This window comes from Nicotiana tomentosiformis, chromosome 4 (assembly GCF_000390325.3).
Source record: "Nicotiana tomentosiformis chromosome 4, ASM39032v3, whole genome shotgun sequence".
NCBI lineage: Eukaryota > Viridiplantae > Streptophyta > Magnoliopsida > Solanales > Solanaceae > Nicotiana > Nicotiana tomentosiformis.
Window position 1 is genome coordinate 93507847 of NC_090815.1, and position 72089 is coordinate 93579935.

The window sequence follows — 72089 nt, forward strand, 5'->3', positions numbered from 1 at the left end:
ATTTGAGGCATTGAGTAAGTCTATGTTATGTTATGGGACTTGTTGGTATGTTTGGACGGGGTCACGAGGGGCTCGGGTGCGTTTCGGGTTGATTTCGGACCATTTTGGAGTTTTCATGCATTGACGGTTTCTGCTGTTATCTGATGCCCCTAGTGTTCTTCATGATTGCGAAGGTCCAGTCGCGATCGCGAAGAGTAATTTGGTCTACTGGTGGATTTTTTCATCACGGACACGATAGATGGTATACGACCGCGAAGGGTTAGATTGGTTACAGTTCACGTTCGTGCATGGGGTATCGCGGACGCGTAGGGTTGAGCGGGAGCAGGAGCTGGAGAATTCTTCATCGCATTCGCGCAAGTCAGTTCGCGTTCGTAGAGATTTAGCGCATGTGGTCATCGCGTCCGCTGCCCAGTATCGCGAACGCGTAGAGTATTTTGATGGTAGTAGCATTTGTTCTTCGCGATCGCAAAGGATGTCCTGCGATCGCGATGTGTATTGCTGCCCAGTTATTATAAAGTACTATATTTTCAAACTCTGAGTTATTTCATCACATTTTGAGTTGGGGAGCTCGGATTTAGGTGATTTCCACCACATAGATTGGGGTAAGTATTCTCTACTTGGTTTTGATTATATTTCATGATTCCATCTTTATTTTTAGCAATTGATTGATGATTTCAAAAGAGAAATTGGGGGTTTTGTCTAAATTTTTCTAAAGTGAATTTTTGAGTTTTGAACATTGATTCGTAGTCGGAATTGAGTGAAATTAGTATGGTTAGACTCGTAATTAAATAGGTTGTCAAAGTTTATGAGTTTTGTCGGGTTCCGAGGTGTGGTCCCCCGTTTGAATTTTTTGTTGACTTTGAGTAAATATGTAAATATTCGATCTTTATTGATTGGGTTTGCTTCCTATGGCATTATTTGATGATTTTGAGTTGCTTTTGGCTAGTTTCGAGTCGTTCAGGGGATGATTTGAGCGGGATGGCGCTTCTAGTGTAACGATTGGGCTTGTTTGATGTAAGTGTCTGGCCTATCTTTGTAAAGGGAATGATGAGCGCAAAATCGGTGTATAAAATTTAGGCTCACTAGTCAAAGATAGTATAGTATTAAATCGTCTCCACATGGATTGTTTTAAATAATATTCTAAAATAATGTTCTAATAAATCTTCAGCTCAACATTATTCGAGATAATAAATCTTTGATTTGTGTTATTATCGACTACTAATAAAACTAAAGTTATTGATTGTAAGAAACTAATGGCAATCTAATGACTAAGTAGCAACGATTGAATATCAAGGTGAGAAGCAAGGGCTGTGACAAGATATGTGATCAACTATTATTCCGGGTAACTTTGTGTTAAGTTCACTCTTAACTTCTATTGACTCCTTCGATTTCAACAGACGATTAGGCTACCTTAGGGATTCAAATTCTTCTTCTGAATGAACGAGAGTTCCCTTAATCAACCTAATAGCAGTTGCTATGAACATATGCACAAATACAGTGAATGAATGATCTTTCGAAGAATGCCTCTCGACTATTCTTCTAACATGGGTTAATTTATAACTCTCTAAGCTCTTTCGATTACCTATGAGAGGCGTAAAATCAACCCAAACAATATGCCACAAAGCGAATTGCAGCAACACTTCTCTTTCGATTAAAGTAAAACCATAATTAGCCTTACAATTCAATTAATAACTCATTCAATGAATTCGGGCAATGAAGAGAGAGTAAAACCCAAAATAATAGTCAAATCACGACATCCGTAAATAACCCTAAGAAAGATTACTCCATAATGGAGAAGTTATTCATCACATGAGTATTAGAAGAACAAGAAGACATTACAATTCCCAAAATCAAATAAACTTCCGTATTGAATGAATTGGATCGAGTATTTTGCATTCCCGTTGTTTCCTTTCTTCTTCTCTTCCAAAAGTTGCTCTAAAATTCCAAGATAACCTGTTTTTAGATGAGCTAGGATTCATATAGGTCGAAAGGAGGCGCCTCAGAAATTACAAAAATAGGCTTGGGAAAAGTTTCCGGAACTGGACGTGCGCGGCCGCGCACCTGTAGGTGTGATCGCATATATTGACACGCACCTCTGGCAGTGTACTGCTTTAGTTGCGCGCTCAAGTGCGCGTTGGAAGGGTCTCATGCGCGGTCGCGCATCTGGGTGAGCCTCCTGCTCAACTCTTCATTTCTCCTTTAAGTGCACTATTGTCCGTTGATCCCCGAACACGATTCCAACTTAATCCTTTAGCTTTTACTCAGACTTCAAAGCTCCACAATAGCTCGAATTAGCTCCACAACCTCATCGTAACTCAAAATCGCTCCTACAAGGTATAAAACACATACTTAATGCCAAATAATATCATTTAAAGCTCAAACACTAGTAAAGTGCAGCGAATTAGAAGTCAATTAATGGCCAAAAATACGCAATTGTAGCCTACCATCAACACCCCACACTTAAACCATTGCTCGTCCTCGAGCAATCAAACTACACTTCACCTAAAATACGACCTTTTTCAACAACTCTCATGACTCATCATACCAAGACTCTTTAAAATAGATTAAGTACAATATCGTACATATTAACCTCAAGATTTGACTCAAAAGCACCACACATTATTTATAACCCGCTCACTTACTCTAACACAGAGGTCAAGCATTACCTTTCCTTCGTGAATCCAGTGCCCTCCCACAAAAATAGAGAGTAGTTCCACACAATAAACATTACAAATAATTAAGAACTCAAGATAGAAAGAATTCACTCACTCTCAGAAACAACATTCATATGCCACAAAAGATGAACTATAGGCTTGCCCTTAGTGTACTACTCTACTAATCGAGTTCATTCAGTCAAGGATCAAGTAGGACTTTAATTGGTTGTAATGTAAGCTATGGGATGGATATGATACATTTAGATATAAGAGTGACTACACCTCTCTAAGCACTTTAATACATACAATTTACCTTCCAAAACCCCACGCTTATTTCAAACCATTACTCCACTTTCACGTCAATATACATTAACTCCCTATTTCTTTAAGCACAATTACATCAAGAGATACCACTATCAAGGAATATTTACACACCCATACAATATATATTTTTATTTCGATTCAAGTGGCTCTTACTTTTTCAAACTAGTGCACCTTTCTCCTTATTTCATTAGTTCCACACAAAAGCCAATCCAACCATCCCACACTTCAACTTTTACAAAGTTCATAACAAATTCAAGTGCTCATGAGAGGTAAAAGGTACAAATAGATGGTCAATTCAAATAACTGGGCAAGACTTGTAATGTGGTTGCCAAATAAACTAGATTACATGCTCAAAGAGGTTAACTAACATACATAACAGTTAGGTGGGTAGAACATATAACTGGCTTAACAAAGAAGTGCCTATTTCCCTTCAAAGACTGAATAAAACTACTATTTCACTTTGCAAACACACGGGGCAAGTTCTAGACATCAAATGCAATACAATGAATAATACAAAACCTCACACACACATGGCACATAACTCACTCCGAATTGGACTATCAAGACACTCTAGTCAAAGCAGTGAAGCAGAGTTAAGATCATACAATTTAAGGTACTTATACAAGAGTCAAAACTGAGCCTAAGCATCACAACTAAAGCACTCACTATTCTCAAGGCATAATAGAGTCAAAAGATATTGCCTTCCATTCAAAACATAGCTCAAGGTTCATACTCCTAACAAAAATAAAAACTAACTACACCCGGTTCAATCAAAACCCTTGAAAAAGAACAGTGGCACAAAGAAAAACCAAGAGATGATTAATACACTACCTAACAAAAGAAAATCTTTTTGTCCTTTTTCTTTCGACTTTAATACCTCAAGAAACCCGTCGAATGATATCCATCATCGGGAAAACTCGAAAATTTTAATTTTTTTATGTAATTTATTTTTCTAACTACTGCAACTAACAAAAACAAAACTACAACTAACAAAAACAAAAGACAACTCATATACATACATGTGAATATCCCCCACCCCACACTTTAAATGGTGGCATGTCCCCGTGACACACAAAGAAAAATGCAAAGGTGAAGAAAACTCCCCTGATCAAGTCAGTCCGTGTCGGAGACGATGCCGGGGTCCAGATGACAAGCACATCCAAGTGCACGCAGCCATGCCATGATATTTTTCTCGGATTTGGCATTCTTTGTAGCAAGGGAGTCCACTCGAGATCCCAAATAAGTGACAGAAGTACACATCCCCGCTATCTTTTGCTCTAAAGCGCTCATTCTCGTTTCCCATCCGCCGCTTGAAGGTTCCCCAACACCCTGCTCATGCGGTGGAGAAGCAGTGACATTCTTACTGTGCACCTTATTGCCCTCGTCAGGTGCATCCGATTCCTCACTATCTGCCTTAGCAGGCGCAATAGGTTCTTTCCCAATTACAACTTTATCAGCTCGAAATTTTTGTTTGCGCTTGACTTTCCCATCCGTGGCCCTGTTTTCGGGCACCCGTGCCTCATGGCATAATCGAATGACTAATGAGGGGAAGAAGAACCCATACCTCTACACATGACAACTAATGGTCATCTCGTCTTGACTGACCTGAGCCACATCAAAATTGTGGCCATTGATGAAGCACCAAATCAGAGTAGCCCGGGACCATTCACCTCGGTAGTGTTGCCTGAAGGCAGTAGATGGTTATTAACGATGTACAACCAGCATTTCCCTTCAAAGGTAAGCGAAGTCAAGTGAAATGTGTGCTCTCCTTTAGCCACACTACCTCCTTGTCAGGTACACAAATGGTTGCAAAGAACATGCGCCACATGTATGGTTTCCTGTTGTACGTGGACTAGTAGTCACCTGTATCAGGGTATTCCACATACTCTGGTAGATGATACGCCCTTCGGATGGCTTCCTTGGAGAAATCCACTCTCTTCCTATGGACTGTGCAGATATGGTCTTCATGTGTCGGGCAGTTTGCATAAAACTCCCGAACAACCATCAAGTTTTCCTTGTCAGGTTCTTCAAAGAATACCCCCAATCCTCGCTTGACCAATTCATTATACACTCTGGGATAGTCATTTTGTAGAGACCCAATATTAATTCCCCTTTCCAGAATTGGCTTTTTGGTTGCCTTGTTTTGAAATCGTTCTTGGGCTTCCTAGGAGACGAACCTGTTCTGATCATACGGGCAAGCGGATGCAGAAGCTCGCGATCGGGATATGCCCACTTTGACAACTTGTGGAGGCACCTGTAGTGTTTCTTTTCTTAGAGGGCGCCATAGTACCTGTGCGCGATCGGGTCATCCCGTGCGTGGCCACGCACGTTTGGCGCTGTCAACTCTTCAGGTGCACAGCCGCGCACATACAACAATGGCTGACATTGTCTTTTGCGTGACCATACGCACGAGGTACCCCACCAGGTGCACGATCGCGCACAAATACATTCAAAAGGGCCTTTTAGACACCTCAGTTCCAACCGTCCGCAAGATGTACCTTCCTACACCTACCACGTCGTAATATACACTAATTTCTATCTATTCTACGCTATAAACAAAAGTGAAAAATCTCACTAGTAGAAGGATTAGAGGTAGTTCTGATTTATACTCATCAGCTTGACTCAACCGGGCATCCTCAACTGATTTTGATGCTCGAGGATTGCTGAGAAAATCCTCCAACAAGATACGGTTTTAGCCTGTGCCCATTCACTTTGAAGCTCTCTGTTCCGTCCATGTTCTGAATCTCAATTGCCCCATATGGTGATACATGTTTCACCACATACGGTCACGTCCATCTAGACTTAAATTTTCTGGGGAACAATCTGAGTCTACTATTGTACAGTAAGACTATGTCCCCTTCATGAAACTCATTTGGCTTAATGAAACGATCATGCCACCTTTTAGTCTTTTCCTTGAAATTTTGCGCATTTTCATACGCGTCCAATCTAAACTCCTCCAATGCATTCATCTGCGCCAACATGTGTTCACCTGCAAGACTAAGATCAAGATTAATCATCTTAATTGCCCAATAAGCTTTATGTTCTATCTCAACATGTAGGTGACATAATTTTTCATACACTAGTTTGAACGGTGAAGTCCCTATGGTTATTTTGAACGCAGTTCTGTACGCCCATAGAGCTTCTTCCAACTTTACAGAAAAATCCTTACGAGAAGCACTAACCATCTTTTCAAGAATTCGTTTAAGTTCACGGTTAGCCACTTCAACTTGCCCACTAGTTTGGGCATGGCACGGGGTTCCTGTTTTGTGTCCCATACTTAGACAACAGTGTAGCAAATTGCTTGTTCACAAAGTGTGACCCACTGTCACTGATAATCACTCGAGGTGTCCCAAAGTGGGTAAAGATGTTTTTTCTTAAGAACTCACACACCATCGGAGCATCATTGGTCCTAGTAGGGATTGCTTCGACCCACTTAGAGATATAGTCAACGGCTACTAGGATATACTCATAAGAATGGGACGATGGGAATGGACCCATGAAGTCAATGCCCCACAAATAAAAAATTTCACATACTAGAATTGAGTTGAGAGGCATTTCGTCCCTCTTGCTAATATTACCTGTCCTTTGATACTTGTCACATGCAGCTACATACGCTCTTGCGTCTTTGTACAAAGTAGGCCAAAAGAAACATGCTTCCATGACCTTTGCTGCAGTGCGATTTCCACCATAGTGTCCTCCAGCTGCTCCATCATGGCAATGAGACAGAACGCTTGCCATCTCTCCTTCAGGCACACATCTTCGAATCACACCATCTATACACAGTTTAAACAAGAAAGGGTCATTCAAAAAATAAATTTTTACCTCATCTTGAAGCTTCCTTCTTTGATCACGAGAGAGGTCATGAGGTAACCATCCACCAACCAAAAAGCTGGCTACATCAGCATACCAAGGTGACCTTTCGGAGACCGCAACAATTGAGAAAATATGCTCATCAGGGAATTCTTCCCTTATTTAATTGTTTCAACTGGAGGTCTCTCAAGTCGAGATAGATGATCGGCGACTTGATTTTCTGTGCCTTTCCTATCTTTAATCTCCAAGTCAAACTCTTGGAGCAATAACACTCACCGCATCAGACACGACTTGGACTCCTTCTTGCTCAAAAGATATTTCAAAGCTGAGTGATCCGTGTGTACAATCACTTTGCTCCCCACCAGGTATGATCTAAACTTGTCAAGAAGAAAGACCACAACAAAGAACTCTTTTTCAGTAGTGGCATAGTTGACTTGAGCATCATTTAATGTCTTGCTTGCATAGTAGATTGGCCTAAAAATTCTATCTTTTCTTTACCCCAGAACTTCCCCTACAACTACATCACTAGCATCACACATTATCTTAAATGGCTGGATCTAATCAAGTGTCACCATAATAAGAGCACTTACAAGCTTTTCCTTTATCAATTCAAAAGCTCTTAAGCACTCCACATTGAAAACAAACTTGACATCTTTTGCTAGCAATACAATTGATGGTTTGGTAATGCTAGAAAAGTTTTTGATTAAACCTCCTATAGAACCCACCATGTCCCAAGAAACTCCTTATGCTCTTCACAAAAGTTGGTGGAGGGAGCCTAGCAATCACATCAACCTTCGCTCTATCAACTTCAATTCCTTGTGCAGTCATTTTGTGGCCTAAGACCATTCCCTCCTTCACCATGAAGTGACACTTCTCCCAGTTAAGGACCAAGTGTATGGCTTCACAACGTTCAAGCACGAGCTCTAAATTCTTCAGGCAGTCCTCAAAGTCATCACCAAAGAGGCTGAAATCATCCATGAATACTTCTAGACACTTTTCGTTTAAATCAGAGAATATAGACATCATGTACCTCTAAAAAGTGGCAGGTGCATTACATAGCCCAAATGACATCCTTCTATAAGCAAAAATACCTGACGGGCAAGTAAATGTGGTCTTCTTAACATCTTCTGGAGCAATGGGTATCTGATTGTAACCTGAGTACCCATCCAAGAAGCAGTAGCATCCATGTCCAGCCACTTTCTCGAGCATTTGATCAAAAAAGGGGAGTGGGAAGTGGTCCTTCATTATTGCATCATTCAACCTTCTATAATCAATACACATTCTCTACCCAGTGACTGTTCTTATGGGGATCAATTCATTATCTTCATTTTTCACTACTGTCATGCCCCCTTCTTAGGTATAACTTTTACTGGACTAATCCACTTGGTATCAGAGATGGGAAAAATTACTCCTGCATCTAGCAATTTGATGATCTCCTTGTGCACTACCTCCTCCAAATTTTTGTTCAGCTTGTGTTGAGGCTGCATCACTGGCTTGCTATTTTCTTCCAACAGAATTTTGTGCATGCAAATGGCCGGACTGATTCCGTGAATATCAGCTATACTCCATCCCATAGCCTTCCTATGCTTTTTCAGTAGCTCCACCAGCTTTCGCTCCTATGTACCTGTCAAGTCAGCAGAAATAATCACAGAAAAATTGTTATTTTCAAGAAAAGCATATTTTAAGTGAGTGGGGAGGACTTGCAATTCCACATTAGGCTTAGCATCCTCCTCTTTTAGTTCATCCTCATCAACCACTTGATCCTTAGTCTCAAGAGCTTCAACCTCTTTCTTTATTTCAAGATCTTCATCCTCCACTGTGCTAGACTGAGTAATACACCTCTCTAGGGTATCCCCCACAAGCTTGTCAAAATTGTATTTTTCGGTTAATTCTCCAACAATGTCTAACTTGAAACACAAGTAGGCGGATGCCTCATCACTAGGGTATTTCATCACCCTCTTCATCTGAAACACCACATTTTCATTGCCCACTCTGAGCATAAGCTGCCTTTCATAGATATTAAGGATAGCTCTGCCTGTACATAAGAACGACCTCCCTAGAATTAGAGGCACCTCCTTGTTCACCTCCATATCCACCACAATAAAATCTATGGGGAACATAAACTTGTCCACCCGTACTAAAATATCCTCGATGATTCCCTCAGGTATAATGATAGTTTGGTCAGCCAGTTGTAGGGACACTGATATTGATTTGATCACTCCAAGCTCACCTTCCAGTTTTATGAATACAGATAGAGACATTAGATTTATAGACGCACCAGAATCGTAGAGGGCCTTGTAGAATTTTTCACTCCCCAATGAGCATGGTATGGTGAAGCTTCCTGGGTCCCCACACTTTTGGGGAATTTTATTTTGCAAGATGGCACTGCAGTGGGTGTTTAGCTTAACCACAATTGTTTCCTCTAATTTTCTCTTGCTCGACAGGATATCCTTTAAGAACTTGACATAAGCAGGCATCTGAGTGAGTACCTCTGTGAAAGGAATGTTCACATAAAGTTGCTTGAGCATCTCCAGGAATCACCCAAAACATTTGTCAAGTTTCTCCCGCTTCATCTTTTAAGGGAATGGTAGAGCTAGCATATGTCTACTTTCTTCAATCTCCTTTTGTACCCTGCTACTCTGGCCATTTTGCTCTTCACTCTCTTTCTCTTCTATCTCTGAATATGCAATTGTTCTGAATGGTCTGGATGACTCCCTGTTTGAGTTTAAAATTATTGGCATCAATGGGTGGGGGCCTCACGCTAGACTGTTGTTGGTTGTACACCGGTCAGGCATAATCTCCTAGTGACCTCCCAGGCCAAGGGGATGCATTTTCAAATTTATCTTCGATCATGGTTCGGTTGAGATTGAACCTTCTATCCCCGTCGATTGTTTCATCCGCAACTCTACGGGCTGCTTCAACTACTAACCGTGCTTCCTGTCACTGAGCTACCTCTCTCGCAGCTAGGTCTACCTCCTCTTCGTTGTTCACCATTTTATTCTCAGTTGAAGGCTGACCCAACAACAATCCGCTCGATTCTCTCTCCCTTCTCAAATGCCGCAAGTGCTTGTCTAATTTTGGATCGTATGGCACCAATTCCTTAGAAGAGGATCGAGTCATACACCGCAAAACTTAACCTGTTGCCTGCACACAGATAAAAGAGTAGCGTAAAAAAACAAAATAAAATAAAATTACTCCTGAATTAGCACCGAAAGTTAATTCAAACACTATTAATCGCCAATCTCCGGCAATGACGCCAAAATTTGACGAGTGCAAAATCGGCGTATAAAACTTAGGCTCGCTAGTCAAAGATGGTATAGTATTAAATCGTCTCCATAGGGATTGGTTTAAATAATATTCTAATAAATCTTCAGCTCAACACTATTTGAGATAATAAATCTTTGATTTATGTTATTATCGACTACTAATAAAATTAAGATTATTGATTGTAAGAAACTAATGGCAATCTAATGACTAAGTAGAAATGATTGAATATCAAGGTGAGAAGTAAGGGTTGTGACAAGATATTGGATCAACTATTATTCCGGGTAACTCTATGTTAAGTTCACTTTTAACTTCTATTGACTCATTCGATTTCAACAGACGATTAGGCTACCTTGGGGATTCAAATTCTTCTTCTAAATGAATGAGAGTTCCCTTAATCAACCTAAAAGCAGGTCCTATGAACATATGCACAAATATAGTGAATGAATGATCTTTCGAAGAATGCCTCTCGACTATTCTTCTAACCTAGGTTAATTGATAACTCTCTAAGCTCTTTCGATTACCTATGAGAGGCGTAAAATCAACCCAAACAATATGGCACAATGCGAATTGCACCAACACTTCTCTTTGGATTAAAGTAAAACCACAATTAGACTTGCAATTCAATTAATAACTCATTCAATGAATTCAGGCAATGAACAGAGAGTAAAATCCAAAACAATAGTCAAATCACGACATTCGTCAATAACCCTAAGAAAGATTACTCTATAGTGGAGAAGTTATTCATCACAAGAGTATTAGAAGAACAAGAAGACATTACAATTCCCAAAATCAAACAAACTTCCGTATTGAATGAATTGGATCAAGTATTTTGCGTTCCCGTTGCTTCCTTTCTTCTTCTCTCCCAAAAGTTGCTCTAAAATTCCAAGATACCCTATTTTTAGACGAGCTAGGCTTCATATAGGTCAAAAGGAGGCGCCTCCAAAATTACAAAAATAGGCTTGGGATAAGTTTCCGGAACTGGACGTGCGTGGCCGCGCACCTAGAGGTGTGATCGCTCATATGGCCGCGCACCTCTGGTGGTGCACTGCTTTACTTGCGCGCTCAAGTGCCTGCTGGAGGGGTCTCATGCGCGGTCGTACATCTTGGTGAGCCTCCCGTTCAACTCTTCATTTCTCTCGTTAAGTGCACTATTGTCTGTTGATCCCCGAACACGATCCCAACTTAATCCTTAGGCTTTTACTTAGACTTCAAAGCTCCACAATAGCTCGAATTAGCTCCACAATAGCTCGAATTAGCTCCACAAACTCATCGTAACTCGGAATCGCTCCTATAAGGCATAAAACACACACTTAGTGCCAAATAATACCATTTAAAACTCAAACACTAGTAAAGTGCAGCGAATTAGAGGGCAATTAATGACCAAAAATACGCAATTGTAGCCTACCATCAGGGAATTTTTCTACTAATTGACATTGTTTGCTACATGCAGGGGTGATGCATATATGAGGTGACGAGCGTATATGCATGTGCCTAGGTTAATCATGCTCGGGGGTATGTTATACGATTAATTGAGCCTTATAGAAGTATGTGACCTTCTTGCTTCATGTCTCACTTGACTTCTAGATTACTAAGAATATGAAATTAAATGTTAGAAACCAAGATTTAGCTTATTATAATTTGATTAAAATTTGACGGATTTTTGTGAAACTATTGATATGTTAAATTTGGTCATCACCCTTTTTAAATCATTAATACGTCGCTACGACCGTTATTCTTGAGCTATTGGATTCTATACTTGAGTTGAAGATCATTTTTAAGACTTACTGAAATACTTGAGCAATAAAGTACTTAAGGTTTATTGAATTGTTATTGGCTTGAAAGTTGTGATTGATGTTCATTTGGAATATTCGCTTAAACACCCTCTTGATGTTATTCATGTTTCCTACCTTGCTTGTTATTGATATACATGTGCTTGGTGAGGAATAGTGTAAAGCACGAAGGGTGATGTCGTGCCATTGCATAAACATTATCATGTGAGGAAGAGGTTAAAGCACGAAGGGTGATGCCGTGCCATTTCATTTACATTGTCATGTGAGGATGCGAGTAAAAGCACGAAGGGTGATGCCGTGCCATTTCATTTATATTATCATGCTATCATTTACATTATCATGTGAGGATGATAGTAAAAGTATGAAGGGTGATATTGTGTAATTTTATTTATATTATCATGCTATCATTTACACTATCATGTGAGGATGAGAGTAAAAGCACGAAAGGTGATGCCGTACCATTTCATTTATATTATCATGTTATCATTTACATTATCATGTGAGGATGAGAGTAAAAGCACGAAAGGTGATACCGTGCCACTTCATTTACATTATCATATTTTTATATTATCATGTATTCATGGCACAAAGGTTGTTTCCGTATAGGCGAGGACGAGGGACATGCATTATGTTGTGATATATTTTCCTTGTGTATATATTCATGCCTTTACCTTGAGTTGTTACTGTTGTACCTATGTTTTCTATGTGGTTGTCATTGTTGTTCTGTCTTTGTCCTCTATCTCAATTGTCGTTATGTTGTCCATGCCTTCTATCTGTTTTAACTTGCAAATATCATGCTTTCCTTCTTGTTATCATATCTACATCCATGCCGTTTCTTATTTGTTGCACTTTCGTATAAGCCTTTTACCATGTTAGTTATTCATGCCTCTTATTTGTTAGCTCATAAAGACCATGATTTACCTCTTGTTTGTTATATCTATATATAGGCCTTTTACCATGTTAGTTAGTGAAATTTATGTTCTTCTTTCCTAATTGTTGTCATTACTCCCATGCCTTCTACCTAGTCTATTACTGTTGTCCATATGTACTGCCTTGATAGTTATTGCTACTTGTGTATTTTTCACTCTGTCATTACTGATTGGTATTTTTTTTTCATCTGGTTGGTACTGTTATATGTATATTTGGTGAGAAAGAGATAAATGCATGAAGGGTGTTGCCGTGCCATTGATTTGATATCTTGAGTATATTTCTCACACTATGAAAGTTATGAATTTACTACTGTGGTTTGTTGGTTATCGCTCTAAGGAAAGGATTGGTCGTGATATTGAGGAATATTAATCGTGATTTCTTCTAGTAATCATTTACTGCTTCGCATATTTGTTTCTTGTATTCTTTTCTGTTATGTTCTAGTATTGTTCTATTGTTAGTCTACTGCACAGATTATATCAGTGAGTATCATTTAACTAAAAAGCTTCGTCACTACTTCACTGAGGTTAGTCAAGATACCTATTGAGTACATAGGATCGGTTGTACTCATACTACACTTCTGCACCTTGCTTAAGCTTAAAAAAGGCCTGCCTACACTCAAATACTAATATTATTATTTACAAAACCGAAAGGTGTTAAGTAGAAGTTCCAAAGAGAACTCAATAAAAACTTATGGTGTATTTATACTTTATAATTCCCATATTTTTACATCAAATGGTAAAAAAATGGTCCTAACATATTGAATTTGGCTTAAAAATACCATCCTTCCATATTATTTTTTTGTCTTAAAAATGATCCTAACCTATTTGTAACGACCCGACCGGTCGTTTTGAGAATTTACATTCCGTTTAGCTATTTTAACTTGAGTAGCTTCATATGATGTATTATGACGTGTGTGAATCATCGGCGTTGATATTCAGGTGTTTCAGAATTAGTTTGGAAGAATGAATTTCATAGTTGAAGCTTTAAGTTGATAGAGTTGACCAAGTTTGACTTTTTAGTATTCGACCTCAGATCCAAGTTTTGATGATTCTGTTAGGTCCGAATGGTGATTTTGGACTCGGGCATATGCCCGGATTTGTATTTGGATAATTCTAGAGGGTTTCGGCACTAATTGGCGAAAGTTAGAAATTTGAAGGTTTAGAAATGTTCATAGGTTTGACTTTACTGATATCGGGGTCGGATTTTGATTTTGGAAGTTATAGTAGGTCCGTTATGTCATTTATGACTTGTGTTCCAAATTTGAGATCAATCTGAGGTGTTTAGGCTTGTTCGCCGTTAGTTTTGAATTTTGAAAGTTCATTAACTTCATTAAGTCGATTTGAGATGCAATTTGTGATTTTGATGTTGTTAAGTGAGATTTGAAACATCGAGTAGGTCTACTTTATGATTTGGAACTTGCTTGCAAAATTTGGGGTCGTTCAGAGTCGGTTTGATAGCATTCAGACGCTTGGTTGCAATTCTAGAAGTTCTTGAGTTCTCCCTTCAAATTTCATGCGTGTTGATGTCCGATTCATGGTTTCGGGTATTATTTTGGTGATTTGATCGCGCGAGCAAGTTCGCATGATATTTCTAGACTTGTGTTGATGTTTGGCGTGGAACCCCGAGGGTTTGGGTGAGTTTCAGGGTAGTTTCAGACCATTTTTAGTTGCTGATTTTTGGCAACAGAGGTGTGCATCGCGATCGCGAACATTTAGTCGCGTTCGCGAAGAGCAAACTGCAGTTTGGGGCCTTGTGAATCACGATTACGTAAACCTTTTCGCGATCGCATAGGAGAAATTTATGTTGCACAGGGCTAACTTTGGAAGTTTATATCTTGCAATCTATAAGAAACTTGGAGATGATCTAAAAATAAAAGTTGTAGCCCTTGATGTCTAGTTTTCATAAAGTCAAACCATTTATCATTTGGAGGTTTGTACAAAAAGTTATGATTATTATACTAGAGATTGTCTAGGAAGAGTTTGGAAATTGCTGTTGAAGAATTTGTTCATCGCGATCGCGAAGGGATATCCGCGATCGCGAAGAAGGAAGCCTGGGCAGTGGATTTAATGTCCAATTTCGGACCGTTGAGCCATTTATCCATATTTTAAGTTGGGGACCTCTGGATTTAGTGATTTTTGAAGCGATTTTCACCATGTGGATTGGGGTAAATGTTCTCTACTCATTTTTTATTTTATATCATGAATCTATCTTCGTTTTTTGTATTTGATTGAGGGTTTCAAGAGAGAATTTGGGGGATTTTGTCTAAAGTTTCATAGAGTGAATTTTTGAGTTTTGAACATCGATTCAGAGTCGAATTTGAGTGAAAATAGTATGGTTGGACTCGTAATCGAATAGGTTGTTGGATTTTGTAAGTTTTGGCGGGTTCCGAGGTGCGGGCCCGGATTTGAATTTTTGGTTGACTTTGGACTTTTGATTAAAGATTCGACCTTTATCATATAGAATTGTTTCCTTAGGCATTATTTGATGTATTTGAGTTGCTTTTAGCTAGTTTCGAGCCGTTCGGAGGTCGGTACGCGCGAGATGGCATTTTAGGAGTATCGTTTGGCTTGCTCGGTATTGGATTTGGCTTGTTCGATGTAAGTAACACTTCTAAACTTGGTGCTGAGGTATGAACCCCTGAATATGCGTGATATGTGTTTGGTGCTGAGGTGACGCACATGCTAGGTGACGGGCGAGTGGGCGTGCGCCGTGTGAATTGTGATTAAGTTATTTCTGTGGTACTGCATAGTTACCTAATCTTATTTGTAACCAAGAAATCTCTACGTGCTAGAGTAATTGAGCTGTGATCCATGTTAGAAATTATGCTTAAGCCACATGTTGGCACTGTTTGGACCCGTAGAGGCCGTGTTACATTTTGAATTAATTGCTTAATTTGAAATTTATACTTAGTCACAGCTATTATTTGCTTATCATATGTCAGTCTCTATTGTCCTTTATTTATAAATCATATCATCACTGTTTGGTCTGATTATCTTGATTCTTGTGAGCCCCAGAGACTGGAGAGATTGATGACTGAGTGAGGTTGATGGCCTGTTTGTGAGGATATTTATGGGATCGGACTGTACGCCGAAGCATATTTATTTGATTCATGCCATGATTGGCTTATTATAACGATTGGGCTGGAATTGCCCTCCGGAGTCTGCACATCCATAGTGGGCGCAAGTACCTCTTGAGTGCGAATGCAAGTGCGAGTGCGAGTGCGAGTGCCGAGCGATTGGGAGGATTGAGTGACTGTGGTGAGTGAGTGATTGGGAGGACCGAGTGACTGGGAGGGCTGAGTGGATTGATACTCTGAGAATATGCATATGGTTATTCGCTATGTTGTATTGCATTCGATATGCACACTTGACATATATGCATAGAGATGCATTTTTCTCATGTTGTACGGTATCACGTCATCCATGACTGCTCATACACATTGACATATAGGCATAGAGATGTACTTTCCTCGTACCATTTGATAATGAAACATTTACTTGTTGAAAAGTTTTGGAAAGAAAATCACGATTTTACAAACTTACTCATATTTTGGTGCTTTCAGTAAAAGATTTGGATTTTACTATTTTATTTGAAAAACATACCTATTTTCCCGTAACTGTGAGCGAGTTGAGCATCATACTTCTGGGTTATCTTCTGGCACTATTTTTATTATGATTATTATGAACTGTTGCTGGTTATTGGAGTTGGACTCTGACCCTTGCCCCAACTCGTCACTACTTTCAACCTAAGGTTAGGTTTGTTACTTATTGAGCACATGGAGTCGGTTGTACTCATACTACACTTCTGCACCTTACGTGGATGTTGGATACTGATGTTGCTTCGTACGACGGGAGTTGGATTTGAAGATGTACCTGCGTTCCAGTTATGGCTATCACTTGTTCTTGGTAGCATTAGATTCGAATTCTGTTCGTTTACATTTCAAACGGATGTTGTAATAATTTCAATTCAGTTTTATAAAAATCTAAATCTTAAAAGCTCATGATTTATACTACCAGTCCTTGGAAAATGTATTAAAGTTCAGTTATTTTATCATTTATTTATCTGAATAAATCTTATTAAATTAGATAGTTATTAATTGACTTACCTAGCGGGTTGAGTTAAATGTCATCACGACTAATTGAATTTTGGGTAGCGATACTATTGAATCGTAAATGCCCTCAATATTATTTTTTGTCTTAGCCCCTGCCACTAACAGTTGACTAGGTGGGGCTTTATGAAGAGCCACTTTGCGTTGTTCTATTGATACACGACCAACCCACTAATACCTGCTCCATATAATTAACCCGCCCCATTTCACGACCAAAACAAATCAGAAACACACACATACAAAAATACAGACACAAAACGCTAAGACAAGATGGGAATATTTGATTCTAAACTGAAAGAATTTCTTCATTGACGCTGTAGGTATATTTCAGCTCTTTGTGTACTGTAGTACTTTCTTCTTGAATAGAGTAGTTGAACCTTTTATTAGTTATGATGTTGTATGCATAAAATCCAATTGTTAGTTAATTTTAAGCTTTTATTTATGCTTTGCATATGGGCTTTTTCCTCTGTGAATTTGAGACATGTATTCCAGCTTGATACTCATGTTATAACAATTGGAGTTTGAGTTTGATTATGATTCAATTGGTTTGTAAAATAATGCTTCGTATCTTTGCTTTTAGAAGATAAAATTCAAGAAACTTGTTTCGTATATTTGATAAAAAGTCACACAGAGATATCGAGTGAAAACAAACGAAAAAAAACTTTTATATGTATAGGAATGTACAAATTAAGGCTTAATGACTTTTTTATCAGTTTTGAATATTCTTACATATTTGTGTATGTTTTAACTAGTCAACTGTTAGTCAACCATTAGTGTTGGGGGTATTTTTAAGATAAAAAGTAACATTTAGGACATTTAAGGTCCCATAAGTGAAAAGAGGATATTTTAAAGCCAAATTCAATGGTTTAGAGGCATTATTTGGTACTTTTAAGTAAATGAATATTTTTACCTTAATTCGTTAGTAGTAAATTAATATAAATTGACGCAAATAACGCTAAACATCTACCGGAAAGATTCCAAGGGCATTGCGGCTGACTCCATCTCTCCAAGGTTAAGTAGAATTCCTCCAAATAAACCGGTTCAACTAAACACTATATATGTCACATCGAGCCGTTCAACAAACCAAATTGCATTTTTCGACAGAGAGAAGGCAATGTCAAAATCTTCTTCTCAATCAACTGAAAATGGAGACCGCTCGGCGAATTTATCTCACACATTCAAGTACTTGCTAGGTCAGTTATTTACCTTCTCACCTTATATTTATTCAATTTCATATTTTTTTAGCATTGTTTGTTCAGTAATGTGTTCATATTTGTAGCAACTCAATTTTTATCAAGGGGAATACCATTCATATTCAACTCTTGGATCGTTCGGCACCTCACTGAAGAAGACTATGCGGTATTATTCTATTTTAACCATTGTTTTATATCATATCCGCCTTCTTTTTTCAACCTTATTTTTGTAGAGTATGTGATCCAATTAGAAGGTGTTTTGCAAATTTAAAAGACAATTTAGCGAGCATTGGAATGAATGCGCCCAAATAAAGTAAATTTTTTTTCTAGAAATATAAAGTAGCATTAATTTAGAAGATTCAGCATCCAAGGTTGTGGCATAGCGGTCAATAAAGTGGGTGCACCTTGGTCCTTGATAGATGACAAATGCTATGTGATTTATTCTCATCCAATGGAATAGTCTAGGTGCACTCAAGCTAGCCCGACACCACCTTTATAAAAAATGAGTATGGAGGATTCTTATAGGCGAGCCCAACTACTTCGTGATTGAAGCTTTGTGGTTTTTGTTGTTTTATGTATATGACTATATTTAGAATCTTGGTCCTTGAAGACCAGTGTTCAAATCCGGTGGACACAAAAACCAAGTGATTTCTTCTCTTCTGTCTAAGACTTGGTAGACAGAGTTACTTGGTACATGTGCTGATAGGTGGTGAGAGATTGCAGGTACCAAATGGAATAGTTGAGGTGCCCTCAAGCTGGCCCCGCCATCACCTTTTAAAAATATGAATATTTGAAGATTCTTATCAGCGACACCAACTAGTTAGAGATTGAAGCTTTGTTGTTTTTTTTGTTTCATGTATATGTCAATGTATTTGTAGGTGCAATTTTGTTAATAAGTTGGTTTCCAGTTGTTTCTTCTTACTTTGTACTCTTCTTGGGGTGAGAATACAACACTTGGAAAGATTACTATATGTAAAAGTTAGAAAAGGGAAATTGTTATTCGTTTCTTGGTATTTCATATTATATTATACTGAATAGAAGTTTGTGAGCCCGAACAGGTGATCAAACTTGAACAAACGAAAGTATGAATTGGTCATTCTATTAGAGTTAGTATTTCGGGTATGTTATGAATAGTAGTTGAAGTATGTAATATTTTTCTGGAGAGGTTCCTTACTAACTTTATTTAGGTATTGGTGCTACTAGGTTGATTTTAATTTGAATTACAAAAGATGGCAGCCTCTCCATGGAATGATGGAAAGGCGAGAACAGGGAGAAGTCAACTAAATTAGGTGGATTAAAGAATGAGAAGAACTCTCTCACTTGTTCTTGCTATAAGCTTTAAGTTGTTTTTCTTTTCTTTTTCTGGTATAAACTTTTGTGGCTGACTGGTTGTGAACTAGACAATACAGCATCTATGTTGACATGTACCATATCGATTCACCATAATTTTGAATGATGTTTGTGGTGATGTGAGTTCAACATGTTATCAATTAACTCGTATGTTTTATTGTACTTTTCAACCTGACTTTTGGTTTTATGTACAGGAAATGTCTAACACTTCTTTGTGCATCATGCAGTTGTATGCTGTACAATTTCACTTGTTCATTACTTGTGTGCTTTTTCTTAGTCGAGAGGGCTTCAGGCGAGCATGCATGAGGGCCGACATTTATTGGTACTATTGGATGTTTTCTTTCATGCTTCTTTTAGTTTTGTTCTTTGTATTTCATTTCAGAATTTCTTTTAGTTTCAATAAATAAAATTATCAAATCAATAGAAGCCTGTTGCAACTCTTTCTCTCTCTTTATATTGAAATTAAAGAGTTCAGTACTCATCTCGTGTAGTAAGCATATATTTTGTGTCAAGCTGTTATGGTCAGTCAATAAAATGTTCTTTTATACTTTTGCTGTGAGATTTTGAAAATCTGTTTTATGTGATCCACATTAAACCTAATTATGCTTGTTATTTACCAATTGGAATAGGAGTGAAACTAATCTCCAGATTATAACTTCTTTAAAAAATCATTACTTTATTTTGTACTATACAAGCACCAGGTAGGTGAATCGCCAAAGATTTCCATTTAATTTGCAAAGAGCTCAAAAAGCCTGAAAAATCATCCACTTGCTTTTACATTTTCCTGTTGCTTTTTCTCAGCATCGACTCAAACAATGTAAAAGTCCTTTCTAGAGAAGGACTTCCATTGTTTGTGACAATGTGGATAAGCATGTGAAACTTTCTAGAGGTCTTTGACAAAGACGAGAACTAATAGGTGGCTAAGGTTTTGAATTCTCAGATTAAATATGTGAGATGAGACAGGGCAAGAGGATACATACATATGGATCTGCTTTTGAAGTTTAAGGAAGTTACTGTCTTTAAATTGCAGTGGCGGATCACTGAGAGAAAATGCAGCAAAACTGTTGAGAGTAGCATGGATGACCCTCCCTTTGGGAATAATTGTCACATTTGCAGGATGCCTTTTTGTTTTATGGTGGCAAGAACTAAGTTATTCTAGTCAATATGCACAGGCTATATGGATAAATGGTGAGCTTAAACTTTGATATACAGTCTTTTAAAGCATTGTGCTGTGTGCCTGGCTATCAATGTGAGCCAGGAAAACTAAGCTTTCCATGGTTACTTATCAAAAAAAAAAAAAAAAGAACTATGCTGCCATGGTTGCTTCTGTTTTCGGCTTTTGAACTGTTACTTGTGAGGGTTTGTATGTATGCCCTTCTGAAATTGTTATTCATGTGCTGTATGTCTTTGGCTTCAATGTGAGTTTAACATAATCCTGACCTGCTTAGAACCGTTTTTTTTCCTACTTACATCTGGTTGGATGTTCGAGACTTGAATATATCATGTATTGGACTGTCCCTGAAGTTGATTTTGTGAAATTTTCTGGAAAAATTCTCGTCTGACTTTTTCATTTTTATTGGAAATTTTATTTCCATCGAGCAGGTTTTGCATGTATATTGGAGCTACTAGCCGAACCCTTTTACATCTTATCTCAGAATTTGCTTCTCCTTAAGTTGCGTTTGATAGTTGAAAGTGCAGCTACCCTTTCACGTTGTATAGCTACCTACATGCTCATTGTAAAGCTACCTGGCATGGTAAACAACTATTGATCATCTTCATTATTTATCTTTTGTAGTTTTCAGATTTAAATTTTATCTTTACTTACAGTTTAAGTGAGTTTACTGTTAGTCAATCGTGTTCATTGCCTTAAATTATTTATGCAAAGATGGAATTGTTGCTCAATGGCATAATATACCTCTTGAGGATTGAATTATATTATGAATAGTAATTATATTGCCTTAATTTATGAAATTTAGTCCTAAAAAGTGGCTTTGATGAAACACCAATTTGACCGTTGAAAGTGTGCAGAAACAATATTTTGAAGGAGTCTCAAACGTCTGCATAGTTTGAAGACTAATGTTTAGTTAATCTAGTTTTTGGTGTAGTCTTAAACATGTAAGTGATGTAAATCTCTGATGGGGAGAAAATATATTATTGATATTAGATACTCAATACAATACAAGAGGTCCTTATTTATAGCTATACTCTGCAAGGACATATTACTCCTATTCCAATGTGGGACAAGACTACATTATGTACTTATCTGTAAACTAACACTCCCCCTCAAGCCGGTGCATACAAATCATATGTACCGAGCTTGTTACATATATAACCAATACGAGGACCAGTGAGGAACTTGGTGAAAATATCTGCAAGCTGATCATTCGACCTCACAAACTTTGTAGCAATCTCTCCTGAAAGTATCTTTTCTCTGACGAAGTGACAATCAATCTCAATGTGTTTAGTTCTCTCATGGAACACTGGATTTGATGCAATATGAAGGGCAGCTTGATTATCGCATACAAGTTCCATCCGACCGATTTCACCAAATTTCAACTCCTTGAGCAATTGTTTGGTCCAGACTAGCTCACATGTTGCCATAGCCATTGCTCGATATTTTGCCTCTGCACTAGACCGAGCAACGACGTTCTGTTTCTTGCCCTTCCAAGACACCAAATTTCCTCCTACTAAAACACAATATCCAGACGTAGAACGTCTATCAGAAGGTGATCCTGCACAATCAGCATCTGAGTATCCAACGATCTGCTCATGACCTTGATCCTCAAACAGTAACCCGTTGCCTGGAGCCGATTTTATACCGAATAATGCGGACAACTGCATCCCAATGACTATAACAGGGAGAATTCATAAACCGACTTATAACACTCGCAAGATAAGAAATGTCGGGTCTAGTCACTGTGAGATAATTTAATTTACCAACCAGCCACCTATAGCTTGCAAGATCGCTAAACGGCTCCCCCTGTCCTGGAAGAGATGCTGCTTCAGATTGGTAATACCATCCTGATCATTGCCAGTAATAACAATATCATCAACATAGACTACCAGATAAATACAGAGACTTGAAGCAGAGTGCCGATAAAACACAGAGTGATCAGCTTCACTACGAGTCATGCCAAACTCCTGGATAACCGTGCTGAACTTACCAAACCAGGCTCGAGGAGACTGCTTTAGACCATAAAGTAACCGACGCAAGCGACATACAAGGTCACGAGACTCCCCCTGAGCAATAAAACCAGGTGGTTGCTCCATATAAACCTCATCCTCAAGATCACCGTGAATAAATGCATTCTTAATGTCCAGCTGATAGAGAGGCCAATGACGAACCGCAGCCATGAATAGAAAAAGGCGGGCTGATGCGACTTTAGCCACGGGAGAGAAGGTATCACTATAATCGTGCCCAAATATCTGAGTATACCCTTTGGCAACAAGACGGGCCTTAAGTCGATCAACCTGGCCATCGGGACCAACTTTGACTGCATAAACCCAACGGCAACCAACAGTAGATTTACCTGAAGGAAGGGGAACAAGCTCCCAAGCACCACTTGTATGTAAAGCAGACAACTCGTCACTCATAGCCTGTCGCCATCCTGGATGAGACAACGCTTCATCTGTAGACTTAGGGATGAAAACCAAGGACAAAGAAGATATAAAAGCATAATGGGGAGATGACAGACGATGATAGCTTAAACCGACATAATGGGGATTAGATTAAGTGTGGTCCGTATATCTTTCCGAAGTGCAATCGGTGTACTAGGAAGAGACAAGTCCGCAGTAGGAGTAGGGTCAGGTGCAGGACGAGAACCAGTTGGGCCTGATGTAGGGCGTGGACGATGATGATAAGTCAAGAGTGGTGTTCCTGTGGCTGGGGATCTAGGAGGAACAACACTAGACTTCTCAACGTTGGTATGGGTGAAACTTCTGTGGTCGAAGGTGGAGGAAGAGCTATAGTAAACTCCTCAAAGGTATGTATAGGTAAGACCTCAGATATATCATGGCGGTCAGCAGAGGTAAATAAAGAAAGGTTTAGACTCAAAAAATGTGACATCAGCTGACATAAGGTACCTATGAAGATCAGGGGAATAATAACGATATCCCTTCTGAACACGAAAATAACCAAGGAAGACACACTTGAGAGCACGTGGAGCTAACTTATCTTTCCCAAGGGCTAAGTTAAGAACAAAACACGTGTTCCCCAAAACACGAGTTGGAAGAGAGTATAAGGGTGACTGGGGAAACAATACTGAATGCGGATCTGATCCTTGATAGGAGATGAAGGCATCCGATTAATCAAATAACAAGCTGTGAGAACTGCATCGCCCAAAAAACGCAATGGAACATGAGATTCAATTAGAAGTGTGCGAGCAGTCTCAATAAGGTGCCTATTCTTTCTCTCTGCAACCCCATTTTGCTGAGGGGTATAAGGACAAGATGTCTGATGAATAATTCCTTGAGAAATCATAAACTACTGAAACTGAGAAGATAAATATTCTAAGGCATTATCACTGCGAAAAATGCGAATAGAAACACCAAATTGGTTTTTGATTTCAGCACAGAAACTTTGGAATATAGAAAATAACTCAGAACGATCTTTCATTAAGAAAAGCCAAGTACGTCTTGAATAATCATCAATAAAACTAACAAAATAACGAAATCCCAAGGTTGAACTGACTCTACTAGGACCCCATATATCATAATGAACTAAGGAGAAAACAGACTCTGCATGACTCTCAACACTATGCGTAAAGGAGGCTCTGGTATATTTCCCAAGCTGACACTACTCACAATCTAATATAGACAAACTAGATAAACTAGGAACCATCTTTTGAAGTTTGGATAAACTCGGATGTCCTAAACGTCTGTGGATTAAGTCTGGAAGATCTGTAACTAGACATGTTGTGGAAGGACTAAGTGAGTTAAGGTAGTAAAGGCCTTTTGATTCACGTCCTGTACCAATTGTCTGTCCCGTACTGCGGTCCTGCATAATAAAAGAATCGTCAATAAAATATATACCACAATGGAGGGCACGAGTCAACCGACTAACAGATGCAAGACTAAAAGGACAGCCAGGGACATAAAGAACGGAATCTAGGGTGATAGAAGACAAGGGATTAGCTTGTCCAACTCCTTTTGCCTTAGTTTGACATCCATTGGCTAAAGTAACAGTGGGAAGAGACTGTGAATATACAATATTTGACAAAAGTGATATATTACCAGAGATGTGATCAGAAGCGCCGGAGTCCATGACCCATGGGCCAAGAGTGCTAGACTGGGAAACACAAGCAAAAGAATTACCAGAAACAGAAGTATCAGTCTGAGCAACCGAGGCTACTTGTGGAGATGTCTGCTTACTTGCTCGATACTGAAGGAGCTCATTATATTCTTCTTTAGATAAAGAAAATCCCTGAGCAATGTAAGCATTTTTGGGTGGACGACCATGTAAGGAATAACACATTTCACGAGTGTGTCCAAGTTTGTGACAATAAGAACACTTGGGTCTAGATCTTCCAAAACGACCTCCTCCTCGTCTATTCTCCATAGTTTGAGACACCCGAACATCCATTATCTGGGATGCGAGAACAGAGGAATCAAGTATCTGTGATGAGATCATTGGGTGACTTGGTGCTGCAGCAAGGCGGAGTAATCGAGAGAATAATTCATCAATTGTGGGGACAGTCGGACTAGCCAAAATCTGGTCGCGTACTGAATCAAGATCATTAGGAAGTCCAGCGAGGGTAAGAACTAGAAACATCTTCTGTCGCTGTTCTTGTTGTTTTTCAACACTAGCAGAAACTGGCATTAACTTCTCAAATTCCTCCATGACTGCCTGTACTTGACCCAGGTAAGTAGACATATCTAATTCCTGCTTCTTTATGTTTGTCATCCGCTATATCACATCATAGAAGCGATATATGTCATTAGTGTATAAGGTACGAGCCTTTGCCCAAACCAAATAACATGTCTGGAGTGAACGAAACAAGGGCATCAATTTGGAATCAATAGATCGCCACAAGATGCTACATAACTGAGCATCGATCTTTGCCCGAAGTGCTATCGCCTTTTCATCTCCTTTGCTAGACTGTTTGATTAGATGATCTTGAACACCTTGACCTTTACACCACAACGCGATAGATGAAGCCCAAGCTAAGTAGTTGGAACTTCCCATTAAAGGTTTCGAGGTAATCATAACACTAGAGCTTCCAGAACTCATGTTTCTAGACCCAAAAACATCAAATCCCAAAGACATCGTTGCAAATTATTACCAAATAAGAGAAAGAATCAATTGTAATCTACTGAAACAGAGTAAGGAAACACTGAAACAGAATAAGGGAATACTATAGTCGGAATCTTACTGTAGCTGCCGGAAAAAACTCAAAGTGGTCGGAATTTGTTGGGGATAGCACTGGTCGACTCGGAATTGCTGTGCGAGTAAGCCTTCCTGAAGGAAGTTCGTCGGAAAATGGCTATAAGGGGTCTCACGCGCCCGGCGCGTGCACAGATCTCGCCGAAAAATTTGGACTCTGCCCGGCGCGTGAGAGCTCGTGGCTATGAGTTTTCCGGTGGAATTTTCTGGGGTTTGGTCGCGGGACTACGTCGAACCTTGTGGTGGTGTTGGTTTGTTCACAACGCTGATAAATAGTGGCTTTGACGCAAACAGTCACTTAGGTCACCGGAAAATTGCACGGTGACTGAGTTCTTTCTTCCCGGATGTCGCTGGAATGATGCACAACGATCTTTTCTTTTCTCAACCGAAGCTCTGATACCATGTGAGAAAGCACGGGAGAAAATATATTATTGATATTAGATACTCAATACAATACAAGAGGTCCTTATTTATAGCTATACTCTACAAGGACATATTACTCATATTCCTAACGTGGGACAAGACTACATTATGTACATATCTGTAAACTAACAGACTTTATTAGAAAAGGACCCTACTTTTGTACTTAATTGCATCTCCGTGATGCTTCTGTTAATTTCAATAACAAGGAGCTTCCAGTACAGTAAATATTTGGTGGCTTTCAGTAATGTACCCCCCTCATGCCTTATTTTACGCATTCTTCCTTTGATAATTGAAATTTGAAAGACATGATTCCTTTGATTGGTACATCTGCGGGCATGTATTTGCTGCCTGACTGAATAGTGTCGACCTTAAACTTTGATATAGAAGTATTCTGGTCCACCATTTCTGGTGGATGAATGAGTTTTATCTTCTGTAGTCCCTCGTCTTATTTAATCTGATGATTTTTCATAAAACTCTGCGCATAACTGTTCCATGTCCTTGCATGAGTTGTGTACTTGCAGGGACGCCAGAACTTAATTCAGTTTAGTTGTGGTGACAAACATTGAAAATTAAAATTTCAAACCTTCGGGAGAAAGCAATATACAAAAATTTAAGATTAGGATTTCTTACTTTCAGGAGAAAGCAATTGTATTTGCCTTGTCGCAAGTCGCATTTGGAGCGTGTGTGTTCTTTGGCTACTGGGGCTACTTTCTTCTTTTTCACATGTATAGCAGTTCTGATCTCTTTCCTTTTGGGTAAGAATTCTAATGTTTACTCATCTTCTGTTGTTTCACATGCATGTTATACGTTCCATATTTTCTTTGATAAGTGATATGTAAAGTAAGGCACAAGCTGATGCTTATAGCAGATTTACAGACAAAACACAAAAACATCTATCTATCTATATATATATATGGGAGGGAGGGAGGGAGTGATCCTAAAGAAAACAAGTCAATCTTTTATGAGAATGGAGCTTTTTCCCTTTTTTTGGAAGTGGGGGTGGCTGGGGACTTGGCTACAAGAAATACAAAGGAATGAATGGAAGCCTACCTTTGGTTTGGTTATATCAATTTTTCAACTTTGTTCACAATATCTCTCTGCCTCTTCTCTTATGCTGACAGTTCTTTTCTTCTTGTGATTGGAATTTAATTTATTTAACAGTCAATACCTTTCTAGTGTAGGAAATGGAGGCATTGATGAGCAGCTTTCAAAAATGTGTATGTTGTTTACCTTTCAATCTTTCCGAAAGTTGCTTCTTCAAGAAGGAGAAAAGATGGTTCTTGTGTGGTTGGACACACCATATAACCAAGCAGTATATGGGCTTGTAGATAAACTAGGTATGATTTCTTAACAAAGCAGCATATTGCTTAAACAGGTCATACTTTTTACCAGAACATATAATTGATTTTTCAGGCAGCTTAGTGGTTAGACTGGTGTTTCTCCCATTTGAAGAAAGTTCATATGCTACATTTGCAAGGTCTGCATCAGGTTTATCTCGCCTTCCTCTTATAGGACTCTTCTTGGTTATAGGACTTCACCTATTTTTATTTTTTTTTCAATTTGTATGTTCTTCTAAATCTTGCCTAGTTGTTATCGTGGTGAGTAATGTCAATTTGGTTTCACAAGGGGGAGGGGAAGGGCGAGAAGAGAGAAATTCATGAAGTTAATTCCTTTAGTTGGATTATTGTTCATATATTGTGACACACAACTATAAGGGACGTAAAAGATATAAGAATTCCTCCTTTTCAGTCTAGATTTGGGAGGTTAGATGACCCATTTTTACTTACTTACCAAACAGGGAAATGACAAATAATCATCCTTCTACCTACCTCTTTTCGCCCTTACAGATCCCATTCTTAACATGATTTATTGACTGGCTCCTATGGAAGTTTTTCATGCCTTATTGAAAGACAAGACACAGAGAGAATGGTGGTTCCTCAAGTGATGCCACGCCTATTAAGAAATACTTTTGAACCAAAGGTTATACTGGGTTTTACTAGTTGTTGGCATGTCTTATATTTCTGGTTTGACTTTTCAGGATTTTGCGCAGAAGCTATGAAATAGATAAATGAGCTTATCTTTTTATTTAACCTTAACAACCAACATGAACTATTGCTTTTGCCTTTTTTTTTTCTGATGCTACTTGATGTATTTATTTCTTTAACAGAATTTTGCTTGGTTCATTACTTCAATGAACCCGGTTATCCTATAGCATGAATGTGTACTGTGCACTTGTCAGACTTAACCTCTTCCAGGATCTCAATTTCTAGGCCATTTTGGTTTCCTTAAAAAGCTTCTTTGACTTGATGACAGAAATTGATGCTGTATTCTCCAAGAATTCTGGTTTAGTGCACCAAAACACAATGAACGGCTATATTTCAGCCATGACTTACAGTCTTCTCCAAACTTGCTAGCGTTTACTTAAACTTAGCTCTGATATTGCATTATTGGTGTTTTTAGCCACCACAAAGCTATAAACCAAAATTTTAACTTAATGCTGACTGTCTTTCTTCTGTTCATTCAATTGGAAGTGGCAATTTGCTGATGCCTCAGCTGTTTCACTAATTTGACAGGTGAACACACACAGAAGCAAAAGAAACTGGGAAAAAGTTTATCTGAGGCTTTGAAACTTGTTTTACTAATAGGTAACTATGACATCTTTCATAATTGCTCTAATTTATTTGTACAATAGACCCTTGTGGTCCGTCCCTTCCCCGGACCCCGCGCATAGCGGGAGCTTAGTGCACCGGGCTGCCCTTTTTTTTTTTACTTATTTGTTTGTTTATTTATTGCATCTGTTTTGGAAATCGTTGTAGCTATATAGCTGGACTCATGGTTACCTACCTTTACTTATCTTACTGGCTCATGAATTTAGAAGCTTGTTACTAAATGAGTAAAAAAGGTGATGGACAATGTTCAACATCTTCAGTAGTTTTAGCCAAGTCTTAATTTTTCCGGGCCTGTTATCTTAGCAAACATTGACAAAAATTCTCAAATCCAGTTTTACAAATTATTGACATCAGCGTACAAATGATGTCATGCTTTTTTGAAAATGATTCTACTGTTAAACATTCTGGGTGCTAGTCATTGACCTTCTCACAACTTATACGGTATGTCAGATTCGCATTAGGTATCGATGTATTTTCTTACAGAAATTCAACCTAGTCTTTCGAATATGAGTGCTGCTTCGAAATAAGTGTAAGGATCCTCTCTGTCATTGTTAATTACTCTTTATACCATCCTGTATAATATGGCAGAAAAATGTGGGACGTTTCTCCTTGCATCATATGGGTTATCTGGAAAGAGAAATACGAGGTGTTTGAAGGACACGCTATACAGAGTAAAACATTGTTATTTAAGCATTTTTTTTATGCAAACAGGAAAATTTAGGTTGCTTAGACACTTATGAATTTTTTTGGGAGCTCTAAAGATGAAATTTTTTGTAAAGTTAAATTAGCACCTTGTTGGTGCCATTATGATAATTTGAAACAAAAAACTCTTTCTGCATTAGCCCCCAAAAAAGCTCTCTCCGCCACTCTTTAGTTTTCGAAACTCAATCATCTGCTTTGCAAATCTTTATTGCAGAAAGGGCCTTTCTCGTGAGTGGAATGGACTGCTGAATCTTGAATCTAAAAAGAACCTGAATTAAAACATCTACTTTCGGGCACACGACTATTGTGGTGACAAATTCACAGTCTACCTAAGAGAAAAAGAACACTTGAAAGCTTCAAAAGATAGAGGCCGATGTACATCACTCAGCATTTGGGATGTTATGACTTAACTAAGACTCTAAAATGTGTAGTAGACTGCTTTCTGGCTGCCACTGAAATAGGAAGCTTCCAGAATATGTTCTCTAGACTTGCTCTTGCTCAGGCATTTTGCTTGGTTTATCAGCATCATTACCATATGCTTCAAACTAATTCCTTTCCTTTTTGATAAATATGCTTCGAACAATAAATTGACACACGATATGTCTCACTTGCTGCTTGTACTTATTACATTGAAAAACTTGGTAAGCTTTTATTTCATTTTGGTTCTTAGGTTTTTTAAAACGAATTAGACTCCAATTAGCTTATCTTCATTTCCAAAACTGCTTGTCTTGTAGGTTTGGTGGTCATGGCCTTTGGCCCTAGCTATTCCTACTCTCTCATCAGATTGCTGTATGGTCGCAAGTGGAGTGATGGAGAAGCTTCAACAGCTCTACGATACTATTGCCTCTATGTGATTCTTTTGGCTATGAATGGTAAGGGCGTGCTTGGTTTTCATAATAGAAATTGATTATAATATCTGAACTAAGCGATTATTGAATAATTAATTAGAAAATAATGACTTCCGTGAAAATCTTATGCAGTTATCATTTCTAACAGTGATTCTCATCTAATAACTAAAACCAATTAGAGTTAATGAAACAAATTGATAGGAATACCGATTAAATAGGATAATAAACCGTGCCATCCTTGTCTAGAGTGATCCATGTGAAAAATTCTATTTAAGACTTTTGACAGAAAAGGAAACACTGACAGTTTGAGTAGGTTCTCCTTTGTTTTTGTATGATTCATTTGTATTATCATGAGATAATTTCACTACGACCTGATGGGGCTACTGACCATGATCTAGACTCAAAGGACCTTCTCTCCATATTTTATGTGAATAAGGCCAAGTGAGCGCAAAAGAAATTCCATGCTGAAACCTTTCTGTAATACTGAAAGTTGAGGGACCCCCTCAACAACTGTCAAATATTTTTGGAAGGTCCAGAACTATTCCTATTTCTATCTTCCTTTTCATTAATTATTTTGGGTGCTTAAGATTTAATTTAATTAGTTACCTTGATGATATACTATAGGTTTTCTAGTTCGTCCTCCCATAACCTGATGTTATGACTTGAAACGAAACACTTTTGATCATGAAATATTATGGGGTTTTGACTTTTTCTTAACTCTGTTGATTTCAAGTTTCGGCAGCTCATATCTATTGGTTCTTCTGTGGTTCCTGTGTATTTATAACCGGGCCACAGCACATGAATTGGAGCTGATTTACTTCCATACGCTCAAATGTGATACTTGGCACCTAATCAACCTATAGCTCTCAGTAAATAAGGGCGGAGAATGTCGAAAACTTTGCAAACAAACTACTTTTAGCAACGGGATTATCTTATGAAGTTGGCATGATATGAGTTTAAATAGATTACCGTGGTAAATGAAATTAATATAACCGATCCAAACTTATTTGGGACCGAGGTGTAATTTTAGTAGTTGTTGAGGATCATTTTATGAAGCAAGCAGCAGTTTATGATGATAATTAAGCAGGTCCACTGAAACGTCAATTTTAGTAAATTATGATGTGGAGACAGCTGTTTATATATGGAAAAAAGGTTGTGAAGAACTGAAGATTGCATTTCCCAACTTTGGCTTCTATTTTAATCAGTAATGTGTTTGATTTTGTAATTAACTTTACTGCTGCAGCCTCCACGGCCAAAGTTTTTTAGATAAGAGTACTTTTCATGTTTGAAATTTCTGCGAGTGATGCAGTTCTTGAGCTTTCTGATAAATTTTGGCAAAGCAGTACTGAAGCTCTTAACTGGAGTCGGGCCAAGTTTATCCACCAGTCATTTTTGTTGTTCAGTATTGTTGAAGTGATACAACCTTGAAGCATGCTTTTGAAATTGGTGACTTTTATCTGGCTTCTTACGTAGGGATGAAACTATTGGCAAGTTTCTTTTGGAATATGCCATCTTTTGTGCTTTGTCACTATGAGGACAGGGCACTGTCTTCTTGCTCATGGAGGATAACCAGGACGTTCCAATTAAAATGCAGCTAATACCTGTATGACCAGAATCGAAAGATCCCAATATCCCTAATCTTTTTAATTCGTGGATTATAAATCCTTGACATTCCAGAAACTACCTAGAAATCCTTGTAGTGATGTATTGCAGCTATGTATGCTAATGCAACGTCGCTAACCCACTGCCTTTATGAATTATTATTGGAGGTTTTAGATCATTTTTTCATTCAAAAAAATCTGATTTTAATAATTTGATCATTTATGAATCCGTTTATTCCTTTTACATTTTTCTGATAAGGCTGCTTATTGCTTTTTATATAACTGATGGAAAGCTTATATATTCTGTTTCAAGTAGCTGAGATCTACAATCAAGTGTGTTCTCTTCTCGTTTTGCAACCTGCAATATTAATTGCAATGATGTGCTCAAAAGATTGTACATCTGATTTGTCTGTATTTGCTTTCACCTTGTGAAGATGATATGTTGAATTTACCGACCAACTGAAGTTTTCTTTAGCTTTACCAGCCTTAAGGTCTACAGATACTATTATGAAATTGTCAAATTTTTCTGTCTTTGGTGCAGGAATATCTGAAGCATTTTTGCATGCGGTCGCAGATGAGATTCAACTCAAGCGCTCAAATGATTCCTTGCTTGTGTTCTCATTGATTTACCTGGTGTTGAATGTTTCTCTTATACGCTCAGCTGGTGCAATTGGGTTGATTTTAGCAAATTCTTTGAGTATCCTTTCATGATGCATTAAAGTTTCTTTTCCTGGAATTTCGACAGTGTTTGCTTCTTTATTTTAAAAAAAGAAAATTGATGATCAGTGTTCGCACTGCAGATCTTGGTTCAGAAATAAGGCAAGGTCTTACAGTTTGGTGGTGTGTTCTGATTAGGTTGTTGGGGATGGTGAATATCATGTACCATACATCATAGGGTTGCATATTTCAGTTGTCAGCATCTTTCACGTTGCAATTTCACAATCTATCATTTTCAGATTAAAGAACTATTTTCAGGAACACTTCTAATAGGTAGAACTGTAGAAGAACTAGGCCAATTAGAGCTTGGTTTTTCACTTTTCACTTTGGTGATGATAGTCTGGAAGCCATATTGCATGAGAAGGTAAGTGTTTAACTGATGATTGCTATTGAGTTTTTGCAGTTAGTAGCAAAGTTACAGCAGTAGTAGTGTGCAAGCATCTTTAACATTTTGTTGTTGCTGGCTGCTAAAACTGAAACGGCTATCTGCTAAATATGAAAGGCAACAAGCACTTGTAGTCGTCTGTGTCCAGAGTTGGAAGTGTATGAGTGGTTCACTAGATCATTGGAACTGTGTGAACCAAGTTGTCCTTGAGGATATCTAAAACTTGTAGCCGCTAGTTCCTTGACTTTTTGAAAGATATGGCTTTAAGGATCACTTACTCAGCAGTATTCATCAGGAACTATTTTCAGGTATTTGCTAAGCTTGTGAAATTATTTTGCTTTTTATCATCAAAACCAATAATTTTCCTGATGCTTTACTATTCTTTGGATTTTTTTCTCAGGGTTCATCCTCATTTTCCTTCGGTAGCTGCCTGCCCTCTGGTTGGACGTTTCTGCTTCTTTCTGGAGTAGTCACTCTAATTTCAGAAAAGATATTTCTGGATCGGGATGACTTCTGGAAAACATTTAGCGGTCACTTCTTAGTGGGAATCACCAGTTTCATGCTAGCAGCCTTTATCATGTAAGTTTGTAGGGAGCTTATGAAGATGACCTTTGCAGAGCTAACATTTTTGTTGTCCAATGCACTCTATGGACTAGAATTGTAGGAGACTAGGCTCAAAGACAGAACATCAAAACTGAACTGCTATAATTTTGAAGTCCTATAACTAAATTGTATTCTGAAAAGCATGACGTGTGTATTTGTGTGTCTTATCTATCTTAATCTTCAGCTATCGTCGCGAGAGGAGCTTTATCAACAATATCATACGTTTCCGGGAGCATGCTGACTGAGAAGAAAATCCCACTGCAGTAAGGGTTCATTTCCCCCCATATTTAATACTCACAATTCTTTTATGTTTCTTTATTTTGATGTTCACCTGGACATGATGCCTCCCAATGCAGGTCAAAGCAAGAACCTTAGTCATCAGTTATTTTATGGACAGAAGATGGCATTTAGCTCTTTGATGCATATCGGCAATTATTTGTTGCATTTCAAAGTGAAAGTCATAGTTTACTAGGTATGACGGAACTCTGGTTTGATGTTTTAATGAACTGGTTCGTGTTCCTTTTTATTTTGGCCATAATATTTGCTTAATGCTCCAAGCAGGTGTATTCACTTGTCGGGTTTCCACATCAAATCCAAGTGGTCTTGGCATCTCAGAAGTGTCATTGTTGAAATCAATTTCTTTTTGATAAGGAATTGTTGTAATCAATCATCTGAATTTTCCAATTGTAAAAGAATGCGTGCTTTCAGATAATGTTCAGTGAAGGATGAGAAATTAACATTTTTACCTATTAAAAGACAACGAAATTATAAGCAATTTATGAAGACCACTGATTAATTTGTTTGGTTTACAATGTTCTTATTCTGCTTATTTTCAATTCCAGAGGTGGGTTGTTGTTTGATTCTGGTCTTTGCTTTGGATTTTACTTTGCAAGAATTTCCTAGATCAACCAGGATCAAGAACAGATGATATTATAAAGTGATAAATCATTGTATTGCCAAGTACATGATGCATTGACAGGGTAATAATCTCCACATTTTCTTCCACATATTAGTGGTTTTATTTTTCTCCTACATTTGACGCTCATGTCACTTTAGAGGTATCATTCTTTCACTGCTTTGGCCTTTATTCCTTCTTTCAAGCATTATTTGATTGAATTGGAGAACTGATGCAGTGGCAGTAAGAATGGTGTCATTACTATGAGTTGTGCACCTGTAGCAATATTGCACTATCTTTTCAGGGTAAAAATTATGCAGTGGCATCTAAGAGGTATAGTGTGGGTTTTTGGGTCTGAAATAAATCTGTTCAGGTGATTTACTGTAACATGACATGCTATCTAAATTGATTCGTTTATGCCGATAGGTACTCCGTACTTGCATGTACATACATATATGTTCATCTTGATTAATAGAGGGATTCATATATTCATTATATCAATTCTCTTATCCAGTGCTCGGATTGCCTCCAGCTGCAGTAAAGATTTTATTTTTCTTAGTTTGGTTCCTCTTATAGGATGAAATTTCATTCCTGCCTTTTGCAACCCCCGTAAGTGATCCTCGTATAGCAATCAAGAATAGTCAAATAGATGAGAGAGATGTATGCATAGGTCCTCCAAAAGAAGCAGTGTGGATTTGAAAAATAAGTGATCATAGAGAGCACTATCATGAATGCATGGGTTGTCGTCCAATATCCCTATAATGGTGAAAGTTTGGTAAGTATAAGGGTGGGTGTTCGGGCAGTTCAGATTGAATATGAATATTGTGGTTTGAATATTCGATTTTTGAATTAAATAAATGACAATCCAAATCCAATCCAAAAAAGCTCGGATTGGATTGAGTTTTTTATGTTCGGTTTTGGATTAATAGGTTTGGATATTTCGGATTTTCTGTTTTGAGAATAAGTTTAGATGTTTCTTCTTCTTACAAAAATGAACATCTAAATAAAGTATTCATGTTAAATTACCTAAAAAGTTCCTCATTCTCACTATAATCATCCAAGTATTCAACTAATGAAATCATTAAAAAAAAATACAACAAAAGACATTGATAAGGCCAATAAGAAGTAGCAATAGTAAAACTATGTCCAAATAGAAAGTATTCTAACAATAACTTAGTAATTAGTATTAAATATATGAGATAATGTCTAATGGTAGGGTATTTGACTTATTACTATTGGCATATGGATAATGGACTTAATATAAGTATAAAAAATTCGGATTTTCGAATATCCAAAAATCTGAAGTATCAAATCAAATATCCAATCCGAAATTCAAATAAATATAAAACTAAATCTGAAATCCATTCCGTAATTCGAAAATTCAAACCAAAAATCCAAAAAATTAGAATTTCGATTTGAATTTCGGATTTGCACAAACCCATCCTAGTTATAAGCATTTAAAGCTTGGGGTGAAAAGGTTGCCAAAGTGGGGTAATTATAAGCATTGATAGCCTATCACCATAATTGATTTGCAAATAGCCTAGCAATGGTCATAATTGGTCACAAATTCTAAGCATCTTCATAATTGATTTGCAAAAATCCTAGCAAATCATCGTAATAGGCTACACATTTAGACCATTGCCATAATTGTTATGCAGAAATTTCACCATCATGTTTTGCTTCAAAATTGATCTTAATCAACATCAAATGAATTCAAATTTGATAAACCTTTTAAATATCAATTTCAACAAATTTTAATGGTTAGATTCAACTTAAACCTTTAAAAATCAATAGATCTACTTTGTCTATTTCAACATGCTTTTTTTCAACGCCAGATATTTTATTATTTTTTATTTTTAGTTGTGTGCTCATAATTTATTGGAAGAAGAAAAAGAAGAAGAAAGGAGAAAAAGAAGATGCAGAATGATGAAGCAGGACAAGGAGAAAATGCATAAGAAAGAGGAAGAGGGAGAAGAAGAAAATTTGACATAAGGCTAAGAAAGCTAAGATTTTCTTAGTGAGATCAAAATATAACTGGTGGTTTTAAAGATATCCACCCAGTATAATTTATGTGACTTTCACGTTGACTTGAGTTCTAAACAAAAGTATAATATATCAATCCAATCTATAATTACAACGTATTTCTTACTCTGAAATATTTTAAAATATTTGACATAATTATACTAATAATATTAATATACAATTTTAAAAAATTCAAAAAATTAATTTTATTTGTCATGAGGAGTACACATTTTTTTATTTTTTTCAAACTTTAAAGTAGTGTTTTTATACGACTAACTTAGATTATTAGATACATAACAAATAGTTCGAGGGATCTTCAATATATCACTTTAATTTTAGTGTTATTGACGCTTGCGTGTTTGTTTTTACTCGCATTTAGCTAAACGAAAGACGCGAAAATCACCATTAGTAAGAGAAACTCGCTCAATTCGTAAATTGATTCAGCTTGTAATTCACTTTTGACCATGTTTTCTGTAGTTCCAGCTGTAATGATATTATTATTAATTGTGCTTGCATTTATAAGTAACAAGTCTATTTTTCTACCATCTGAACTTGAATCCTACTGAAGGGGGTAAAACACTCTTTAACATAATTTGGTATTTTACCATCACAACAGTTACTTATATTTTTATCAAGGTTAATTTATTTTTAATTACCTTTGAGGAATGAGGGGTGCTTGTATCGGACTGTTCAAATCAAAGTAACTTCTTAGGATCTTGAGTGCATGACATTGTACTGATTTATTTGATCTTGTTATTACTTGAAGAGAATAGTCCTACGATTGTGTAGGAGTCACTCGTATCTGTAAATCTGTAATCTTGTTTCTTTTATTCTTTTCTAAAATTCATTTAAAAAGTTTTTTTTGAAAATAGACGACAGCTGGTAGGGCATTGAATGCAGTTGCGTGGATAGGAATCGGACTAGATGGTTTCTACATATATTTGAAAATGAAAAACTTTTTTTATCCCCTTCAATTCCTCAATTTAGTAGTGATAAGTTATGTTTGCCTTTTCATATTTTGATGATCTAACAAACTTTATAATAAGAACCAGATCGGAAACTTGTTACACATCCTCAAGGTGCCAAAGCACAACAAATCTCAAATCAGGCACAAGTTCCAACAACTAGAGTCAAAGAGACGATAGAGGGAACATATGAACACTAGTTCCCTTATTGACTGTACCAGTCAACTTCTCACAACTGTAAAGTCGCTGCAACTGTTCCTCTGCACACACGCAACAGTATGAACAGTGCATCAGTCACTTTATGGGGAGTGCCTTGTACCGGATATTTGCTTGCATCATCCAAGTGACATAACTTTGATATTATTAACATGAACCAATGAAGAAAACATACACTTGCACATCCGAGAATTAATCAAGTTTCCTCTCCAGTCTGTTGACATCTTGCAAGTTACGTCCGGGCTTCAAGAACAAAGAACAACATAACGAAGGACCAGTTTCCAGCATTGTATTATTATATGTCCTTAGTTGTGTTGCACCTTTGTTAGAGTGATTTACTTGTAATTCCTACTTATCTTAACTAGAAACATTGTGTAGGAAACCATTTGTAAAACCATAAATTTTGTGTTTGAGTCTTGGCTAGAGTTAGTGTCACGACCCAAAATCTCACCCGTCGTGATGGCGCCTATCTCAATACTAGGTAAACCGAAAATCTCAACAAACCATAATTTCTCTCAAGATTGAAAATATAATATATAAATACAATACAAACACTTCCCAAAACCTGGTGTCACTGAGTACATGAGCATCTAATATGAATACAAGTCTGAAAAATACTCATACTATAATAGTCTGAGACCAAATACAGTAAACAAAGAGATAGAGAAGGAGAGACAAGGTCTGCAGAACACGGCAGCTACCTCAAAATCTCCTGAAAATCAACTGCGCGAAAGGATCAACACCCGCTATGTCCGGGAACACCTGGATCTGCACACGAAGTGCAGGGTGTAGTATGAGTACAACTAACTCAGCAAGTAATAATAATAAATAAGGAACTGAAGATAGTAACGAGCTACACAATTATGGTTCATTTTCAGTAATCCCAACAAAGAATAGACATGCTATTAAATCTGGCAGTTTAATATCAAATCAATTTTTATACAGTTCATGTTCATATAATTTATATATCAACAATCTTTTAGAAATTTCACAATAATGACAGATAGCAACTAAATGCAACAATAAATAAAATTCAAGTACAACCTCTCAGAACAACAATCATTCACTGGGCTCCCAGCCCTCATCACTCCCTCGGCTCCCAGCCCTCATCACTCACTCAATGGGTACCCGTACTCACTGGGGGTGTACAGACTCCGGAGGGGCTCGTACAACCCAAGCGCTATAATCTGCACGGATAACTCATGTGCCATAATATAAATATTTAGATCCGCACGGCTAACTCACGTGCTGCACGGCCAACTCACGTGCTATAGTATAATATAAGGATCTGCACGGCCAACTCACGTGCTGCACGGACAAATCACGTACTATAGTATCAATATCTCACAATCAGGCCATCGGCCTCACTCAGTCATAAATCTCTCCAGTCTCTCGGGCTCTCAATAATCATGAAATCATCCCAAACAACAATGATATAATTTATTAATAATAATAACAGAGACTGAGATAAAATATGCAAGTAAAAATTAAGACTGAGTACATATAGTATTTAGCAGGCAATTCAATAAGTACGCGACCTTTGTGGGTCACAACAGTACTATCACATAGCCTAAGCATGATTTCTAACATGATTTACACTCAAATTTTATCAGCACATAGAGAGCATATAACCAACAACAAATTATTCAACTTTACAGTTTTCCGGGACGGACCAAGTCACAATCCCCTCGGTGCACGCCCACACGCCCGTCACCTAGCATGTGCGTCACCTCCAAAATAATCGCATGATACCAAAATTCGGGGTTTCATATCCTCAGGACAAGATTTAAAACTGTTACTTACATCAAGCCCTGAAATTCTTATTCTGCAATGTCCTTTCCTCGTGAATTGGTCTCCAAATACCTCGAATCTGGTCATAAATCATTCTTTTCAGTCAATAAAATTCATTGGAATTAATTCCATAAGAAAATAATAATTTTTCATAAAAATCCGAAAATTAGCTCAAAAATAGCTCGTGGGGCCCACATATCAAAACTCGACAAAAGTTACAAAATCCGGAAGCCCATTCAACCACGAGTCTAACCATACTAATTTTACCAAAATCCGACCCCAACTCGACCCTCAAATCTTCAATTTAAACCAAGAGGGTTTTCAAATTTTCCCAACTCAATTCACCAATTAAATGATAAAAATAACCATGAATTCGGGTAATTTAACCAATATTGAGTTAAGAACACTTACCCCGTTATTTTCTCTGAAAATCACCCAAAATCGCCTCAAATCCGAGCTCCAAATTTTCAGAACTTAAACTCTCTGCCTAGACATTTGCTCTACGCGATCGCGAACATTCCCACGCGATCACGAAGAACAATTTTCCATTGCCCAGATTTTCCTCTACGCGATCGCGGACTTTCCCACACGATCTCGATGCACAACATCACAGACATACGTGATCGCGGACTAGTCCACGCGATCGCGAAGCACAAAACGCGTGACTTCTACTCCGCTCCACTTACTCTACGCGAACGCGACCTTCGTCACGCGTTCGCGAGTCAAACAATTCCAGAGCTATGCGATCGCATCCCGCTTCACGCGATCGCGAAGCACAAAATGCCACTGCCTCACATTAACCTTACGCGATCATAGATATCCTCACACGATCGCGTAGAACAAAAACCCCACTGACCAAATAAGCCTATGCGATCGCAAACGCATTCACGCGATCGCGTAGAAGGAAAACATTAACAGATATCAGAAAATTCCAACAACTATTCAAGTCCAAATGTTTGATCCGTTAACCATCCAAAACTCACCCGAGCCCCTCGGGACCTCGACCAAATATACCAACAAGTTCTAAAATATCATACGGACTTAGTCGAACCCTCAAATGACCTCAAACAACGCTAAAATCATGAATTACACCCCAATTCAAGCCTAATGAACTTTGAAATTTATAATTTCTACAAACGACTCCGGAACCTATCAAATCACGTTCGATTGACCTAAAATTTTGTACACAAGTCATAAATGATATAACAGAGGTATTCCAATATTCAGAATTGGATTCCGACCCCGATATCAAAAAGTCAACCCCCCAATCAAACTTCTCAAAAATTAAACTTTCGACATTTCAAGCCAAATTCCTCTACGGACTTCCAAATAATATTCCGGACACGCTCCTAAGCCCAAAATCACCATACAGAGCTATTGGAATCATCAAAATTCTAATACGAGGTCGTTTACACATAGGTCCATATCCGGTCCACTTTTCTAACTTAAATTTTCAATTATGAGACTAAGTGTCTCATTTCACTCTGAGTTCCTTCCGGACCCAAACCAACTGACCCGATAAGTCATAAATCAATTGCAAGACATAAATTGAGCAGTAAATGGGGCAACAAGGTTATAATATTCAAAACGACCGGCCGGGTCGTAACAGTTAGTCGAGTTGTGAGCTTTGTAATAGAGTTATTACAAAGAGGCTTGTAATAGAGTTATTACAAGTGAGTGATGGATTAAGATTTTAATTCCTAGGTTATAATAGGTTGTAATCTAAAAGTTGCTCGGTTAGTGAAGTTAAAATCCTACGAGTATAGGTTATGATTTTTAATCCCATGAGCTGGGAGTTTTCCACGTTAAACTCTGTTGTGTCATTTACTTATCTCTTATTGTGTGTATTCTGTGAAAACTGATAGAGAACTAGGTTCTCTATACAGTTTGGTGGACCCTAAGTTTCTATCAATTGGTATCAGAGCAGGTTCTTTCTATCAGGCTAACACCTAGAAAGGATCCAAATGGTTGCTCCACCAAACATTGAAGAAGGTCAATCAACCTACAGACCACCAAGATTCAATGGACAGTACTATGGATGGTGTAAGACAAGGATGCATGATTTTATCATGGCTGAAGATTCAGAGTTATGGGATATTATCTGCGATGGACTTTTCATCCCTATGAAGACCATTGGTGAACCAGCAGTGACAGTTCCCAAGACAAGGAAGGAGTACAACGATACTGATCGCAAAGCAGAAGAACTTCCGAGCAAAAAAGATCCCCGTCTGTGGTATTAGACCAGACGAATACAACATGATCTCTGCATGTTAATCACCCAAGAAGATCTGGGAAGCTCTCCAAATGGCACACGAAGGAACAACTCAAATCAAGCAGTCGAAGATCGACATGCTCACTACTGAGTATGAACTCTTCAAGATGAAGGATAAAGGATGAAGGATGAAGGATGATGAATCCATTCGAAACATGAACACTGGATTCACCTATATCATCAACGAGCTCCACTCTCTAAGGGAGATTATTCCAAGGAACAAACTTGTCAAGAAAATACTCAGTGTATTACCTAATTCTTGGGAAAGCAAAGTAAATGTTATCACTGAGGCAAAGGATTTGCAAAGTTGACCATTGATGAACTCATTGGAAATCTGAAGACCTACGAAATGAAGAAGAAGAAGGACCATGAAAGAAGAGATCCCAAAAAGGAGAAGAACCTGGTCCTCAAGGCAGACAATAATGATTCAAGTGGTGAGGATGCTGACATGGCCTACTTGACGAAGCGATTTTAGAAAATGGTTCGTAGGAATTGAGGCATTCCAAAAAAGGGGGCAGCTTCAGCAAGCCAAGAGGTTATGACTTGTGTCATAAATGTGGTAAGCCAGGACACTTTATCAAAGAATGTCCTCTCCTCAAGCAAGACTATTACAAGCACAATACAGATAAAGCAGTCAAGAGGAACTCGGTTCCTGACAAAAGATTCAAGAGAAAAGAAGTCGCTCACAATGTTGTGAAACAAGCTCTTGCTGCATGGGGAGATTCTTCCAATAAATCTAGAGAAGATGATGAACAAGGTGATACCTCCATGATGGCAGTTGAAAGTGAAGCAGTTGAATATGACTCTATCTTTGCCCTGATGGCAAAATCTGACGATGATGAAGATGATAATGATGATGATGATGAGGTAAACTTTCTAGACGTTCAAAGAAATTTGAAGTATTACTCTCAAAAGAAGCTTATATCTTTGGCAAATGTTTTATTTGATACTTATCATAGTCTTATAAATGATAAAAATGCATTAATTGTGGAATTAGGAGAGGTAGAACATGAGATAGATGATCCGGTAGTCGTAGTGGTTGACCTAAAAGAAACCATCGAGGTTGTAAAGAAAGAAACGGATGTTCTGACTAAAAAAATTAAAAACGTAAAAAATGAGAGAGATGACCTGTTGGTAGTTGTTATGGATTGAAAAGAAACAATAGAGGAACTAAAAAGGGAAAACAATTCTGGGAACATCCAAAAGGGAAAGGAAGTTGCAAGTGAGGCACACATTAGGCTTGAAAATGAACTCAAATATGTGAAATCTAGTATGTGTGATGAACTTGAGAGAAACAGACAACTTCAGGAAGATCTAGGCAAAGTTAAGAATGACCTAGAAAATCTCTTAAGTGGACCTGGTCCTCTGATGCAATCACCGCTATGTATAAGAACAATGGGGGGAACATGCAGGGAATCGGGTTCTAAAAGGAAATAACTCCTTAAAATCCTCATAGCAAGTACGTTATTGTCCCTGATAACTGGCTTTGCACTCATTGTGGTAACACTGTGCATTTTAAAGAAACCTGTAAAGCTAGATTTTAGTCCCAACAGAAAAATAAAGTTTTTGCTAAAAAAGTAACTACTTATATAGAACCTGGTCCCTCAAATAAAAAACGTGTGATGCCTGCTTGGACAAGAATAAGTTTGATTCACCCTTTTCCTCATTACAAGGGACCCAAACTTGTTTGGGTTCCTAAGTCTAATCCTTGATTTCCTCGTACAGGGAGCAGTGAAAGGAAGCAACCAAAGATGGTATATGGATAGTAGCTACTCTAAGCATATGACTGGAAGCACTAATGATTTCCTTTCACTCAAAGTCGTGCAAGGAGGGAGTGTATCCTTCGGCAATGGCAAAAAGGGATACATTCTGGGAGTAGGAAGAGTTGGGAAGACACTCACTCATTCAATTGAAAATATGTACTATGTGAATGGTTTGAAATACAGCCTACTGAGTGTCTCTCAAATCTGCGACAAAGGAAACAAAGTGGAATCCTTATCAAAAACTTGCACAGTTACAAATCTTGTAACTGGTGAAGTGATTCTATTGGCAAAAAGATTCAAGAATATGTATATTGCTAATTTTGAATCTTTGAACAATGGGAATCTTACATGCTTGAGTGTTATTGATGACAATGCTGAACTGTGGCACAAAATATTGGGACATAGAAGTTTTACGTTGCTAAACAAATTGGTCAAGAAGGACCTGGTTCGTGGGCTGCCTAAGTCAAGTTTCAAAGATCACAAAGTGTGTGATGCATTTGTAAAAGGAAAGCAAGTTAGGTCCTCCTTCAAGCCAAGAAAGGAAGTAAGCACCTCAAGGCCACTTGATCTCCTCTATATGGATCTGTGTGGACCTATAAGGGTGCTAAGTAGAGGAGGAAAGAAGTACATTTTCGTCATAATGGATGACTACTCCATATTCACCTGGACTTTGTTCCTTAGAACCAAGGATGAAACTTTTCCAGTGTTTGCTGCTTTTGTGAAAAAGATCCAACTGAAAATGAGCCATAATGTTGTGAGTATAAGATCTGATCACGGCATAGAGTTTGACAACGCAAAATTCGACGAATTCTGTGTTGAAAATGGTATAAGTCATAATTTTTCAGCTCCAAGAACACCCCAACAAAATGGTATTGTGGAGAGGAAAAATAGGACTCTTGAAGACATGGAAAGGACAATGTTGATTGATAGTGGTGTTGCAAAATATTTCTGGGCAGAGGTAGTTAATACTGCATGCTACTTGGTGAACAAGTGCATGATCAGGTCCCTCTTAAACAAAACCCCGTATGAACTGCTGAATGGGAGAAAACCCAAGCTAACACATTTGAGGACATTTGGTTGCAAATGTTTCGTTCTCAATAATGGGAAGGAAGCATCGGGAAAATTTGATGCCAAAAGTGATGAAGGTATCTTTCTTGGCTATTCATCACAAAGCAATGCCTACAAGGTCTACAACAAAAGAACTCAATGTGTTTGTCACGCCCCAAAACCGTGGAGCGCGACCGGCGCTCAACCGAGTGAACCCGACCGAGCAAGCCTGTTAGATTTCATTCTACCCAAACTCATCCATGAATGAAGATAATACATATTTTCATTAATTAGGCGAAAATGTGTTCATGTCTACAATACCAATTCATTTCCAATAGTTTCATCATTTTTTAAAGTCTCAAATGGACAAATAATACAACCACAACATAACATAGTTTGTCTTTCCCAGCACTAATACACAACCCACACTATGTCTACGGAGCCTCTATAGATAAAGAAGAGTACAATGATAATGCCGGCAATAAGGCCCCGGTTATACCTCAAACTGAATACACAAAGTACAAAAGATACATGACCCCGGGATGAAGTGGGGCTCACCAAGTCAGCTGGGAAGAAGGTGTACTGCTATCACTGATCAATATCTCCTGTTGTGGAACCACCTACATCCATTTAAATATCCAGCGCCCCCGGAAAAAAACGGGACGTTAGTACTGTCGAATAACACTAGTATGTATAACTAAACACCCTCTCAATAGAATGACAAATAATACAAACAAGATTATCAGAATATCAATGAAAGCCTTAATCAACATCAAACCTCAATTTAGGATCAAGACAATGTTCAAATTAATTTCTATATCTCACTTTGGGAGATTTTTAGTATCGATTTACCATTGTCCACAATACCATTATTCATAAAACAAGTACCACCGTACTCTCAGCACGGAGTCCGATCACGACTCGATCAGCTAGGCTATCTCATTAGAGACATCAACCACAATTACTCTCAATATCAATACCACCATCTTTAACACGGAGTCCGATCATGACCCGATCGGCTAGGCTATCCATTAGGGACATCGACCACAATCATAATTTCAATTACAATTTTCAGCACAATCGCCACCATGTGTGTGGCATAGTGTCCGATCACGACCCGACAGATTAGGCTGTCTTATTCGAGACATCAACCTTTTTATATCAATCATCGCATTTCATATTACTTTCACATCTTTTCATTTCATTGGCACTAATGGCCATAATTATAAGATCATTCTTGGCACGTTGGCCATATTTAATATTTCATGCTCACCTTTTCAATTTCAATTATCATCATCATCAACAACAACAAACACAATTCAAATCAAGGTGTGTAGTACACATGTGAGCAATTTAGAGTCTAAGGCACATAGAGATTCTTCACAAACTTTGGCATAATAGCCTTCGTTTGAATTTATCTTAAAATCGAACATTTTTAATGCACATCCCATATTTTAACACATCCTTAATTGATAACATAACATGAATAAAGCATTTGGGTTACTTGTTGAATATATATCTTTCAACCCAATCTTACTCGGAATAGCTAATTTTATAATGAACCACTCGAGACTTACATAATTCACATGAATATCGTGGGATCCAATTCTAAGAGAAGAGTTTAGCCAACATATCTCAATTGAGCTTTCTTAAACTCTAAAATATTTTGGTTCAATCTATTGTACAAATATAACAAATTGAATCAAAATTAGGAAGATGATTATGGTTCTAGCTCATTTGAGCATTTTATCAAACACTAGGTGTGCATTAAGATTTCAAGGTCCTTTTATGGAGGATTCCATCATCCTACAACCCAATCTTTACCATTCTTAGCTCAACAATCTTCCTACACCCTTTGATAACACATGCATATAAAATAAATAACTCTCATGCCCAAAAATTATCTTGTTAATTACCCATTTTCAGATAATTCCAAAATTGAGGGTTAGGGTGTACAATCTTACCTCTAGGGTGAAGACCTAGTGAGTTTCCCTTCTTAATCTTCCAAAATTTGAGCAATAATTGAAGAACACCTTCTCACTCTAGGGCACTCTCTCTCATTCTAAAATATCAGATTATATCTCAAAAATAGCCCAAAGAGTGTATTTAACGAAGTAGGGTCGGATTTTAAAAACCCAAAAATAAAGCTCCGGAATAAGTTCTGCGGTCGCATATGCGACCGCATAATGATTATGTGAACCGCATATCGGTCGCATAATTGGTGTCCAAAATGACCAAAAATCTGCCTGAGTCTACGGTCACTATGCGGTCCGCATAACTGTTCTGCGATCGCATAGTGCACCGCGTAACAGTTATGTGGTCGCATAGTTGACCGCATAATTGCTTCCAACTGATCCAATTAACTGCCTTAATTTGCGGCCATTATGCGGTCTGCATAGTGATTCTCCGATCGCATAATGGACCGCAGAAATGCACCTTTTCGCCAAAAAAATTTCTTTACTTTTCGGTGCATTGTTCAACCTAAAAAGTTCGAGCCGCGGCTCGCTTATAAAATCCTCAAACACGTAAACCCAATTCGGCACCACGAAACATTATTTTATTTTGCAAATTTTACCGGACTTTACACTTAAGTACTTCGAAATTTTTCGGGGTGTTACAGTATTAAGGAAAGCATATATGTAATCTTTGATGAATCACACCACCTATGTGGGAAAGATCCACATGATAAGTTTGATCAAGACGGAGAGCAGTCAAAGGTTCCTGGTGAAGTCATTGATATGGCAAATGGAAAGGCTGACATGATGAGTCAGGTCAAAGAATCAAATGAAGATGGTGCAGCTGAGTCTCCAACTGATACAGAGGAACATGTTCCCTCAATCACAACAACTGAAGCAGAGAACAGAGTTATTGATGCCGTGCAAGGAACTCTTGATGCTGAGTTGAGAAGTGGCACTTATGTCAACAATGGATCTCATTCAGAGGAACCTGGATCCTCTCGCAATGAGATTCAGGTGTCTAACTGGAAACACAAAATTTCACACCCTCTTCAAAATGTAATCACTCCTCTTGACTCAGGGATTCAAACCAGATAAAAGTCAAGAAACTCACTTGCCTTCTCAGCCTTCCTCTCTCAAATTGAGCCCAAAAATATTAAGGAAGTATTGAAAGATGCTGACTGGATCACTGCTATGCAAGATGAACTCTATCAATTTGAGAAGAACAACGTATGGCACCTGGTTCCTCGACCCTCAGACAGAACTGTTATAGGAACTAGGTGGGTGTTCAAAAACAAACTTGATGAGTTTGGGAACACAACAAGGAACAAGGCAAGGTTAGTAGTTCAAGGCTACAATTAAGAAGAAGGGATCGACTATGATGAAACTTTTACCCCAGTTGCTCGAATGGAAGCCATCAAAATCCTCATTGACTTTGCATCTCATATGGAATTCAAATTGTTCCAAATGGATGTCAAAAGTGCATTTCTGAATAGATATCTAAAGGAAGAAGTCTTCGTCAAACAACCACCTGGTTTTGAATGTCATAAGCATCCTGAGCATGTATTCAAACTTGACAAGGCATTATATGAACTGAAGCAGGCCCCTCATGCATGGTATGAAAGGTTGTCCAAGTTTCTTCTTGAAAATAGCTTTACAAGAGGAAAAATTGACAACACCTTATTTCTGAAGAAACGGGGAAGGAACCTGCTCATTGTGCAAGTTTATGTTGACGATATTATTTTTAGTGCAACAAATGATTCCCTGTGTGCAGAGTTTGCAAAGCTCAACGGAAGTGAGGTTGAAATGAGTATGATGGGGGAATTGAATTTTTTTCTTGGGGCTGCAAGTTAAGCAAACTCCTAAGGGCACAATAATAAGTCAGCATAAGTACATTAAAGAGCTCCTAAAGAGATTTGAGATGGAAATTTCAAAGATCATTGATACTCCTATTGCCACTGCCACTCGTTTGGACACGGATGAACCTGGTTCTCCTATGAACGAAACCATGTATAGAGGTATCATTGGTTCAATTTTGTATCTCACAGCTATTAGACCTGATATCGTATTCAGTGTGGGATTATGTGCTAGATTTCAATCTAGTCCAAAGGAATCTCATCTGAAGACTGCCAAGAAAATTCTAAGGTATCTCAAAGGAACACAGGACCTGGTTCTCTACTATCCTTCAGGTGACAATTTCGATTTAATTGGGTATGCTAATGCCGATTATGCTGGTTATCAGGTGGATAGAAAGAGCACATCTGACATGGCACATTTTCTAGGATCGTGTCTGATTTCATGGGGTACCAAGAAACAAAACTTTGTGGCTCTTTCAACTGCAGAAGCTGAATATGTGGCAACTGCCTCTTGCTGCGCTCAACTACTATGGATCAAGCAGCACCTGGAGGACTTTGGTGTGTTTTCTGATTGCGTGCCATTACTATGTGATAATACCAGTGCTCTCAACATGGCAAAGAACCCGGTTCAGCATAAGAGAACAAAGCATATTGATGTGCAACATCATTTTCTCAAAGACAATGTTGAAAAGGGTCTTATCTGCATGAAGTTATGCAAACAGAAGACCAAGTAGCAGATATCTTCACCAAAGCACTAAGTAAAGAGCACTTTGAAAAGAATCGATTGGCATTGGTGTTGATAAAATTGAACTAAGCACCAGGTCCCTCAATGATTTGTTATGAAAGAATGAACAGGTATAAACAGCTAAAACGTATTTTTTGGCAAGTTCTAACTCGTCTCTATACCGTTACAGGTAGACACTCATGGAAACTACAGAGCAAAAAAGTAGCTAATGACATTGCATCTTGGTAAAAGGATGAGGCTCAACATTTACAAAACTAAATGAGGGAACTGGGTTCCCTTGACACATGTTAGTAGTTCCTTTGTATTCTCATGCACATTTTTAAACGGCTATAAAAGTTCCATGTCATTAAAAGTTCTAGTCTCTCTCTCTATCTCATCTCTTAGAACTCAAATGTCACACCCATTACTAAACGACTCGGCTACCCGTTGATTCGTACCCATTTGCCACCGGTCCCCCACGTCCCCTAAATAACCCCAAAAACGGTCTCTTTCCTCACTATCCATATCAAAGACAAAATTTCCCTTTTCTCTCTCAAAGGAAATACTTTTCTTCTCGTGTCCTCACTACAAATATCCACTATGTCTCAAAATGCAGAGGTTTCAAACGTCTCTAGTGTAGTCCCTACTGTGTACTCGTTTCATGAAGCACATGAACGATAATCGGAGTCACCTCTGTCACCCAGTCCAAACCCCATACCAGATCAACAACTACATGTTACTTCCTCTACAACCTAATAGAGTTCTAGTTCTCACTGCAGTCGCAAGACTCAGAACCCTAAATGATTCGTTGTTGCAACCTCTCCTTCTGCCTCGCCAGAAAAAATGGCAGAAGGTGAAATAGTAGACGGAGATGAAGGTCAAGAAGTTTCTAGTCAGAAGCTTAGGGAGAGTGATGAAGCCCAACATGATGTGGTTTGTTGTAGTGAAGCCTCAACAACGCCTATTTCAAGCTTCGATTTGAATATTGCCAACCCTACAGGTAATATTCCTCTTGTACCATCTAACTCTACTTTGGGGGTAAATGAACAAGAAGTCATTGAGAACATGTTATTAATCGATGTAGAAGGAGGTTTGGTTGGTGGTTATGAGGGTGTTAATGTGACCATTGGGTCTTAGGGGGAAGGTGAAGATCATCAGGAAGAGGGTAGGGAACTGGTGCCCCTTGAAAATCTGGCACCTGATAGTACTACTGGGGAAACAAATGAGGGACATGTTCCCTCAGCCCAAGAGGAGCCCTCTTCTCCTAATTGGGATGAAACTCCTTGCTCTTCAAAAGAGCTCCAGGTCAGTACTGATCCTTCTCCCTCTCCTCACTTTGATGCTGAGCTGTTAAACATCGTCTTTTCTGAGATGAGATCTCTTCCTGAGGAAGAAAATGAGAACAGTGAGGAGGATTATGACAATGTGTATGTTGCAAGCTTTATTGCGGCTAGGAGTAGAATGGCAACTCTCAAAGAGCCCACTCTTAAAAGACCTACTACTAGACTGCAAAGAAAGGAAGCCCTTGAGTCAGTTCTGAAGAAAAACAAAGAAGAGAAGAAGAAGAAGAGGTTAGTGAAGGGTGGAAAGCTGGTGAATGAAGAGAAAGTGCCTCCAGCACTTGTTGTTGATATTGACGATGAAGAGGTGAATGAGGAACCTGCTTCCTTAATTCATAGGTCCTCTAAGAAACCTGTGATTCTAAAACCCAGGAGAGAGCCATATGTGAAAGCTGTGGAAGTAAAAAATATTGAAGTAGACAAGTCTAGTGAAAATGTGTATGAAAAGTCTGGTGAAAAGGTGTATAAAAAGTCTGGTGAAAATTTGTCTGAGAAGTCTGGTGAGAAATTGTGTGAGAAGTCTGCAAAGAAAGAGAAAAGTGTTAGAAAGTTTGTGAAAAAGAAGGCTGGTAACAATGAAGGACCTAGTTCTTCCAAGAAGGCCAAGGTGGGTGTGACCAAGGATGAAGGAATAAAAAACCTGAGAAAAAAGAGGGTGGTGTGGGGTAGAACATTTGCTCCTGATATTCTTGACATGACAGGGATGCGCCAACTGGTTGATATTTGTGAGTTTTAACAGTCGACACACTTGTTCATCAATGAGAGTCCTAAGGTGTATGAGGAATATGTATGTAGTTTCTACGCAGACATGTTCACAGTGGAAGAGGATAACATGTGTTTGAAGGTCAACAATGTAGACCTTGTGATAGAAGAGGCTGTGTTGGGAAATATTTTGGGAGTACCTACTGGAGGAATATCATCCATTGAGGGGACTTGTTCTCCCAATTTCAGAAGTTCCATTCTGAAGGATGACGTAGTGCAGCAAGGGGAATGGGTACACAAGAAGGCCCTCCTTCCAGCGTATCAACTATTGTTCGAGATGGTGAACAAGGTTTTGCTTCCACAGGAAAAAAGGCGTTCCATTACGTCAAGAGCAGACATGTTCCTAATAGAAGAACTGGACGCCTACACCACTATCAATCTGTGAGGTCTCATGATTGAGCACATGAAGAAAATGGCAGACTTTAAGGATGGTAATCATGGGTTGCCCTACGGGTTCTTGCTCACTAAGGTGTTCAACTTCTTCAAAGTCCCTTTGGGAAACAGCAACAGTGAGAACTCGCAAGCAAACCTTCTCCAAAACCACCTTAGAAGAGTGTGAGTGCATTGATAAGAAAGGAGGGGTTGGCAGCAATTCTACTATTTCTCAATTGATTGATGCTCAGAATGCTGCCAATGAAGAAATAAGGAAGTTGAAGGCACACAACGTTATTCTTGAAGGGCAGCTTAGTCAGGCCCGGGAGGCACCTGGTTCGAGCAATGCACAAAGCACAGAAGTTGCCCGTCTGACTAAGAAAAATGCATATCTCAGGAAATATGTCGAGGACCTGAAGGAGCGGCTGCTTAAGGAGCAAGTGTCTGCAAATGCCCGAATGGATATTCTCCTTAGAACCCTTGCCTCTTCATCCCTGCCCCCCTTCAAGTGCTCTCTAAAACAATTCCCTTCCCAGTGTCAAGTGAAAAGCAGTATGTCCTACCTTGGTCCCTGTTTTGTTTTGATATTTTTGTGGCTGGTACTTTTAAGTTGTTTTGATTTGTGAATGGTTGTGTAACAATGGTACTACTATTTCTGTTCTCTTTTTCTTAAAATTACTGAGTATTTCGTCCTTTTACTATGCATATTATACTTTTCTGCTATGTTTTTAGTCATGTTTATGTGCACACATATGGCATGAGTTAACTATGATGGACTTATTTTTGCTTATTATTTGTGGATATTTTTTTATGATGCCAAAAGGGGAAAATTAGTTGAGAGGGGGAACAAGTTCAGGGGGAAGTACAAGAAATATTGTATGGCATTCTGGTTCTCGGGGAAAACTTCAATTATAAGTTTGTCATCATCAAAAAGGAGGAAATTGATAAGTTATGTGTGATTTTTCATATTTTGATGATCTAACAAACTTTATGATAAGAACCAGATCGGGAACCTTTTACACATCCTCAAGGTGCCAAAGCACAACAAATCTCAAATCGGGCACAAGTTCCAATAGCTAGAGTCAAAAAGACGACATAGGGAACAAATAGACATTAGTTCCCTTGCTGACTGTACCAGTCAACTTCTCACAGTTGTAAAGTCGTTGCAGTTGTTCCTCTGCACACACGCAATAGTGTGAACAGTGCAGCAGTCACTTTATGGGGAATGCCTTGTACCGGATATTTGCTTGCATCATCCAAGTGATATCACTTGGATATTATTAACATGAAGCAATGAAGAAAACATACACTTGCACATCCGAGAATTAATCAAGTTTCCTCTCAAGTGTGTTGCCATCTTGCAAGTGACATCAGGCTTCAAGAACAAAGAAGAACATAGCGAAGGACCAGTTTTCAGCATTGTGTTATTATATATCCTTAGTTGTGTTGCACCTCTGTGAGAGTGATTTACTTATAATTCCTACTTATCTTAGCTAGAAGCATTGTGTAGGAAACCATTTGTAAAACCATAAACCTTGTATTTGGGTCTTGGCTAGAGTTAGTCGAGTTGTGAGCTTTGTAATATAGTTATTACAAAGAGGCTTGTAATAGAGTTATTACAAGTGAGTGAGGGATTAAGAATTTAATTCCTAGGTTACAATAGGTTGTAATCTAAAAGTTGCTCGGTTAGTGAAGTTGAAATCTTACGAGTGTAGGTCGTGGTTTTTAATCCCGTGAGTTGGGAGTTTTTCACGTAAAACTCTGCTGTGTCATTTACTTATCTCTTATTGTGTGTATTCTGTGGGAACTGTTCTCTATACAGTTTGGTGGACCCTAAGTTTCTATCAAGTAGTACAAGACTACTAGGTACTGAAGAAGGAAATAAGGATGTAGAGTCCCTTTAACCCATAAGGACACGTACGAAATGAGTGACACGAGTGAAATGAGTGACGCTATAGATATCGAATCATATCAACTTATAAGGTGAAATTAAAATTTGAACTTTATGCATTTTAAATGTTAAAACGATAACATCAATAGTTAATAACTGAATTCTAAAATTAATTTGTGTATATTTAATGAATTTTTTAATGTATATATATTATTTAAACAAAAATTACTGGATTCGGTTGAACTTGTATTTGGACTTCTACTTCCACCCTGAACTTACTATAATAAAGTAATTTAAGAGTTTTTTTCTTCAAAAGGTATGTAATTTTTGTGAGAAGACTAATAATATGCAAAATGTTATAAATAATTATCTAATGGTGGATTTCCATAACTCATAAAGGAGTAATATCCACTACTTTTCTCCATTATCTTCATAACTCATAAAGGAGTAATGCCCACTACTTTTTTCCATTATCTCCATAACTCTCACTACTCCAATATTATGGAGTTATGGTTGTAAATCCCATACCTCCATAACCTCCCCATGATCTTCCTCTATGATCTCAAATGTTTAATATCATGTTTATGACATTCTTTTATATACCGCTATGTAATACTATAAATAGAGAAGTGATGTTGTACACACTTGAAAACACTTGAACACTTATGAAATAATAAGGTTATCTCTTCTTCTCTTATTCTACTTATCTTCTTGTTTTATATTGTTACTTTGAACTTACATTTCTTAACATGTTATCAACACGAATTGCTATATTCTTCTAATACTTCCTAAAAGAAGTGAAAACCTTCCATGGAAGCTAGAATAACCTTTGCCTTTGCCGAGTGATAAGTTGACATTTCATGTCGTTGGTAAGTTAGGTGATATCTTCTTAATAGTATTACTATAACTCTTATTTTGGCGTGTTAACATGTTATCAGAAAACAAATGATCATCTAGTTCTAGCTTCCTTTCTTGTTAAAAGAAAAAGGGAAAATTGGGATCTTGAATCTTGCCCTCTCAGTTATATAATATATTTTTTAAATTTCATATAACTTCTATAAAAGTTTTGATTAATTCTTGAACAGTTCAAGATCTTTAAATGTAAGTCATTTTCATTCAAAAGCTGCATTATATCTATTACAGTAAGATTCTACTGATTATAATATTAAGAATAAAAATTTGAAGACGACGAATATCAGTTGTTGTTGTGGATGGTTCAACTTGTAGTTCTACAGAGAATACACATTTTAGTTTCAACGGAGAACTTGTTGGAGACAGTCTTTTCATTTTTTGCCATTTTTAATGTGTGATTGTCTTTACTCTACTATTACAGTCATGTATAGCAATAATCTTAATATTGGTGCTTCTTGTTATGCATATAGTCATGAAGTGACAATATTGTTAAAGGCTCGAGGGTGAGTCCCTAGACACTTTGGCCTATAATGCAATATGTGGAGGGTAAGACGGTGGGTTCAAGTCCCAGCGCACCATGAGGATAAAACATCGGGTTTGAGTCCTGGTGCACCATGATAATAAGAGCTGGGTTTAAGTTCCAACTCGTTATGGCCTAACATGCATTTATATGGATAAGGCATTGGGTTTGAGTCCTCATGCACCATATTGAAAATATAGTGATGACTAAAGAAAAATAATATATTTTTCATGAAAAAATATGAAACTTGTCCCACTTGATTTGCTCCATTCTTGAAGTGAATGTGAAAACGATGCATAATAAGTCTAAATGAAAACAAGTGGTTGACCAATGAACGTGGGGATGCCAAATATCAAAATAATAATAGTCATCGTTATGATAATTATAAAAAGGAGAACAATAAGGGTTCTCAAAATAGTTCTTCAAAATGTGAAGGCAATGCTTACCATCAAATTGGTACGGAAAAATAATAAAGTACATCGCGATGATTATAGTCCATTCCTTGAAAATGTGACTTGTAATAAGCATTGTAAATGCAGACTCATTCCTGAAGGTGAATGTGGTAATATATGATAAAAGTAATGAATAAAGACGTGCAATGCATGGTTGGATCAATACCACATAACTCACATCTACGGGAGGTTTGATTGAAATAAAGAGAATGAATTTTATTGTGTGGCTACATGAATATGTCATTGGTCACGTAGTTGCGGTACCTCAAAAATATTTTAGCATGCCTTATAAAAAATTATTAAAGGAAAAAATTAAAGCAAGAAATAATTTTGCTTATGATGATTTTGACCATGATAATTATTATTATATAATTTTCTCCGTGAAGGAGATATTCACCATATGGATGGTGTAACAAAAGATCTTGTAGTACAAAATCAGTTAAGAGCTCTTGAAAGAACTAATTTTTTACTACCCGGATGAATAAAATTGTTCATGATATTGATATTGTAGTAAGTCTCAAAAGAAACTTTTTGAGTTTTAAATGTATTAGCTAATGTGGTTGGCATATTGAGACTATAAATAAAAGGATGATTGAATATCTTTATATTACTATAAACATACCGGGTAAATATAAAATGTTACCTGACTTTCCTTTTATTTGTAATACACAAGTATAAGCATGATGATGGAATCACGTGCAACAAGTAAACTAGAGGTTTACTAGAACAAATGTTAGTTAGCATGACCGGTTGGCCATCCCGTTTTAATTATGATACGAAAATTAATTAAGAATTCACATTGGCATATATTAAAGAAATAAAAGATTCTTCAAGAATTCTCTTGGGCTGCTTATTCTCATGATAAACCAGTTAAGGTTGGGATTGAATCCCTTGATTTCTGGAACGAATAAAAGGTGATATATATATGGGCTCAATCACCTGCCATGTGGACCGTTTACTATTATATGATTTTAATAGATGCATCTATTGTATGGTCACATGTGCGTTTGTTATCAACTTGCAATTTTGCTTTTGCAAGGTTGCTTGCTCAAATTATTAGAGCACAGTTTCAGAATATAAATTATGATGATTTATCTTGATAATGATGGTTTAAATCCAAGTTGGTTTAGCAGAAATTGTATAGCTCCAATTATAGTTAAACCATTGGTTATGAGGACAAAACTCCCAAAAATAAATTTGGTATGAGGTATATTATTTAATATACAACAACACTTGTACACATCTAGCCAACAAGTTATGATAAATTCTCCCTATCAGAATTGGTTTAGGGTTAGGAACCAAATAATTTTCATCTATAAATATGGATGTGCTATATGATTTAATTGTTCCACCATAATGCACAAAGATATGTCCTCAAAGAAGGTTGGGGATATGTGTTGGTGATCCCATCATTAGGGGGAGAAAATGGGTAGCTGAAAAAGTAATACATGGAATGAATTATTATGAGTACATCTAGATCCTCATAGAAGAAGATGTAAACTTGAAGTTCAAGTGATAATTCATTTGTAAAATATTGTGCGGTGCATTTGCTGACCAAAGCTAAATGTCAAATTTTATCTGCTAATGCTCAAAATAGAATAAAGTCCATGATGGACTGAGCCTATGGCACACATAAAGTGTAACAGACTAATCGGTTCCAAAGATAAAACTCCTTGAAGAATGAGAGAAGCAAATGATCAAGATAGTCATAATAAGGAGGTAAGTGCTCTAGAAGAACACCACGACATAACACGTCATAAGACCTCATGGGAGAGGCTCAGGTACCTGAAAATAATAAGATAAAGATATCTCAATAAGTTATGTCTTTATTGGGTAACAATGGAACCGATGTAAAAAGATCGTCGACGATGTTGTTAATATAATGTATCGCTCAATATTATTAATATTGACGTGGATCTCGAGCTCAAATCTGTCATAAAATTTGGCCAGATAAATAATTGGCCAAATAAAAAATACGCAATGAAAATTGACTTCATCTGAAAAATGTGAAGTTGGACGGATAGTCCCAACATCTGAAAGTATAAAGCCTATGTGGAGATATTGAAATACGATTAGTGTTATATTGCAAAAGGAGTCCTTGATATAGATTTGTTTGTTCTAACAAATACTGTCAAGATTTTGTTTGTTTTGCAAATGAAGGCATTTCTTGAAGTTCGTTTTTCAAACAATCTATTTGCGCGTGAGGGTACTGCTATATTATAATATTCGACAGAACAGTCAATTACCGATACTTATTCAAGTAATGTCAAGATATTAACAACTGATAAAGCAAGTATCTCAACACAGAATAAATGTGTGATTTTTCTTTGAAAAGGACGATTTCAATAATATTGAAGATAGTGTTACTTGTTTATCTCAATTGGAAGAAGGATATATAGAAGGCGACAAAATAAAGCACATTTTACCAAAGTTCTTTTAGACATGATTTTCGACAGATTGGTGATATATATGTTCAGCAAATTTATTCGATTGTTAATTTGGTGGATCTGTTCAATGAATCATTACCAACCTCAGCATTTGAGAAGCTGGTATACGGGAGTGGAATGCGTCATTTTCGAAAAGTAAGTGATGCTTTCATCAGGGGGAGTAAGATATACGTTGCACTCTTTTTTTCTTAGTTGAGGTTTTATCCCACTGAGTTTTCCTAGCAAGGTTTTTAACGAGGCAGCAAACAATGTGTATTACAAGATATGTGTACTCTTTTTCCTTCACTAAAATTTATTCCCACGGAGTTTTTTCTTAGTAAGGTTTTAGTGAGGCACATTATCTATTGACATCCAATGGGGAGTGTTATAAATAATTATCTAATGGTGGATGTCCATAACTTACAAATGAGTAATACCCACTACTCTTCTTCATTATCTCCATAACTCCCACTACTCCAATATTATAGAGTTATGGTTGTAACTCCCATACCTCCATAACCTCCCCATGATCTTCCTCCATGATCTCAAATGTTTAATGTCATGTTTATGGCATTCTTTTGTATACCTCTATATAATACTATAAATAGAGGATGAGAAGTGATGTTATACACACTTGAACACTTGATGAAATAAGAAAGTTATCTCTTATTCTCTTATTCTACTTATCTTCTTGTTTTATATTGTTTCTTTGAGCTTACGTTTCTTAACACAAAAAGTATAGAATTGCGATTTACATGTCTTTCTAAGTTAAGTGAAGCTAACAGACGGCCTAGGAGATGAGCACTTTAGAAATGTGACTTATCACTTATGGGACTTATGCTGAGTTGCCACTTAAATCTAAATTGTTGACTTGTAAATTGCATTTAATATTACTAGTTATAAATATTTTTTTCGATCCATTTTAATTAAGTTTTTGGCTATTTTCATACATATTAAGGAATTTATCTTTTAGCGTTAATTAATAATAACATTGACCATATTAATCTTAATTTGTTTATTGAAAATACTGTGGTGGCTCCATGGAGTGAGAGGCCTAAAGCCGAATCATTATTAGAGGGCTTTGTAGGCAAGATGTTAATTATATTTTACACTCAACTTCTTGTAATATTTTCTCCCTAATTGATAATATAGCCAATTTATTTAATGATTCTTGAGATATTATGTAATTTTTTATTAATTTCACTTTCGAAAAACACTTCCCCAGTGGGGGGAATGTCTTCATTTTTCTATGAACAATATATATAGGCATGTCAAAGAAGAATCATTTTTTTATATTTCATTGAGTATATTAATTAGAGTATTATCTTGAGCAAAAATAATCTGTAGACACTCGATGAAACTAATGACAACTGGTAGCATAAAATAAGGCATACAATTCATAGCATAAAACCAATTATAAAGGCTAGCAAGTGAAACTCAAAAAACCAGCGAGAGACTCTGGCTCCTCAATGCAACCATAATAGCTGCTAGCCAAACCTTTGATAGTCATCTAACTTTCTTTTACACTTAATATTAGTAGTAAAAAAATTCAAATCCAGCCAAATCACCCCAAAAATCCTTCAAACCTAGTGAAATCCTAGTCAAAATCCACCTTTTCAGACCAAAAATTCCACTAAACCCTATCGTCTTCTCCATAACCACCAAACTTCTTCCTATTATACACAAATTACAATCCTCTGTTTTATCTTTTACAAAATAAATAAATAAATTTTTAGTGATCCAATCTAGAAAAATATAATATTGCATAAGTAAAAATACCCATGATATAAGAAGAAGAGGAAGAAGGTGATAGGTTTTACATGTACTATACACATTATACACTAGTATAACATATATATATATATATATATATATACTATAATGACCCAACCGGTCATTTTAACTTTTAAAACCCCGTTTCTTAAAATAAAATTTTCCGTATGTGCTTTTAATGATTTATGACTTGCGGGGATGGTTGGATCGGGATTTGAAAGTGTTTGGGTTGAAATCAGAACACTTGGTTCCTTAAGTTGGCTTTAAAAGGTCAAGTTTGACTTCAGTCAATATTTTTTTTAGAAAATGACCCCAGAATAGAATTTTGACGATTTCAACAGCTCCGTATGGTGATTTTGGACTAAGGAGCGTGTTAAGAATTTTACTTGGAAGTCTGTAGTTAAATTAGGCTTGAAATGGCTTAGATAGGAATTTAAAGTTTGGAAGTTTAACTGGGGAGTTGACTTTTTGATATCGGGGTCGGAATCCAGTTCCGAAAAATTTCATAGCTCCGTTATGTCATTTATGACTTGTGTGCAAAATTTGAGATCAATCGGACTTGATTTGATAGGTTTCGACATCGAATGTAGAAGTTGGAAATTCTAAGTTTCATTAAGCTTGAATTGGAGCATGATTCGTGATTTTAGCGTCATTTTATGTGATTTGAGATTTCAAATAAGTTTGTATGATGTTTTAGGACATGTTGGTATATTTGGTTGAGATCCCGAGGGTCTCGGGTGAGTTTTGGATGGATAACGAATCAAAAGTTGGACTTAAAAAACTGCTGCAATTGTTCCTCTTATGTTGCACATTCTGGGTTGTGATCGAGCCCTGATATCGAGCCCAGGGTTTACGAGGCTCAGGCCCGAGCTTGTGTATTGAGGGCCATGATCGAAGGTCCAGCTCGAGGGCCATGATCGAAGGTCCAGCTCGAGGGCCATGATCGAAGGCACAAGCTCGAGGCCATGATCGAGGCCATCACCGAGTCCCAGGATCGAGGCCATGACCGAAGCCCAGGCTCGAGGGCCACGATTGAAGCCACGATCGAGGCCCAATTCCGAAGGCTGCCTTGGCAGTTTATAAAAGAAGGCATTCGTCCCATTTGCCATTTTTGACGAACTTGAGCTTGAGCAGAGACGACTTTTGATAGATATTCAAGGGAAAAAATATTGGGGTAAGTGATTCTAACTCGAATTTGGTCTACATATACAAGTATATCATTGTTTTCACCATAAATTAGTGTTTTGAGATTGAAAGTTTGAAATTTTTTAGAAATCTCATAGAAACGGATTTTAGAGATTTCAGTATCGATTCGCAGTCGGATTTGAGTGAAATTGGTATGGTTGGACTCGTAATTGAATGGGTTGTCAGATTTCATAATTTTTGCCGGATTCCGAGATGTGGGTCCCACATACGAAATTTTAATTAATTTTGAGATTTTTATTGAAAATATTGTATTTTCTTATAGAATTGATTCCTATAAATTTTAGTGACTGTATCGAATTATTTTTTGGTTAGATTCGAGCCAATCAAAGTTGGATAATCGAGGAAAAGGCTTACTAGTGGATTAAATTGGAGCATGACGAGGTAAGTCTCTTGTCTAATCTTGTGAGGGGAAAATTACCCCATAGGTAATTAAATTAAATAATTATTGCTAATTATGGGGGCTACGCACGCACGAGGTGACGAGAGTCTGTGCGTAGCTACTATTAATGCTAATGTCCGGGTAGTTTAGGACTCAAAAATATGAATTACTTGTAAAAATGGTAGTTTTTACTTAATTAAATTATTTGATATATTTTTATATATATGTTGTGAATTGTTAGATAAAAATATTAAAGGATGGAAATCTAATATGCTTGAATTTCTGTTTAAATTTATTAATTGTTAAGAGAAATTGTCCTTCCTCCTCAATTTATCTTATAATAAATATACTCTCATTCTGGAAGTACATAAGAAAATGTCCTTCTTTCTTGTGGAGCGGGCCGAACACCTCGGCAGGATAAATGCATCTATGGATCGTGCCACACGTTCCTCAGCATTGTACACGAAACTCTGGATCGGGTCGTACAACCTCGGTAGAAATCGTGCTTGATAATAACAATAATTATGCGATTTTTGGACAGTTGAATTGTAGCTTGTAAAGACATTTGATAAATTGGAAATTTATTGAAATTGAATTACAGCTTGTAAAGTTATTTGATAAACTGGGAGTTTTATTGAAATTGAAGGATTTAATTAATAGATTGAAAATTGTTGCATTTGAAGGATTTTTATTATCTCTGCTAATTGAATAAATTATTGTTAACTCTGTGAATCATTCTGATTTGAATAATTATAATTTATTCTATTTATTATTGTTGACCCTTAGTGAGTGTCAAAGTCGGTCATCTCGTCTCTACCACTTCGAGATTAGGCTTGATACTTACTGGGTACAAGTTGTTTACGTACTCATGCTACACTTGCTGCACTTTTTGTGCAGGATCTGAGGCAGATACTAGTGGAAGACCTATCATCGCACATCACCATTATCCAGGGGCGTAGTGGTGAGCTGCCTTTCTGAGCCATCCTGCAGCTATCAGTGCCTCTTCTTGTATTTTTAATTCTGTCTATTTTCATTTCAGACAATACTTGGAGTTTTGTATAATCTAATAGATGCTCATACACTTGTGACACCAGGTTTTGGCACACACATTGGTAGAATTTGGTGTCTTATTATTTTCTTTCTTGGATTTAAATTTTATCTATATATGTTTAATGTATTAGTTGGCTTGCCTAGCTATAGTATTGGGCGCCATCACGACCTATAGGTAAAATTGGGTCATGACAACATGGTATCAGAGCACTAGGTTCACGTAAGTCTCACAAGTTATGAGCGGACCTAATAGAGTCTTGCGGATCGGTACAGAGACGTCTGTACTTATCTTCGAGAGGCTATAGGGTGTTAGGAACTACCTTTCTTCATATTCCATCGTGCAATTAATGTAGTACTGAATATCCTTCTTTTATTCTCTCACAGATGGTGAGAACGCGCTCTAATAAGGTTCCAGACCAAGGAAGAGCTACTCCCCCAGTTGCTAGAGGCCGAGGCAGAGGCCGAGGGAGGGCTCCAGCCCGTGGTAGAGGGCAAGGACGTCCCAGGACTATTTCAGTTATGCCGCCAGTGGGTCTAGCAGAGAACCCCATTGTTGAGGAACATGATGAGGTGCCTGTAGCAGAGCCAGCTCCGATGGATTTCACATTTGCACCGGGATTTCAGGATGTCATGAGTCGTATGATGCGGTTCATGGACAATATGACTCAAGCCGGTTTATTTTCGGTAGACCCAGCCACATCTCAGGCGGGCGGGGGAGCACAGACCCCTACTGCACAGGCTCATGGACATGCAATTGCTGTATATCAGACCCAGGGTGCACTACCCGTGGGTGGAGCCCAGCCAGTGGCAGCAGCTACACCTGAGCCCAGGCTAGCTGTAGCCGTTGATCCGCAGAAACTATTGGACATATGGACTAGACTACATCCTCCTATTTTTGGGGGTGAGCGACATGAGGATCCCAAGGATTTCATTGATCAGTGCAAGGATAGACTGTAGAACATGAGGATATTGGAGTCTCATGGGGTAGACTTTGTTACTTTTCAGCTAGAGGGCAGAGCCCGTAGATGGTGGTAGTCTTATGTTCTTAGTAGACCATCAGATTCTCCTCCCGTAACTTGGGACATGTTCACTCGTATCTTCCTGGACAGGTATATTCCACCCTTCCAGAGGGAAGAGTTGAGGTTTCAGTTTGAGCAGCTCCAGCAGGGTCATATGTTAGTGACCGATTATGAGGCGAGGTTTTCTGAATTATCTCGCCATGCACTTATGATACTCCCTACTGAGGTGGAGAGAGTGCGGAGGTTTGTTGCGGGATTACATACTGGCATTCAGGCCACTATGGCTCGAGAGATTGAGATGGGTACTTCTTATGAGCTAGTCGTGGAGATAGCCCGCAGGATTGAGAGTGTACGTCAGCGGAGCCGAGAGCAGGTTAAGAGAGATAAGCAGTTCAAGTATTCTAGAGAGTTCAGAGGTGCTCCGTTTGGGGGCAGAGGTTAGTTCCTGAGAGGGTAGTCCAACATGCCCTCATATCCAGCACCACCGCCTCATCGGGGTGCTTCAGTGCGACCTTATTTCAGTGCTATACCAGAGAGTTCTTATCGCCCACCAGCTATTCAAGGTCCTCCCGGTGGGTATTCGGTTCCCCAGGGCCAGACTCTTAGTCAACAGCCCATCGCACTGAAGAGTTGTTATGAGTGCGGGGACCCTAGTCATATATGGAGATTCTGCCCCAGGCTGCGGGGTAGACCAGTGCAGCAGGGTCAGCAGCCTATGCTTATCAGACCAGTTGCTCCACCAGTAGTCCGACCGCCAAGAGGTGGAGGACAGGTGGGTAGGGGCCGTCCTAGAGGTAGAGGTCAGCCAGGCGGAGGCCAACCAGTTGCCTCTCCAGCTCGGTTCTATGCTTTTCTGGCCAGACCAGATGCAGAGGCCTCAGATGCCGTGATTACAGGTATTATTTCTTTTTGCGGCAAAGATGCCTCAGTATTATTTGATCCGGGATCTACGTATTCATATGTGTCATCTCTATTTGCTCCATTCCTAGGTGTTTCTCGTGAGTCCTTGAGTACTCCTGTTTATGTGTCCACTCCTGTGGGCGATTCTGTTATTGTGAATCGGATCTACCAGTCCTGTATTATTACATTCTGTGGTTATGAAACTAGAGCAGATCTCCTATTGCTTGAGATGACCGATTTTGAAATTATTCTGGGCATGGACTGGTTATCTCCATATCATGATATTCTGGATTGTCATGCCAAGACTGTTACCTTGGCTATTCCAGCATTGCCTAAGCTGGAGTGGAAGGGTTTGTCTGTTAGTTCATTTAATCGAGTTATTTCTTTTATAAAGGCTCAACACATGGTTGAGAAGGGTTGCTTGGCTTATCTAGCCTATGTTCGGGATACTACTGCAGAGACTCCGGCTATTGGTTCAGTGCCTGTAGTTTGGGAGTTCTCCGATGTATTTCCTTCAGATCTTCCAGGTATGCCACCTGATCGTGATATTGATTTCTGTATTGACTTGGCTCCAGATACCCAGCCTATATCTATCCCACCGTACCGCATGGCTCCGAAAGAATTGAAAGAATTAAAAGAACATCTTGAAGAGTTACTAGCCAAAGGGTTTGTCAGACCGAGTGTATCGCCTTGGGGTGCACCGGTATTATTTGTGAAGAAGAAGGATGGAACAATACGGATGTGTATTGATTATCGTCAACTAAACAGAGTCATTATTAAGAACAAGTACCCATTGCCGCGTATTGATGATCTATTTGACCAGTGTCAGGGTGCTAGGGTGTTCTCTAAGATCGACTTGAGGTCAGGGTACCATCAGTTGAAGATTCGGTATTCGGATGTTCCGAAGACTGCTTTTCGGACTAGATATGGTCATTATGAGTTTCTGAAGATGTCCTTCGGTTTAACTAACGCCCCGACAGCTTTTATGGATTTGATGAACAGGGTATTCATGCCATATATTGATTCGTTTGTCATTGTCTTTATTGATGACATTTTGATCTACTCGCGCAGTAAGGAGGAGCATGAACAACATATGAGAGTAGTGCTTCAGACGTTGCGGGAACAAAAGCTATATGCTAAGTTCTCTAAATGTGAGTTCTGGCTTGAGTGTGTAGCATTTTTGGGGCATATTGTATCGGGCGAGGGCATTAAAGTTGATCCCAAAAAGATTGAGGCAGTTCAGAATTGGTATTGTCTCACTTCGGTGACTGAGATCAGGAGTTTTCTGTGTTTGGCAGGTTATTATCGTCGGTTCGTAGAGGGTTTTTCGTCTATTGTAACACCTTTGACCAAATTAACCCAGAAGGATGCTCCGTTCCGATGGTCCGATGATTGTGAGGTGAGCTTTTAGAAGCTCAAAACAGTATTGACTATAACACCAGTGTTAGTGTTGCCTTCCGGTTCGGGGATGTATACAGTGTATTGTGATGCTTTACGCGTTGGCTTGGGTTGTGTATTGATCAAGGAAGGGCGAGTTATTGCATATGCTTTACGCCAGCTGAAGCCCCACGAGAAGAATTATCCAGTACATGATTTGGAGTTAGCTGCGAATGTTCACGCTCTTAAGATTTGGAGGCATTATCTTTATGGGGTGTCTTGCGAGGTTTACACTGACCATCGCAGCTTGCAGCATTTGTTCAAGTAGAGGGACCTAAATTTGAGACAGCGTAGATGGCTTGAGTTACTAAAAGACTATGATATTACTATACTGTATTATCCGGGCAGAGCAAATGTGGTTGCAGATGCCTTGAGTTGAAAGGCAGAGAATATGGGTAGTTTGGCTTTTATTTCAGCAGAGGAAAGGCCATTGGCTTCAGATATTCAGTCCTTGGCCAATAGACTTGTGCGGCTAGATATTTCAGAGCCCAGCCGAGTTCTTACATGTGTTGTAGCTCGGTCTTCACTATTTGAACAGATCAAGACTCGCCAGTATGATGATCCGCACTTAATGGTTCTTCGAGAAACAGTACTACGAGGTAGTCCCAAGGAAGTTACTATTGGCACGGATGGTGTTCTGCGACTCCAGGATCGTCTATGTGTTCCTAATGTGGATGGACTAAGGAAAACGATCCTAGAGGAAGCACACAGTTCCCGGTATTCTATTCATCCAGGTGCTACGAAGATGTATCGTGATTTGAGGCAGCATTATTGGTGGAGACAAATGAAAAAGAACATAGTTGAGTATGTATCTAGGTGTCTAAATTGTCAGCAAGTTAAATATGAGCACCAGAGGCCAGGCGGCTTACTTCAACAGATGACTATACCACAATGGAAATGGGAACACATCACTATGGACTTTGTAGTCGGGTTGCCGCGGACCTTGCGGAAGTTTGATGCAGTTTGGGTCATTGTCGACAGGTTGACCAAGTCGGCACACTTTATTCCTGTTGTGACTACGTATACTTTAGAGAGGTTGGCCCAGATATATATTCAGGAAATAGGTCGGTTGCACGGCGTGCCAATTTCCATCATATCAGATAGAGGCCCTTAGTTTACTTCACATTTCTGGAGAGCAGTACATAGTGAGTTGGGGACCCGTGTAGAGCTCAGCATAACCTTTCATCCGCAGACCGACGGGCAATCAAAGCGGACAATTCAGATTTTGGAGGATATGCTCAGGGCATGCGTGATTGACTTTGGAGGTCAGTGGGATCGTTTCTTGCCTTTGGCCGAGTTTGCTTATAATAACAGTTACCAATCCAGCATCGAGATTGCTCCATTTGAGGCTTTATATGGTCAGCGATGTCGTTCGCCCATCGGATGGTTTGAGCCCGGTGAGGCTAAGTTATATGGTACTGATTTGGTAAAGGATGCCTTGGAAAAGGTAAAGTTGATTCAGGAGCGACTTCGTACAGCGCAGTCCACACAGAAGACTTACGCAGATTAGAAAGCGCGTGATTTATCATTTATGATGGGTGAAAAAGTTCTCTTGAAAGTTTTGCCGATGAAGGGAATCATGAGATTCGGGAAGAAGGGCAAGTTGAGCCCAAGGTTTATAGGCCCATTTGAGGTGTTGAGACAAGTTGGGGAGGTTGCATATGAGCTTGCATTGCCTCCCAGCCTATCGGGAGTTCATCCGATTTTCCATGTATCTATGCTTCGGAAGTATCATGCCGACCTATCACATGTGTTAGACTTCAGCACAGTTCAGCTAGATAATGTCTTGGGTTATGAAGAGGAGCCAATTGCTATTGTTGATAAACAGGTTCACCAGTTGAGGTCCAAGAGGATTTCTGCAGTAAAAGTCTAGTGGAGGGGCCAACCAGTCGAGGAAGCGACTTGAGAGACCGAGAAAAATATGCGGAGCAGATATCCACACTTATTCGGCACTCCAGGTACAATTCTAAACCCGTTAGAGGACGAACGTTTGTTTAAGAGGTGGAGAATGTAATGATCCAACTGGTCATTTTAACTTTTAGAACCCCGTTCCTTAAAATAAAATATCCCGTATGTGCTTTTAATGATTTATGATTTGCGGGGATGGTTGGTCCGGGATTTGGAAGTGTTTTGGTTGAAATCAGAATACTTGGTTCCTTAAGTTGGCTTTAAAAGGCCAAGTTTGACTTCGGTCAATATTGTTTTTTAGAAAACGACCCCGAAATAGAATTTTGACGATTTCAACAGCTCCGTATGGTGATTTTGGACTAAGGAGCGTGTTAAGAATTTTACTTGGAAGTCTGTAGTTAAATTAGGCTTAAAATGGCTTAGATAGGAATTTAAAGTTTGGAAGTTTAACTGGGGAGTTGACTTTTTGATATCGGGGTCGGAATCCAGTTCCGAAAAATTTCATAGCTCCGTTATGTCATTTATGACTTGTGTGCAAAATTTGAGATCAATCAGACTTGATTTGATAGGTTTCGACATCGAATGTAGAAGTTGGAAATTCTAAGTTTTATTAAGCTTATATTGGAGCATGATTCGTGATTTTAGCGTCGTTTTATGTGATTTGAGATTTCAAATAAGTTTGTATGATGTTTTAGGACTTGTTGGTATATTTGGTTGAGGTCCCGAGGGCCTCGGATGAGTTTCGGATGGTTAATGGATTAAAAGGTGGACTTAAAAAGTTGCTGCAATATTTCCTCTTCTGTTGGACATTTTGTTTTGTGATCGAGCCCAGGGTTTACGAGGCTCAGGCTCGAGCTTGTGTATCGAGGGCCATGATCGAAGGTCCAGCTCGAGGGCCATGATCGAAGGTCCAGCTCGAGGGCCATGATCGAAGGTCCAACTCGAGGGCCATGATCGAGGGAACATGCTCGAGGCCATGCCCGAGTCCTAGGCTTGAGGCCATGACCGAAGCCCAGGCTCGAGGGCCACGATCGAAGCCACGATCGAGACCCAATTCCGAAGGCTGCCTGGGCAGTTTATAAAAGAAGGCATTCATTCCATTTGCCATTTTTGACGAACTTGAGCTTGAACAGAGGCGCCTTTTGACAGATTTTCAAGGGAAAAATATTGGGGTAAGTGATTCTAACTCGGATTTGATCTACATATATAAGTATATCATTGTTTTCACCATAAATTAGTGTTTTGAGATTGAAAGTTTGAATTTTTTTAGAAATCTCATAGAAACGGATTTTTGAGATTTCAGTATCGATTCAGAGTCGGATTTGAGTGAAACTGGTATGGTTGGACTTGTAACTGAATGGATTGTCGGATTTTATAATTTTTATCGGATTTTGAGATGTAGGCCCCACGAACAAATTTTTAATTAATTTCGGGATTTTTATTGAAAATGTAGTATTTTCTTATAGAATTGATTCTTATAAATTTTAGTGATTGTATTGAATTATTTTTAGTTAGATTCGAGCCAATCGAAGTTGGATAATCGGGGAAAAGGCCTACTAGTGGATTAAATTGGAGCAAGACGAGGTAAGTCTCTTGTCTAATCTTGTGAGGGGAAAATTACCCCATAGGTGATTAAATTAAATAATTGTTGCTAATTGTGGGGTCTACATACACACGAGCCGAACGCCTCGGTAGGATAGATGCATCTATGGATCGTGTCGCACGTCTCTCGGCAGTGTACATGGAACTATGGATTGGGTCGTACGACCTCGACAGAAATCGTGCTTGATAATAATAATAATTACGCGATTTTTGGACAGTTGAATTGTAGCTTGTATAGCTATTTGATAAATTAGAAATTTATTGAAATTGAATTACAGCTTGTAAAGCTATTTGATAAATTGGGAGTTTTATTGAAATTGAAGGATTTAATTAATAGATTAGAAATTGTTGCATTTGAAGAATTTTTATTATCTCTGCTAATTTTATTGTTAACTCTGTGAATCATTCTGATTTGAATAATTATAATTTATTTCATTTATTATTGTTGACCCTTAGTGAGTGTCAAAGTCGGCCATCTCATCTCTATCACTTCGAGATTAAGCTTGATACTTATTGGGTACACGTTGTTTACGTACTCATGCTACACTTGCTGCACTTTTTGTGCAGGATCTGAGACAGATACTAGTGGAGGACCTATCATCGCACATCCTCGTTATCCGGGGGCGTAGTGGTGAGCTGCCTTTCTGAGCCGTCCTGCAGCTACCAGTGCCTCTTCTTGTATTTTTAATTCTGTCTATTTTTATTTCAGACAGTACTTGGAGTTTTGTATAATCTAATAGATACTCATACACTTGTGACACGAGGTCTTGACACACACATTGGTAGAATTTGGTATCTTATTTTTTTTTCTTCTTGGATTTAAATTTTATCGACATATGTTTAATATATTAGTTGGCTTGCCTAGCTATAGTGTTGGGAGCCATCACAACCTATAGGTGAAATTCGCTCGTGACATACACTTTTCATACATCATTGAACAATATATATACTATTATACACTTTATATACAAAATTATATGAACATTGAATTTGTATAAAAAGTGTATATGCATTATATAAGTGTAGATACACCTTTCATATAAATGCATACATAATATATACATGTTATATATAATATTTTCAACACTCACCATAGCCATCGTAACCTTTCACGTCCAGTTTTGTATAATATGTGTATAATAAATATATCATTAGTGTATAATGTATACACACTGATTATACAATTATTATACACTGATTACACAATGTATAAATAAAGGAGCAATCTATAATGGAGGACAGTGAACTTGGCCGGAAAAAAACTTTTCGCTGTCAGCGACTATTTTATTTTCTTCATTTTTCATCTTCTTGCAAAATTCATCCAAAAATTATCATGCAATACTATATCTGAAAGTGGACAGAAAGCGAAGAAAGCGGTAACCACCGCCAGATATTACTCAAAGAAGATAGATATTTTTGCATCTAAGTAAAAGAAGAGGAGGTCTCAAAGAAAAAATATAAAATTAAAAAAAGACGAGTGTTGGTGTCGCTATAGGAGAAGAAAAGAACAAAAGAAAAAAGGAGGAAGTGAAGAAGGAAAAAGATAGGAAGAGAGGGTGGAAGAAAGTGGTAGATTGAAGATTGGGGAGAGAGAGAGAGAGAAAGGAGAAGTAGGCGTTAGAAAGAGGACAGACGTGCATTGGGAATAGTGGCTATAACTTGTCAATAAATTGGCTATAGTGAAAAATATGGGCTAATAAAATTTTGAAGGGCTTGTTTCCTCTGTATCTTTTGCTTGTACAACTTTTCGTAGTACCTTTGTTACAAAATAAGTCCAAAAATCAATATGGAGCTAATTACAAAAGCTATTGTAAAGTAAAAATTAATTCAAATTGAAGAGAATTAAGAGAAATGAAGAAGAAAGTCATTTAAGTGTATTTCATTTATATATTATAGCTAAACCAAATTCTCCCTTAAGAAGAGCATGTTGTTTGGAACTATGCCGTAAGGATTATTGACATAGCAAATGATTGATCAAAGGATTACTTACCATTATAACGAACTAGTTAATTTTGCCGCGCTTCGCGCGGCCGCAGAAAATATTATAAATTTTTTGAAATGATCTCTTCGTAAATATAGCTGAAATAGAAATATAAAATTCTTTAGAAATAAGGTAATGTGGTAATTGTTTCCATGGAAAATATGGCATCAACTTCGAAACAACTTCTTATTGTTTTAGTTTATTCTAATTTTTAATAATTTCATTTGACAATGAAATAGGATGGAAACAAATAAAGATGTCGAGTGAACTTATTATAATAGCAAAGGGACAATATTAAAGTAGCAATAAATTTGATTAGGCTACGATACCTTTATACATAGTTTGATTTATCAAAAATCAACCAAAAAGACTTGATTTCATTAATTCTTCTCTCGAATTAAGTGACGTTAAATCTTTCAATAAAAGTAAGATGTTTGTTTTATGAATATGTCATCTTTGTTTGGTCCATGAGTTGTGACAGCCTTTCTAGTTCAAGCACAATCTTGATTTGCTTGAGTTTTCTGCTTCCTTATTCACAAGGTAGCATTAATATACGAGGAGCCTATAGGAGGAGGATTTTATATCACAATAACGTTGTGCTCTATTTTTATTTTTTATTTTGACTTTAATTGCTAAAATGTTTGCTATGACGTATTGTCAGAATTAATCCCTGAAAGTACAACCTCTATATAAGTCTTGAAAATACTACTCCCTAAATTTTTAATTTGTTCTTTACTTCATTTTTTTTACTTTTAGATCGTCCATGTCTAGAGGCACGAAAAAGAAAAGAGGGATTGCTCGACCAATTTGAACATATCCATAAATAGCTTCCATCTATCCTGGATAAGGGAATAAATGCGAGTGCAGTCGAACTGAATTACTTGATTCATGACTCTC

At 38.0% G+C, this 72089-nt stretch overlaps 3 protein-coding genes across 5 annotated transcripts; 2 read left to right on the forward strand and 1 right to left on the reverse strand.

Annotated features, from left to right (window-relative positions):
• Positions 1–8128: 8128 nt before the first annotated feature.
• LOC138910154 (uncharacterized) lies at positions 8129–9316 on the reverse strand. The gene is made up of 2 exons (XM_070201377.1): positions 8489–9316; positions 8129–8404 (listed from the first exon to the last, which is right to left on the reverse strand). Exons 1-2 carry the CDS (start codon positions 9314–9316, stop codon positions 8129–8131), a joined length of 1104 nt encoding a protein of 367 aa, XP_070057478.1.
• A 7770-nt stretch (positions 9317–17086) lies between these two features.
• On the forward strand, positions 17087–34568 carry LOC104109100 (uncharacterized). Of its 3 annotated transcripts, none has more exons than XM_070200015.1 (17): positions 17087–17203; positions 17988–18076; positions 18163–18242; positions 19654–19748; positions 20457–20614; positions 21029–21180; positions 26868–26986; positions 27408–27568; positions 27645–27719; positions 28805–28876; positions 30337–30474; positions 32593–32748; positions 33409–33461; positions 33554–33732; positions 33941–34019; positions 34113–34228; positions 34318–34568. In XM_070200015.1, exons 2-15 carry the CDS (start codon positions 17998–18000, stop codon positions 33999–34001), a joined length of 1578 nt encoding a protein of 525 aa, XP_070056116.1. In that variant the 5' UTR covers positions 17087–17203; positions 17988–17997; the 3' UTR covers positions 34002–34019; positions 34113–34228; positions 34318–34568. The 3 variants fall into 3 exon arrangements, with proteins under 3 accessions (XP_070056116.1, XP_070056117.1, XP_070056118.1); XM_070200016.1 differs by lacking the exon at positions 17087–17203 and adding an exon at positions 17226–17894; XM_070200017.1 differs by lacking the exon at positions 17087–17203 and having other exon boundaries at positions 17982–18080.
• Positions 34569–48603: 14035 nt separating this feature from the next.
• Positions 48604–49272, forward strand: LOC117279803 (secreted RxLR effector protein 161-like). The gene has a single exon (XM_033659407.1). It carries the CDS (start codon positions 48604–48606, stop codon positions 49270–49272), a length of 669 nt encoding a protein of 222 aa, XP_033515298.1.
• Positions 49273–72089: the final 22817 nt, after the last annotated feature.

Coding starts and splice junctions, on each gene's coding strand:
- LOC138910154 (XM_070201377.1), bottom strand. CDS start 9,316: ATGCTCAAGCAACTTTATGTGAACATTCCTTTCACAGAGGTACTCACT. Junction 8,405..8,488: donor AGCCTAATGTGGAATTGCAA/GTCCTCCCCACT, acceptor ACAGGTACATAG/GAGCGAAAGCTGGTGGAGCT.
- LOC104109100 (XM_070200015.1), top strand. CDS start 17,998: ATGTCAAAATCTTCTTCTCAATCAACTGAAAATGGAGACCGCTCGGCG. Junction 18,243..19,653: donor TCACTGAAGAAGACTATGCG/GTATTATTCTAT, acceptor TGCATCATGCAG/TTGTATGCTGTACAATTTCA. Junction 28,877..30,336: donor GAAACTTGTTTTACTAATAG/GTAACTATGACA, acceptor CTTGTCTTGTAG/GTTTGGTGGTCATGGCCTTT.
- LOC117279803 (XM_033659407.1), top strand. CDS start 48,604: ATGGAAATTTCAAAGATCATTGATACTCCTATTGCCACTGCCACTCGT.